The 72,089-nt window shown below is 45.2% G+C and overlaps 2 protein-coding genes across 2 annotated transcripts in view; one reads left to right on the top strand and one right to left on the bottom strand.

The window, feature by feature from the left end:
* LOC133363253 (C-type lectin BPL-like) overlaps nt 1-28,889 on the top strand; it is a 28,925-nt gene extending 36 nt beyond the window's left edge. Inside the window, exons 1-6 of the mRNA XM_061582642.1 lie at nt 1-50; nt 5,935-6,087; nt 14,085-14,179; nt 15,179-15,319; nt 21,690-21,804; nt 28,263-28,889. The exon at nt 1-50 is cut by the window's left edge and continues 36 nt beyond it. Coding sequence (XP_061438626.1) covers nt 6,012-6,087; nt 14,085-14,179; nt 15,179-15,319; nt 21,690-21,804; nt 28,263-28,333 — 498 coding nt within the window. The 5' untranslated portion in view covers nt 1-50; nt 5,935-6,011 and the 3' untranslated portion in view covers nt 28,334-28,889. The remainder of the gene's footprint in view (nt 51-5,934; nt 6,088-14,084; nt 14,180-15,178; nt 15,320-21,689; nt 21,805-28,262) is intronic.
* Nucleotides 28,890-31,680: 2,791 nt separating this feature from the next.
* Nucleotides 31,681-57,510, bottom strand: LOC133363252 (C-type lectin-like). Its single transcript, XM_061582641.1, has 6 exons — nt 57,435-57,510; nt 54,181-54,253; nt 51,854-51,951; nt 48,191-48,331; nt 47,377-47,496; nt 31,681-31,964 (listed from the first exon to the last, which is right to left on the bottom strand). Exons 1-6 carry the CDS (start codon nt 57,465-57,467, stop codon nt 31,929-31,931), a joined length of 501 nt encoding a protein of 166 aa, XP_061438625.1. The 5' UTR covers nt 57,468-57,510; the 3' UTR covers nt 31,681-31,928.
* Nucleotides 57,511-72,089: the final 14,579 nt, after the last annotated feature.

The following is a 72,089-nucleotide window of genomic DNA, read 5'->3' as shown; positions in this document are numbered from 1 at the left end:
GACAGGCCTGCCTCTCTTCTGCCTGACCTTCTGCTGTCTACGTTCTGCAGGTGAGGGGGGAGTATCCTGTGCACTGTCTGTGTCTGGCTGCAGGGCCTCTGCTGTCCCTGGGGTGCTCTGCAGCTGAGGGGCAGAAGGAGCTGGATTCTCAGGAGGCTCCTCCGTGTCTCCTGCTGCTCCTGGGTCTGCTGCTGTTACTCCCAAGTCGTCCTCATCTGAGGAGTCCTCTGACGGGGCCATGACACTAATAACTGTTAACTGATAGCATGGCCTTTTGATACCTGAAATAGGTATACCTGAAACTTGGTGGAATGACTCCCATGACTGGAATACAGCGGCTGAAGGATATAACTTGTTCAAGAAGAACAGAAGGAATAAAAAGGGAGGTGGAGTTGCACTATATGTTAAAAATATATATCCCTGCACAGAAATACAGGAGGATGAGCTTGGCAGCTCCACTGAGAGCATCTGGATTAAAATTAATGGGGCAAGTAATAAAAGGAATGTGGTGCTTGGAGTCTACTACCAACCACCCAAAAGGAGAAGACGAGGATGAAACTTTTGAAAAGCAATGTATCAATGTATTGCCAATGTAGCAGGTGGATCCACAGCTGGCTACAGAATCGTACTCAGAGAGTGCTTATCTGCCTACACCAGCCTTGTCTCCCTCCCGCTCCTGGACCCCACACCCGCCTCCCTGATTCCTTGCACCAAATTCTGCGCTATGCAGCCATTGTCCCCCTTATCATTGGTTCCTTCCCAAACTGGGGGGAGATAATGAGCGGGGTACTGCAGAGATCAGTCTGGGCCCCGTGCTCTTCAACAATGACTTGGCTGAAGAGGTGCAGGGAATGCTTATCAAAGGTGCAGATGATACGAAATTGGCACGGAAAGCTAATACCCTGGAAGACAAAAACAAAATTATAAGTGATCTTGATAGGCTGGAACATTGGGCTGAAAACAACAGAATGAAATTTAACAGGGATAAGTGCAAAGTTCTACACCTGGGAAAAAGAAACCAGATGAACTGTTATAAGATGGGGGATACTTGGCTCAGCAATACTACATGTGAGAAGCATCTTGGGATTGTTGTCATGTTGTTCATGACAGATGCTCTTGGAGGTCACTGATTCATAGGGTCAACTTGGAGGCACATAACAACAACAAGAGTTCTCAGATGGATACAAACTTGACCCTGTGATTAGTTTGCTTATAATTTTTCAATAAGGTCAATAACTTAATCTCTTGTCACTATTATTTGCTTCTTGCTCTTTAACTAGTTGCCGATCCTTAAGAGGACCACTCCCCTTATGGCTGTTACATTTGCTCAGGAATGTATTAGGACACCTCCAGAGTGTTAGTATCTTGCAGGAGCAATTTAATTGCACACCAGAACTAGCTTGTGCACTTAAAGTGGGTTAAAGGGCCCTAGAGCAACAATCCAACTTTTTAAAATCCACTTTTTAAAAGAACTTGACCTTTTGTGGACTGGAAAGTGACAGGGAAATGCATTGAAAAGGTGGATGAATGAATTATTAACAAGCCATTTAAACACTCCATTAGGTAAGAAAGCCATTTAAACACCCCATAAGGTAATCAGGATGAATGCTCATGGACATATAACCGCCCTGCAAAGAAATCATAACAATTGCTTCAGACCAGATATAATCTAATCTCTGCAGAAGCTTTGTGCAAGCAGACCAAGGTGAATGCTCAATAAATAGGTCATCTGGATAGGCCCTTAGTGAAGGACTTTGTCAAAAGCTTAAGAGACAAATGGCTGGATCAAAATGTCCATCCTGTTCATTGTTGCATCCCCCAGAGAGACCAGCCGAAACATAAGAGCTTAAGAAGAGCCTGCTACGTCAAGCCAAAAAGGGCTCATCTTGCCCAGAATCCTGTTTTCACAATGTCTAACCAGATGCCCGAACTGGAAGCCTGCAGTCAAATCCTGAGTGCAACAGCTAATGGGGGAATTTTATATATACATACATGTATAGCTAATGGGGAATTCTTTATACATAAACAAGAAGCAAAATGTATTATTTTATAAAGCTGTAAAGGTTTATAACATTTTAATAGTTTAACATTTAAATTAGTTTAGTAGCCAGCCAGAATCGTTTTCTCTTTAGAGCTGTCTTTTCTCTCTGTGCTGGTTTGTTTGGAACAACTTGTACCTAAACAATTGGATCAGAACATTTGTCTGGCAGCAGGTTGATCTACTCGGGGTGTGTGGGTGTGTGAGTGCGCACGCACGTGTGTTGCTGTCTGCACCCCCCTTACTTTCCATGTCTACTTGAAAGTAAGCCCCACTGCGTTCAATGCCTCTTGCTTCTAGGGAAATGGGCACAGAATTGCAACCAACCAATCTCCTTCCTGGCGCCTGGTTTTGCCCAACCCTGTCATGAGTCGCTTGTCTCAGCTGGCAGATGGGGAGGGGCAGCAGAATGACCACCCCTCTCCGCCTGCCCAAGCCCCTGCAGGTTTGCCAAAATGAGGGCACCCCCTTGACAGCCGCTGCCGTGCCGTTTGAGCTTTGCTTGCCGGCAGCTGCCTGGCTGCCGGCCAGGCACTTGGCGAAGCCTCACAAGACTTGCGGCATCTCCTCTGCGGCATCTGCAACTACTGGCACTGCACGCCGGTGTGTGTGTATAGATGGGTCCCATCTTGTATCAGGCAGCAAAATGGCTCTTGGCCTGGCCCTGCTGTCTCAGAGGTTGTCTTCATCCATGGCAGCTGGTGGCTCCAAGTCAGTGGGGCTGTGGAATCTGCTCTGGGTTTTAGTCCAGACTAAACCTGGAGTGGATTCCACTGCCCCACTGACATGGAGCCACCAGGTCCCACTGGTCTGAATGGAAAGTGGTTTCCCTGCGTGCTCCCTCAATTCCATCATGTTTGCTTTTAGCATCGCCACTTGCTGGTCACTTAAAACAGACCCAGAGGCCAAGTACTTAGCTGGTATAGCACAGTGGGGAGGAGAGCCTGGCTGGGAGGCCAGAGTCTGTGAGTTCAAATCCCCGCTCGTGTCTCCTGGGCGTCAAGGGCCAGCTAAAGATCACCCCACAGGGAGTGGCTCAGGGGTTACGTGCCCTGCCACCTGGGCAGCCGTCGGCAAGCTGCAGAGTCCAAGTTGCCCCCCAGCTGGCTGTTGCAGACAAGGAAGGGGCTGGCTTGTGCAGCTGTGGCAAGCTGAGCAGGCCCTGGCCAGCTGGGGAGGACTAGCCGCAGAGGGAGGCAATGGTAAACCCCCTCTGAATACCGCTTACCATGAAATCCCTATTCATAGGGTTGCCATAAGACTGGATTGACTTGAAGGCAGTCCATTTCATTTTTTTTCAGGAAGTGCATCCCTCCAGACCTCTCTGTCTGACACTCAGGACATTCCCCAAGCCACACCCCTCTTCTTCAGCCACACCCCCTCTCCCCAGGCCACGCCCCTCACCAGCCCTGCTTTATGTCCTCCTAGAGTGTTTTTCCCTGTCCAGGATGTGCCAACGGACTCTGGTAATGTCTCTTGCTTGCCTGGAGGGAGGACACAGAGGGGGGCACGAGGGTCTGTGCGTGGAGGAAAGGGTATGCTCTGTATGTGTTGCTCCACCCACTTCTGCCTCTGGCCCCGCCCACCACTGGCATCTGGCCCTGGGGCTGCAAGAAGTTCCCCGCACCCGAATCATTTGTCTTTCTGCCCACGTCGTGGCATGTTGGCATTTCGTTCTGGCTGGTTCATTGCCCATCCATAGCGATTCTTCAAACAAAACGTTCTGCGTTTGCTTTTGGGTAATAAAAAGAAAAGGATTGTGCTCGATGTTCTGGATTTGTGTGTCACGCACACTGCACTCTCTACCTGTGCAAACGTCCTTCACAGGAGGAGCCAATTTTTTCCTCAGAAAAACCACGCAGAGAGAAGGGCAGAGAGAGACGGCCTGACAGACTGGTAAGTTGTCTTCATTGCTAATGTCCTTTGACTTCCTTTTCTCATCCGTTTGATGGAGATGCGGCAGGAGCTGAGTCACATCTGGCACTGCTTCAAGGGGAGTTGGATGTTGCTGGACTCCATCCCTCTCCATTTGCCACGCTCTGATGCATGGCGTCTCAAAAAGTGTCTCAAAGTGACTTTCAAGCTCTCCTTTCCTGTCGAGCAAGTGTAGAGGTCTGTTTAGGGAAAGTATCTCCTTTCTTTCTTTATGTATTTATTTATTTGGTTTATATCCTGCCCTTCCTCCCAGTAGGAGCCCACTGACACAGAGGCAACAGTTGCCACTGGTCTCCATGGAAAGTGGTTTCCCTGCATTTCCTTTGCTCTGTCAGTTCCATCACGCTTGCTTTTAACATCGCCAGGGCTGTGTTGGTCATTTCAGACAAACATCATTCCCTGTGACAGAACGAGAGAAATCTGGTTCTCTCAAAGGGGCACTTGAAAAGGCCTGAGCACTCACTTGCAGCCAGCCCCACACATTAAATCAGCGGGGAAATGGTAAAGCCTAGCAAGTGGTCTATGTTGCCACCCTTCGGCACTTTGTATGGTGAACCAAGCACTACATGCACTTGACCAAATTGTGCTGGGGGTGTTCAGTGCAACAAAGTCACTGGGATGTCTATGTGGAGACCTTACGGTTACTTTTTGGGGAATTTTGACCAACCTTTCCTCTTCCAAGTCAGATACATATTCTTGCTCGGGATGTCAGAGAATTCTGATGAAAACAGGAATGGAAGCATAAATCGCTGATGTTTGCTTATTCACCCCGTGTCCAGAATGGAAATCAATGCAGAGAATATGATTCGTATCTGCTATTGTTGTTGCTTTCATTCTGCAAATGATATATAATTGATTACATCCCCCCCCTTTGTATTGTGTTTCTTTTGCTTGAAATGAATGGGGTAGAATAATGTAATGACAACATAATTTGCATAATTAATTACATAAATTATGTAAGTTCTGTAATTTTGCCACAGTGGACAGTCAGATGAATGGCACTGTTTTTAGCAGAAGACAAACTGCAGTGGAATGAAAACAGGTCTGCATGTGATGAATGCAGGGTGGAATGTAAAAGGGTGCCTTTTTACATCCCTAATTCTCACTTTGTTGGTTGCAGTGAGACATTTACAATCATAGAATAGGAGAGTTGGAAGGGGCTATAAGGCTATATAGTCCACCCCCCTGCTCAGTGTAGGAATCCAAATGAAAGCATATCCAAATGAAAGCTGTCCAGCTGCCTCTCGAATGCCTCCAGTGTTGGAAAGCCCACCACCTCCCTAAGTCGTTGGTTCTATTGTCGTACCGCTCTAACAGAACGTTTTTCCTGATAATCATTTGAAATCTGGCTTCCTGCAACTTGAGCCCATTATTCTGTGTCCTGCACTCTGGGACAATCGAGAAGAGATCCCGGACCTCCTCTGCGTGGCAATCTTTCATGTACTTAAAGAGTGCTATCATATAACATGCCCAGTTTTTTTCAGTCTTTCCTCGTAGGGCTTTGTTTCCAGTCTCCTGATCATCCTCATTGCCCTCCTCTGAACCTGTTACAGTTTGTCTACATCCTTCTTCAAATACGATGTCCAGAACTGGACATAGCACTCAAGATATAAATCAAATAAATAAAAAAATAAATATGAGGCCTAACCGGTGCTGAATAGAGGGGAACCAATACTTCATGTGATTTGGAAACTATATTTCTGTTAATGCAGCCTCAAATAGCATTTGCCTTTTTTGCAGCCACATCACGATGTTTGCTCATATCCAGCTTGTGATCAACAACAATCCCAAGATCCTTCTTTCACATACCACTGCTGAGCCAAGTATCCTCCAAAGTATCTTTGGATTCTTTTTCCAAGGTGTAGAACTGTGCACTTATCCCTGTTAAATTTCATTCTGTTGTTTTCAGCCCAGTGCTCCAGCCTGTCAAGATCTCTTTGAATTTTGTTTCTGTCTTCCAGGGTATTAGAGAAACCGGGTCCAAGGGGACTATCTGTGTGACTTCCTCCACCCATCGTCTTCTTTGGTTCTCTCTCCCATGTGGCAGATGGGATCCATCTCCTACTTCTGCTTCTGCCTCTTTGGCCTGCTGACTGCCAGCTATTTCTTGCCAAGTAAGTCCCTGCTAGATAGGCTCCTGTTATCATTTATTTGGGTAGTGCACTGAGAGGACTCTGTAATCTTATGGTGGCCCCATGATTGTGATGGCATTTTAGTGGGATCCCTATTGGCAGTCATACATACCAGCCTCCTCCCAGCCATTTGTCCTCCAGATGGCTTGGACGACATCTCCCATAATCCCCAGCCAGCATAGCTGTGCTCCCATCAGGTCCATCATCGTATGGCAGTGCTGGCTGGGACTGATGGGAGATGTAGTCCCAAACATCTGGAAGGCACCGGACTGAGGGAGGCTGCCATATACCATCACATCAGCATTGCCTTTTAATCAACACAAATGTGCCCATCAGTGCTGGAGATTGGGAAAGGCACAAAAGGATCTGAAGCTTGAGACAATCTGAGCACGCTCAGCACCCCCTAAACTCAATGGGGAAGTAAAAAAATTGAGAATTCTTACAACAGGCAATTCACAAACCCAAAAATAATGTACAAAAATGCATTGTGTTAGGGGAAAATATTTGGAAAAAAATGTACATGTTAGGTTAAAAATGCATACAAAAATGTGTACATTAGGAGAAATTCACACTGAAATGCTGATGAATTTTTATGAGGAGTTTTTTTTTTAGTTGTCAAATCTGTTTATTTATTTGTTTATTTATTTTTTAATTTATATCCTGCCCTTCCTCCAAGTAGGAGCCCAGGGTGGCAGACAAAAGTTATATATATATATAAAATACTTTAAAACATCATAAAAACAGACTTTAAGACATATTTTTAAAAAACATCTTGAGAAACATTTTTTTTAAAGCTTTAAAACCATCTTTAAAAAAAGAAAAGAAAAGGTTTAAAAACATATTAAAAAGCAATGCCAACACAGAAGCAGACTGGGATAAGGTCTTAACTTAATACAGTGAGCCGGGCAGCTTGGTATCAATTACATCTGATACGGAGACTGCGTCCCTATCTTCCTGTTCATCTACTCCCTCAGGTGATACATGCCCTGGTCTCCCCTCGCTTAGACTACTGCAATGCGCTCTACGTGGGGTTACCCTTGAAAACAGTCCGGAAATTACAGCTGGTACAGAATGCGGCGGCACACTTGATCACGCTGAAAAGATAACAGAGATGGTGCCTGTCTAATATTTAAGGGGAGGGTGTTCCACAGGGTAGGTGCCGCCACACTAAAGGTCCTCTTCCTATGTTGTGCAGAAAGGACCTCCTGATAAGATGATATCTGCAGGAGGCCCTCACCTGCAGAGCACGGTGATCAACTGGGCATATAAGGGAAAAGACAGTCTTTCAGGTATCCTGGTCCCAAGCTGTATAGGGCTTTGTACACCAAAACCAGCACCTTCAACTTAGCCTGGTAGGTAATAGGTAGCCAGTGAAATTATTTCAGCAGCAGGGTGACATGTTGGTGATACCCTGCCCCAGTGAGCAGTCTTGCTGCCACATTTTGCACCAACTGTAGCTTCCGGACCACCCTCAAGGGCAGCCCCACATAGAGCACATTACTGTAATCCAGCCGGGACGTTAACAGTGCATGGACAAGAGTGACCAGGCTATCCTGGTACAGAAGTGGCCGCAGCTGTTTTACCAACCTAAGCTGGTGAAAGGCACTCCTAGCCACAGAGGTCACCTGGGCCTCTAGCGACAAAGATGGATCCAGGAGCACCCCCAGACAACCCCATCCAAAGCAGGCAACTGACCAATTATCTGAACTCGGGAACCACCAACCCACAGCATCTCTGTCGTGCTAGGATTCAGACAGATTATTGGCCCACTACCAAGTAAGAGTAACAGGGTCGCACTCCCCCTGTCTTTCTCCCGATAAACGTCATCCATCAGGGCAACCAAGGCTGATTCAGTCCCATAACCAGGTCTAAACCCAGACTGGAACAGGTCAAGATAACCTGCTTGATCCAAGAGTACTTGCAATTGCTGCATCACAACCCTCTCAATCACCTTTCCTAAAAAGGGGGTATTCGCGACCGGTAGGTAATTGTTGCAGACCAATGGGTCCAGGGTGGGCTTTTTCAGGAGCGGTTGGATCACTGCCTCTTTCAGGGCAGCTGGAACCACTCCTTCCTGCAATGATGCATTGACCACACCCTCGGTCAAACCCCCTCAGCAAGCTTTAATAAGCCAAGAAGGGCAAGGGTTGAGAGGACACGTTGCTGGCTGCAACAACGCAAGCCACCTTGTCCACATCATCAGACCACATCATCTGAAACTGATCCCAAGAAGTTGCAGCAGATGTTGCACTGGACACCTGGACACCTCACTGGGGACTACAGTAGATTTATTTATTTATTTCATTTATTTCGTTAAACTTATAGACCGCCCCATAGCCGAAGCTCTCTGGGCGGTTCACAAGACAAGAAATACATCAAAAATACAATAACAAGTGACAATATAAAACACATTAAAGTTTAAAATGTTAAAAAATTAAAACAATGTGGATGGGGCATCAAGATTGCTACGGAGGCGAGCAACTTTACCCTCAAAGTGCCTTGCAAAGAATTCACAGTGGGCCTCCAAAGGGTCTAAAACTCCATTTCCTGGAGTTGATGTCAACAGACCCCTGACAATACAGAAAAACCTCCACTTGATGGCTAATTGAGGATGCGATGGTGGCAGAGAAGTGGACCTTCTTTGCCGCCCTCACAGCTGCACAGTAAGCACTGTTATGATGTTTTATGTGTGCCCGATCAGCCTCACAGCATGTCTTTTGCCACTTGCGCTCTAACTGTCATCCAGCCTGTTTCATTACTCTTAGCTCACTGGTGTGCCAAGGTGCAAGCCGAGCTCCACAATGCTGGAGAGGGTGCATGGGGGCAACCATGTGAAGAGCCCGACGTACCTCACTGTTCCACAGCATGACAAGGGCTTCAACAGGGTCACCTGCTCTATCAACTGGGAACTCCCTCAGGGCATTCAGGAATCCTATGGATTCCATTAGTCTCCGGGGGCGGACCATCTTAATCTGTCCACCACCCATGCAGGGGAGGACTGGAGCCATAAGTCTAAACTGTTGCGATTGCGTGTGTAGGTCAGACGTGGTTTGAATCCAAAAGCCGTTTAGAACAGGAATAAGACAGGCCAGGCAAGTTTCATGTAAGAGTCTTTACTAGGCAAAGACATTAGAGACATCTCTCTCCATTGACATTGCTTCCCCCACACTCTGAGATCCTGCCAGTTCCCACCTTATCACACTCTCAGTCAGCCACACTGACCTTGATTGTCTGGAACTCTGTTCTCACAGCTTAACCCTTCTGCTTCAGGTTTCTCTCTCTCTGCTAAAAACCTTGTCTGTGAGTCTCACAACCTGCGTCACTGACCAACAGCCCCCACCTGAGACTTACAGACTACAAAACTTCATGTTACAATTATTACATTTCTACAACATTAACTTTTCATTACAAATACATTTCAGTACATGGTTTGTTTTCTTACAGTTTCTATTTACAGTTTCAGTTCAGTTCAGTTTCTCTTTATTCTTTATTTACACAAGTTTCACAGATTCATGTTTGTTCACTTTTATTTGACAATACATTTACATTTCATTCTTCAACACAAAACTTCCACATTAGATCCATTGTTTCTTTATCTATTGGTCCCTCTTTTTCCCATTCTACTGGAATTTCATCTGTTTCATTATTCTGTTGTGTAACATTAAATGCAAATCTCTGAGGAGGTTGACCTTTCGTTTTTCTCTCTGATTTCCTGACCGTATCTATTTCCATTTCTTCTTCACTCTCAATTTTACTCGGACCAGCACCACTAGTACTTGGTATTTCTGTATCATGTGTTGTTATGTCTTCACCTCTCAGTCTTTTAACAGTACGTTTGCCACTATGAATTAAATCTTTTAATGCAGTTTTTAATGGAATTTGCTGCCCGAAAGGAACATCAGCAGCTTCCTGTTTGCTTTCACTCTCTAGAATCACTGTTTGACTGTCTCTCCAAGGTTTATCTATCACCTTTATGTTTCTGCTTAACACTACTTGTTGTTTCTCAGGTAACCAAACTCTATAATATGAATTCTGAAATCCCAAAATGCGTCCTGCCTGCTCTCTTGACTGTTTTGCAACATGTACCCAGCATTTTGCCCCAAAACGTTCTATGTGTTTCACCCTGGGTTTTCTTCCAGTCAGTTTCTCATAGGGAGACATGCCTATTGTTCTGTGCATTAGGCGGTTCTGAATATAAACAGTGTACAGAATACATTCACCCCAATAAGTGTTATTCATATCAGCATCTGCTAGCATTGCTCTCAATGAATCCTGCAATGACCGGTTCCTCCTCTCTGCCATTCCGTTGGAGGATGGGCTGAAGGGAGCAGTTAGACTTTGAATTATCCCCTTCTTTTCCAAATATGTTTGAAATGAATTGCTGGTAAATTCACCACCTCTATCTGATCTGATATTTTTGATAACAACCCCATGTTGTGTTTCTGTTCTCTGTATGAATGCCTTTAATTTCTCTTCTGCATCACTTTTCTTTTTCAATAAGAACACATGTGTAAATCTGGAGAAATCATCCACAATCACTAAATAAAACCTTGCTCCACCTTTTGAGCACTGAAAAGGTCCAGCTAAATCCACATGTATGAGCTGATAGGGTTCTGTAGTCGTGCTTTCACAGCTCTTATTTACTGGATTTACAGTCATTTTTGTTTTATAACATACCTCACACTCATCCACATGCTCACAGTGTTTTAACTTCAAATCTTGACTATATTTTGGGGTGTTTTGTATCTTTTGGAAATGGGCGTGTGCCAGTTTTCTGTGCCATTCATGGACACAATTATCATGTTTCTCTTTATTTACTGCTATCCAAGCACACATGTCTTTATCAAGCTTGCACGCAACCATAAACATATTGTTCTGTAATTTCCCTTGCATGCATATTTCACCATCTTTTCTCACAAAACATCTATCCCCTTCAAATGTAACTTTACAACCTATTTGAGCCAATTTTCTCACTGATAGAATGTTATATTTTAAACCAGAAATCAATAATACATCTGTTAAAATTCCCAAATTACCCATCTTCAGCGTTCCTCTCGCAGCCGCGTCCTGAGTTGATCCGTCAGCCAGATAAAGCTTCTCCTGCATCGGCTTTGAAGTGTAAAATAAACTAGAGTCTGTGATTATGCAATTAGACGCTCCACTGTCAAGAAGCCATTTAGAGTTAATGAGTTTATTGCTCTCCTTAGAAACAAAGTTCACGCTTGCTCTCTGACTTTCAAAGTTTCTGTTATTCCTCTTCTTTAAACAATGTCTCTGTATATGCCCACGTGATCCACAAAAATAACATGTTTTAGTCTCTTCCCTGCTTCTTTGATTTTGTTTTTGTACAGACACAGTCTCAGTTTCTTTTAATTCTATTTTCTTGTTCTCTTGTCTCCTATACCACTCTTGTTGAAGTTTCTGTTCCACAAAGTCCAAAGTTAGATTCCCGTCAGGTTGACTTTCCAGACCAGCGACCAGCACGTCCCATTTTTGATCAAATGAAGATAACAGGAGATAAACCATCTGTAAGTCATTATGATGAACGCCTCGATCTTGGAGCTCAGCATTTAATCTACGAAATTCAGCCAAATGCTCTTCCATAGTCATCTCATCTGTAAAACGCATCTGATATAGCTTCCGTGCTAAACACAGCCTGCTTCCCGCAGTTTGCTGTACATGCGCGGCTCTTAACTTTTCCCACATCTGATTAGCTGTCGGCTCATTACTCACCAGCAACAGTTGTGAATCTGATAGCCCCAGAGTAATAAAAGCCTTCGCTTTCTCGTCTTTCTTCAGCCACGCTGCTGAAGGAGCTGCCGGAGGGGAGTTTTCCACGACATCATTGAAATCCTCTTTAATCAGAACAGCTCTCATTCTCCACTTCCATCTGGAGTAATTTACAGCATTCAGCCTCTCCATCGGCATCCCGGAAGACAGAATTTACAGCCATTTTGCCCACTCTTACTTGCCTCTTACTTGCACTTTGTTTCTCTCTGCAACAACGCCACTTCACCGGCTCTCGAACCCGCTACCACGCCTCATAATCTGGGCCCATAACCCCTGTTGCGATTGCGTGTGTAGGTCAGACGTGGTTTGAATCCAAAAGCTGTTTAGAACAGGAATAAGACAGGCCAGGCAAGTTTCATGTAAGAGTCTTTACTAGGCAAAGACATTAGACACATCTCTCTCCATTGACATTTCTTCCCCCACACTCTGAGTTCCTGCCAGTTCCCACCTTATCACACTCTCAGTCAGCCACACTGACCTTGATTGTCTGGAACTCTGTTCTCACAGCTTAACCCTTCTGCTTCAGGTTTCTCTCTCTCTGCTAAAAACCTTGTCTGTGAGTCTCACAACCTGCGTCACTGACCAACATAAACTTCACCAGGAAATGGACTGACCATGACAGTGGGGTGACATCCACCACCACCCCTATCCCCAGATCACCCCTTCCTCCAACTGGAGTAAAAACTTGGTCGAGGGTGTGCCTTGCCCTATGCATTCGGCCGGTGACAACTTGAGACTGCCCTGTGGTGATTGTGGAGGCCATGAAGTCCCGAGCCAGAACACCAGACGCAGCCTCAGCACGGGCATTGAAATCACCCAGGACTATCGTTCTGGGCAACACCACAGCCAAGATGGCCTCCACAGCTCAGTTAGAGAAGCTGCCGGGCAGCAGGGTGGACGGTACACCGGCAGCAGCCCTAGTTTCCTGTCTCCTTGGCCCAACACAAGGGGCAGGCCCTCACAGCCAGCTCCAAGACAGAGTGGTTTCCTGGCGACAGAGATGGAAGTTCTGTAGACCACAGCAACTCCTCCCCCGCCATCCCTGCAGCCTGTGCTGATGTTGCACTGAGTATCCAGGTGGGCAAATCTGGGTCAGATCAACTCCTCCCAGCTCACCCACCCAGGTCTCAGAAATGCACACCAAATTGGCATTTTCATCCACGATCAAATCATGGATGAGTGTGGTCTTATTGTGTACCGATCTGGCATTAAACAACAACACACACAGGCCAGTGGGCACAGCAGATGAGCAAAGAGGAACCCATCCATGGGAGGAGTGGGAGCGATAGCTTTGCCCTCATCTTCTATGGTAATTCACCACTTCCCCATGGCTATACCTTCTACTCATGATCACTGAAATTGGGGTGGCATCACCCACGTTCTTACACTATTGAGGTGGAAATGTGGAGGACTGAGAGATGGAGAGGAGTCAAAATGGACAGACCTCACAAACCCTTTCCCCTCTCGCATCCCGTGCCCAGGCCCCCATTTCCCTTTCAGTCTATTACTTGCCTCCGTTTCCTGAGTCAGGCTCCTTAGCTTGTCAGCAGCACTTTCTGTTTCCTGGGCCTGTCTTTCTTAAAGCCTCTACCAGTCGTGTAGTGGCAAATCCAGAATTTGCAGGCTCCCTTCATGATAGTCAAGTCACATCCCCTCACAGCCACTCCCCCTTCTTAGATTATGCAATAAAATGAGCTTTCAGTCTCTTACTTTGTTGGGAGTATTTTCTCTTAGTGATGCATTGCAATGATCAATGCAGGTCTCCATGTGTTGCCTTCCAGCTTGATCTGCAATTTTCTGTGCACGTAGATGGGCAAATGTACTAAGATGCTGTAAGGTAAGGAACTTCCTTTGCTGAGTTTCCCTTCTTGGTTGCCATACTAAGACTAAAGGGGAGTGTGTTAGCCACTGGCTGACTTGCCTCTTTTCAGTCTGATTGGTTCCAATCAGCAGGAAAGGACACTGAAGACACAGAGACCCTGCTTCCCCAAAAGTAAGGGGTCTAAGACCCCCTCAGACCCTGAACATCTACACCCCTGCCCTCCACTGTTCCTCACCTCTTGGGGAAGCTCCTCCTGTGCCCAGTCCAGCCAACAAGTGTGGTGTGTGTTTGCCTTCCTGTGTCTGAATTCTGATCCACCCTTCTCCACGAGCCACCTACTGACTGTCCTCCCTGTCTTCTTCGGCAGGTGCAAATGCAGGTGTTTGCCCAGGAGGGTGGATGACCTTCCAGAGCCACTGCTATGGAGTCTTCCATGAAAAGCTAACCTGGAAAGCTGCAGAGGTAAGGAGCAATTTGAGCATTTCTTGTATGCAGGATAGAAGGGTAGAAAATTATGCATGGCAGAAATTATGGATTAAGAATTATGCATGGAGAAAGTGGACAGAGAAAAGTTTTTCTCCCCTCTCATAACGCTAGTGCTGGCTGGGGCAGATGGGAGGTGTAGGCCAAACTTCAGGACCAGGTTGATGAAGGCTGCTGTAATGTAATGTAATGGTCCCAGGCTGTGGTCTGAAGGCACATGAGGCCAGCTCAGCAGGGTCAGGTCTGGTGGGAGACCGCCTGAGAACTGTATGTAAGCCGCCTTGGGTTTCATGTAGAAAGAAAGGTGGGGTATAAATGATATAAATAAATTAATAATAAATAATGTGAGTGCAGATATGGACCAGCTGAAGAGGGTGTGGAAGGAAAGAGGCATGCGCCAATCTGCACGGCCCCAGATTCTTGTTTTACAAGAGTTGGCACTTCGCCCTCATGCAGTATTGGCAGTAAACTAAACAGATCCTGGTTCCTTGAGTTTTAAGAACATAAAGAAAAGCCTGTTGGATTAGGCCAAGGTGGCTCATCTAGCCCAGCCGCCTGTTCTCACAGTGGTCAGCCAGATGCCCATGATGGGAAGCCCAAAAGCAGGACCTGAGTGCAAAATGCACTCTGCCCTCCTGCGGCTTCCAGTCTGCTGCCTCTGACTATGGATGCAGAGCATAGTCATCGTGGCTAATAGCCACTGACAATCTTATCCTAATTCCTTTTTAAAAGGCATCGAAGTTGGTGGCCATCACTGCCTCCTGTGGGAGCAAATTCCATAGTTTAACTGGGTGAAAAAAGTACTTTGTTTTGTCTGTCCTGAATCTTCCAGCGTTCAGCTTCACTGGATACCCCAGGCTGGTTCTAGTGTTATGCGAGAGGGAGAAAAACTTTTCTCTATCCACTTTCTCCACGCCATGCATGATTTTATGCACTTCCATCATGTCGCCTCTGACTCGCCTTCTCTCTCTCTCTCAGGAGGAATGCCGGTCCTATGGCCACAAGGGCCACCTTGCCTCCATCCTTAACTGGGCAGAGGCAGACGTGGTGGCCACACACATTGTGAAGAACCATAAAGACATAGGACATGTCTGGATCGGACTGAACGACCACTGGGGGGTAAATGCCCAGGCCTTTCTTCTCCTTTATAGGGTAGAGGGTTGGACCGACGGTGACATTTCCCCAAGAAACAAAGAAGAGGAGACAAGGAGAAGAAGCAGGAAGGGGAGAAGGCAAAGAGCCTAGTGGGTGCATTAAAAGAGTTTTATTTTTTTTTATTATTTAGTTGCATTTCTAAACCGCCCTATAGCTAGCAGCTCCCAGGGCGGTGTACAGTTTATTGGCATCCCTCCTCAAAAGGCATCATGAGGAAATAGGGTTGCCAGGTTCAGGGCCTGATCCTGATCCTGTATCTTTGTTGTTGTTGTTATGTGCCTCCAAGTCGACTACGACTTATGGCGACCCTATGAATCAGTGACCTCCAAGAGCATCTGTCATGAACCACCCTGTTCAGATCTTGTAAGTTCAGGTCTGTGGCTTCCTTTACGGAATCAATCCATCTCTTGTTTGGCCTTCCTCTTTTTCTACTCCCTGCTGTTTTTCCCAGCATTATGGTCTTTTCTAGTGAATCATGTCTTCTCATGATGTGTCCAAAGTATGATAACCTCAGTTTCATCATTTTAGCTTCTAGTGATAGTTCTGGTTTGATTTGTTCTAACACCCAATTATTTGTCTTTTTTGCAGTCCATGGTATCCGCAAAGCTCTCCTCTAACACCACATTTCAAATGCGTTGATTTTTCTCTTATCAGCTTTTTTCCCTGTCCAAATTTCACATCCATACATGGAGATCGGGAATACCATGGTCTGAATGATCCTGACTCTGGTGTTCAGTGATACATTCTTGCATTTGAGGACCTTTTCTAGTTCTCTCACAGCTGCCCTCCCCAGTCCTAGCCTTCTTCTGATTTCTTGACTATTGTCTCCATTTTGGTTAATGACTGTGCCAAGATATTGATAATCCTTGATAAGTTCAATGTCCTCATTGTCAACTCTAAAGTTGCATAAATCTTCTGTTGTCATTACTTTAGTCTTTTTGACATTCAGCTGTAGTCCTGCTTTTGTGCTTTCCTCTTTAACTTTTATCAGCATTCGTTTCAAATCATTACTGGTTTCTGCTAGTAGTATGGTATCGTCTCCATATCTTAAATTATTGATATTTCTCCCTCCAATTTTCACACCTCCTTCTTGGTCCAATCCTGCTTTCCGTATGATATGTTCTGCGTATAGATTAAATAAATAGGGTGATAAAATGCACCCCTTTCTCACACCCTTTCCGATGGGGAACCAATCGGTTTCTCCATATTCTGCCCTTACAGTAGCCTCTTGTCCAGAGTATAGGTTGCGCATCAGGACAATCAGATACTGTGGCACCCCCATTTCTTTTAAAGCATTCCATAGTTTTTCATGATCTACACTGTCAAAGGCTTTGCTGTAATCTATAAAGCACAGGGTGATTTTCTTCTGAAATTCCTTGGTCCGTTCCATTATCCAACGTATGTTTGCGATATGATCTCTGGTACCTCTTCCCTTTCTAAATCCAGCTTGGACGTCTGGCATTTCTCGCTCCATATATGGCAAGAGCCTTTGTTGTAGGATCTTGAGCATTACTTTACTTGCATGGGATATTAAGGCAATAGTTCGATAATTACTGCATTCCCGACTTCCGGGAAGGGTGACTTCACTTGTGCCTGCTTTTGGGACGGGCTCCTGCCTCAAAAGAAGCTTATTCAGATATAAATCAGTCAGAACATTTTTTTTTTTGACTGATGAAATTTCTCCCGGGCAGGGAGAAACGTAGAGATCAACCTCAAAGCCTGTTTTTGTTGGGAGGACTGGATTTCATTAATTTATGAGATAAGGTCCAGCCAACAATGCCGGACGGACTTTCTAACAAGCTCTATCTGCTTAAGCGATACGTTTATCTTTTCTTCAAAGAGAGAACGGACTAACAGGCAAGCACCCTTCTTTCTATTATTTTTTTTACTTGGTTTAAATTGTTGTAGCAAAAGGAGATTTGTCAGATTGATCGGCTTTGGACAACTTCTGGGTGAGATATAGCTCTTCTCTGTTATTCACGAAATTAACAGCTTATCTCTGTTTCTGTCGCAAAAAGCTGTCCTGGAAGTGCATTCTAAAGATAATAAACAGAAGAGGGATTTCTATTCCTGATTTCTATTCCGAGGAATATTATATTGTCTGGGACTATTCTTTTTTTGGTCTATTTTATTTTGACGAATCTGCTTCTTCACGACGCCACTAACTGTTTTGATGCTGGGAACTAAATTTGTTTTGCATTCTTGCACAAGAGAGATAAGGCAGGTTGCTCTGTTTATACTGTGATGTCATCAAGCCTGGAATATTAACCCAATTGTTGCTGAAATAAGAAGTGGTTCTTCTTTATTTTTGTTTTGCTTTGTTTTCGTGGTTTTAAAAATGGCAATCAAGAAAGTGGCTGAGAATCTGGAAGTAATTATGTTTCAGAAAATAATGGATGAGATTGAGATAACGAAACAAACCCTGCGACAGGGTAGTAAGGAGCTGAAAATTGAACTGAGCAAAATGACGCAGGAGCTTAAAGAAATAGGGGACCCTGTGAGAGAGGAGAATGAGATCAGAGATGAGAAAAGAAAAAATAAAGGGAAGATACAAGCCCTGGAGATTGGAACAAATGTGGAATTGGAAAAAGATCTGGAGTTTATGGATTTTAGAAATAAAATCTACTGTTTGGAATTCAACGTTATCTCTGAAGAAATTAATGAAGATATTAGAGATAAAGTTATCAATGGCTTGGATAATCTTCTGGACTGGAATGATGTGATGGAGCTTGATATAGAGAAAATCTATGGAATTAACTGCAGCCATGTGACAATGGAAAAACTCTTAAGAGATGAGCCAGTGCATTTTGTAAAAAAGAAGAACACAGATATGACTTTACAACAGTATTTCAGCAACTTATTCAGAATGGATGGCAAGAAAATATTTGGGATAGAGGAAATTCCCATCAGACTCTTATTATATGACTATGGCTACAACAGCAAGATTATTATGGAATACTGATAATGGAAGATTGGACACTGAAATTACTGGACTTAACAGGACTATTGAAGATGGAAGATGGAACTAATAGGGATAATGGAATAATGGCTATTGAAATTATTGGACCTAACAGATTCTGATGAGATGGATTAATCGAAATGTTTATTTGGACTATGGTTATGACAATAAGATTATTATAATTATTAACGAGATGGATTAATTGACACGTTTATTTGGAGAAAAATTGATAGATATATTTCTTAAAGAATTGAAACCTCTCTTTGACTTTTTGTGGAAAGAATAAAGTAATGTTTATGAGATTTGATGATTAATTAAGATAACTACTGGAGGAAAGTGATTTTATAATATGATTTAAGAGACAGGATTGTTATATATTGTAGACCTATAACTGATTTGATATGTGACAAATGGGAAGTCAACATTTTATTTTATTTTATTTTTTTGTTTAATCATTTTTGTTTTGTTTTGTTTTTTGTCTTTGAATGTTTTATGATTTTGTTTTCTATGTTTTATGAAGATTTGAATAAAAATTATTGTAAAAAAAAAAAAAAAAGATAATTACTGCATTCCCTGGGATCCCCTTTCTTTGGAATTGGGATGTATATGGAACGCTTCCAGTCTGCGGGCCATTGTTTAGTTTTCCATATTTCTTGACAGATTTTAGTCAAAATTTGGACTGATTCAGTCTCAGTAGCTTGTAGCAACTCTATTGGTATGCCGTCTATTCCTGGTGATTTGTTTCTTCCAAGAATTTTAAGAGCAGCTTTCACCTCACATTCTAAAATTTCTGGTTCTTCATCATATGGTTCCTCCGTGAATGAATCTGTCATCCTGGCATCTCTTTTATAGAGTTCTTCAGTGTATTGCTTCCATCTTCCTTTTATTTCATCTCGGTCAGTCAGTGTGTTACCCTGTTGATTATTCAACATCCCTACTCTTGGTTTAAATTTCCCTTTCATTTCTCTAATCTTTTGGAACAGGGCTCTTGTTCTACCCTTTTTGTTGTCCTCTTCTATTTCTGTACAGTAACTATTGTAATAATTCTCTTTGTTCCTACGTACTAGACGCTGTATTGTTGCATTTAGGGTTCTGAGTGTGTTTCTATCTCCTTTTGCTTTTGCTTTCCTTCTCTCTTTAACCATTTGAAGAGTTTCTTCAGTCATCCATTGGAGTCTTTCTCTCTTTTTAACTAGAGGTATTGTCTTTTTGCATTCTTCTCTGATAACGTCTCTGACTTCATTCCATAGTTCTTCTGGTTCTCTGTCAACTAAGTTTAAAGCCTCAAACCTGTTCCATATTTGATCTTTATATGCTTCTGGGGTGTTATTTAAATTGTATTTTGGCGTTATGATTGCTTTGTTGGTCTTCTTTAGCTTTACTCTGATTTTCGATACGACCAGTTCATGATCTGTACCGCAGTCTGCTCCTGGTCTTGTTTTTGCAGAAAGTATGGAACTTCTCCACCTTCTGCTACCAATTCTATAATCAATTTGATTCCTATATTGACCATTTGGTGATGTCCATGTGTATAATCTTTAGGAGAAGAGAAAGTCAGCCAAGTGCAGGTGTTCTTGCAACACAACTCTGTAATGGGAAAAAACACAAGGTGGAATTCTCCCTTCCCCCTGCACAACTTTTAAAGATACAGAAGACCTCTTGGTTGCCAGGCCCAGCCTCCAAGAGGTCTGTATCTTTAAAAGTTGTGCAGGGGGAAGGGAGAATTCCACCTTGTGGTTTTTCCCATTACAGTGTTGCAAGAACACCTGCCCTTGGCTGACTTTCTCTTCTCTGAAAGATACAGGTCTGGCAACCCTAGATCCAACGTGGCAACTTTGATGTTTTTATTAAGTCTTCACTTGCACTCAAACAGTACTTGGGAGGGGCAGCAGGTTGGCAAAAGCTGCTTCAGTTGGGTCCATCTAAGGCTCTCTTGAATGGCTCTGGGCTGGTCAGATTCTGAGTTCTTAAGGAGCTGGTGGACATTGATTAAGAAGCCATTGATATCAAAAGCTGCTAATTGTGATGGCTGTATATTACCTCCAGTTTCAGAGGCAGCATGTTTCTGAATACCAGCTCCTGCTGAGGGACACATGTGGTTTCCAACGGGGACATCTCATTGACCGCTGTGAGAACAGGATACTGGACTAGATGGGTCCCCTTTGGTTTGATGCAGCTGCAGGACTCTTCTTGTCATGTTTTTATGATAGCTGATGACAAAGTCCTGGAATCTCCCACACTGAGTTCTGGCCATGAGGCCAAGCAATAAGACACAAATCATGCTGTGTCATGCTTCATAAGAGCACCAGAAGAGCCTGCCTGCTGGACCAGGCCAAAGTGGGCACATCTAGTCCAGCATTCAGGTCTCACAGTGGCCAGCCAGAGGCTGAGAACTGCGAAACTGCACATGCTTAGAGTGTGTGTTGCATATTGTTCTTGTATATTTGTAACTTGCTTTTCCTCCCAGGAGCTCAAGGCTGTGTGCATTGTCCTCCCCTCCTGCATTTTATCTTTAACAGCCCTGTGAGGTAGGTTAGGCTGAGACGTCGTAGTTCGGATACCAAAACTGTGAAACTGCACATACTTAAGCATATTTCCTTTGGTTGTTATTTATCAGGGCTGGAAAACTTTTCTTTTTGGTTGTGGTATTTTGCTGTAAATATCAGGACTATGGAATGTTGCAATTAAAGTGGGGGGGAGCTGTTTCTCTGGCTTTGTGCATGCTTATTTTTCTTTACATGATCTGTGAAGGACATTAAATATTTGTATCTTGCTTTTCCTCCCAGGAAAGTTCGTGTACGTCAGCTTCCCCTCCTCCCCTTGTTATCTTTGCCACAGCCCTGTCCAGTTAGGCTAGGCTAAGTTAATCACTCTTTCTTTATTATGGGTCATGACCAGCATTGGCTAGGTTAATATATGTACACAAGCAGCAGTTCTTGCTAAGAGATTGCCGGGGAGGGGGGTGCAAGGGGCCCAATCCACGTACAGTGTACAAGGCCAAGAAATCTTGTTGGCATCTCTGGGCGTGCTCCCTCCAACAGATGAGGCAGAACGCAACCATTGTGGCTGTTAGCCATTGTCAGTCTTATCCTCCATGAATTGGTCTATTCTTCTTCGAAAGGCATCCACGTTGGTTGCCATCATGACATTTTATGGTTACAAATGCCATAATTTTAACTTTGCCCTTCCAGCATTCAGCTTCAGAAGGGGCCATTCTCTGGCCCTGTGACTTGGCCCTGAAGCTCACCACACGCTCCTCCCCTCAGCAGGACTCTCCTGCCCCTGATTTCTGAGGGGCTGGGCTGGGATCATTGGCATGGGTGGTGAGTGGAAGTTTCTTCTTGTTTCTCCCTGACCCTTTTGCTGTCTCTACAGTTCAGAGTCTTCAAATGGACGGATAATTCCCCACTCAAGTACAAGTCATGGATGAAGTCTAAACCGCAGTTTTTTACACTGACAAAGTACTGTGTCCAGCTAGTGTACTTTAAAGGTGAGGAGAAGGTGAAACCATGTATGCCTGTGAGCTGAAGTATATTGGGGTGATTTAAGATGGGGAAGGGCAATTGTTGAGGGGCAGAGCACCTGCTTGGAATGTAGAAGGTCCCAGGTTTAATCCCCATTGGCATCTCCAAGTGGGGCTGGGAGAGGCTCCCTGCCTGAAACCCCAGAGAGGACCTGCCAGCCAGTGTAGGTAAGAGTAAGTTAGAAGGACCAAGGGTCTGACTCAGTGTAAGAAAGCTGCCTACGTTCCTAAAGTGAGGGTGTACCAGGAATATGGTGAGCTTGATTGATTGACTTAACAGGGGCAACAGCTTGTCCCAGGCGATGGTCTGAAGGCACACAAAGCCAGCTCAGGTCTGGTCAGTGCCTGGATGGGAGACCACCTGGGAACCATATGGAAGCCGCCTTGGGTTTCTAGCATGAGAGAAAGGTGGGGCATAAATGTAATAAATAAATAAACAACTTGGCTAAGCACTGTTGAAGTGTTATGTTTTGTCCTTATGTATATCTCCCCATAACTCCTCACCTGCAGTCCCAACTCTGCCTTAAAGCTATTCGGTTTAATTGAGATAGAAACAGTTTAGGAGTTCTATCTCTTAGCAGAGCGTATTCTGCAAAGCGGAATGAGAATTAACCAGCCCACCTTTCCCTCATACAGACTAGCTGAATAAAAGCAACAGAGACAGTCTTCTTTGATAAAAAGTATCAAGAATGTTTTCTCACGGCCTTTTGTATGTTCAGGAAACACAGGCTCTAGCTTGGAGAGAAAAGATGGAAGTAGGTAGTAGTTTTTAGTCCATGATTGGGATCATCTGGCCTGTGGAGGCATCTCTCTCCTGTGGTTTAATGGAGGAAATGCAAACAGAGGAGAACAACTCTTTTAACCAAGAAGAGGAAAAGAAGGAGGAAGGTAACACCTGTCAACAGGAAGTTACACCACAGTAAACATGCATTGAGGTATCCCCAAATTCCAGCTAGAAGGGAGATCTCCCTTGTAACGGATGCAAGCTCGCTTATCCCAGCAAAATGTGTGGTGCAAAGCATGCTCTAAGGCATATTAGGTGTGTTATGTAGCACAGTGGGGAAAGGCTTCATATGGGTGGGAAAGAAAAAGGTGAGTATCCCTCCCTCCCTGCCTGCGTCCCTCCACACACACAAGCACATGACCCGTGAACTGCAAGGTTCCTGTCCATCATCCCTGAACAGCACTGCAAGGTTCCTGCCCTTGTCTGGAGCCCTGGAAAGGAGCAGCCCCGTCAGAACAACACAGCAACATCTTGCTGTGGGGCCCACCTTGTCAGTCCTTTTTGAAATGCAACAGATCCCAACAGCTAAAGTGAGCCCAGTCCTCTGCTTCTAAGCATCTTCTGTTAGCTCATGTTTAGCTGAGTCATTCCACAGGTTGGGAATGGGTTAAAATGTTAACAATTAGTGAAGGACACACAGCTGCACCAGATCACAGGGGCTGGCTATAAATTACATACAGAAAGAGCCAGGCTGTGTGCGGGGAAGTAGTAGGAGCGTCTTATGTTGGTGATTGTATTTGTTGACTGCACTTCGATAAAGATTTATGTTACTGGCACGAAGCTGGACTGTGTTGGAGCATTTCATTCATGTTCGCCGACTTACTTGCACCATTTTGGCTGTAAACCTCTGTGTCCTGTGCAGCAAGCTAATTCTGCCTTGCTGGGGCGGGGCACAAGAGCTTAACAAAGGGTTATGGGCCCAGCCATCGAAGCTGAAACAACGATCTTGTGAGGCTGTGCAACAGGCAGAGAATTAGAAAGTGCAACAGAACTAGACAGCCGAGAAGGGTGAGAAGGATGGCAGCGTTTGGAAGCGCGTCTTTTCCCTTGGAGAGGCTGGGGAGCACCAACTACTCCTACTGGAAGGTAAAGACTGAAATGTTACTGGTGAAGGAGGGTGTCTGGCACACTGTTGCAGAAGACCCCCCAGTAGCCCCACCGGCAGAGTGGATAAGAGCAGCAGAGAAAGCTAAAGCTCTGCTTATCCTAGCTCTGGAGAATGAACAGTTAATACATGTCAGAGGCTTAAACACAGCAAAGGAAGTTTGGAATGTTTTACGTGCTGTACATGTGAGAAAAACTGCAGGCTCTAAAGTTTTACTTGCTAAAAGACTGTACCAGACCCGTTACAAAGAGGGAGAGTCCATGCAGAGGCATTTACAGAACTTACAACGTTTGTTTGCCGAACTGCAAGAAATGGACATGCAGCATACACAGGAACAGATGGCATATATTACGCTGTCTACTCTTAATGATTCCTGGGAAGGAGTGATAAGTGCGTTGGAAAGTCTCCCAGACGAGGACCTCAGTATGACGTACATCACAAACAAACTACTTCAAGAAGCAGAACACCGACAAGAGAAAAGTAAACAGAGCAACAAAGAAAACCCGGAGCGGAATGCGCAAGGACCGATGGCGTATGGAGTGAAACGTTGCTACGGATGCGGCTCCACAACTCATCTACGCAGACAATGCCAAGCCGAGATGAAAAGAAGATTGCAACAAAGTGAGAAAGACCCGTTTAAAGTGCATGTCGTTGGCACAAAAGACAAGGACAATGAACTAAATAACACATCCTGGGCTGTCGACTCGGGAGCAAGTCATTTTCTAGTAAATAATGAGAAACAGTTTAAAAACCTAACCCCAACAAAGAACCAGAACGTTTACTTGGCGGATGGAAGCTGTCGTGAAGTTGAAGGGGTAGGAGTGATATATTTAAAATGTTTAAAAACACTAGTTACAAATGTGCTTTATGTTCCCAGTATGGACAGAAATATTATGTCTGTAGCCAAGTTAAATGCTATGAATTATGTTGTTCACTTTGACAAAGGGAAATGCACAATATCAAAAGGGAATAAGATTTGTGTGATAGGAAAGTTCAAAGAAGCCTTGTTCATAGTAAATGATGAAGCCCCACAATGTGTAACACAGTAAGAAACAAACAAAAGCGTGAAAAATGTATACACTTGTATCATAGAAGATTGGGACATGTAAGTTATGCTACTCTACTAAAAACAATGAAGCATAGTGCAGACTTACAGTTCAAACCTTGTGCGCAGTATGTAGACTGTAATATTTGCAGTGAATGGAAGTCAACAGCGGCTCCCATACACAAAGAAAGGCTAATTAGCACGCAACGGCCATTTCAGTTAATCCACATGGATCTGGCCGGTCCCTTTAAACAGTCAAAAGGAAATGCAAAATTTTATTTTGTGTTGGTCGATGACTATTCGAAATACACGTTTGTTTACCTATTGAAAAACAAAGCCGAAGCCGCAGGGAAGCTTCAACATTTTGTTGAATGGGTAGAGGCGAGATTCAAAACCAGGATAGCTACACTCAGGTCGGATAGAGGAGGGGAATTTCTCTCCACAACTCTGCAAAATTATCTTTACAGGAAAGGGGTAAAACACGAATTAGCTCCTTTTTCACCCCATCAAAACGGAGTGGCAGAGATTTATAACAAATATTTGCAAAACACTGTAAGAGCAATGTTAGGAGACTCTAAACTTACCAGGGATTTCTGGGGTGAATGTGCAATTTATGCTAATTTTCTGTTGAACAGGGTATATAAAAGTACTGTGGATTGTACACCTTATGAAAAGATGTTTAACAGAAAGCCTTATCTCAATCATGTAAAGAAATTTGGAGCAATATGTTGGGCACATATTCCCAAACCTCAACGTAAAGGCAAACAGGGTCCGAGAGCGTTAAAGGGTTACTATCTCGGATTTGAGGGGGCATATCACAGAGTCTGGTTAATGAAAGAAAAACGTTTACTTGTGTGTAGAAGTGTTAAAACGCAGGAGCAAGACTGGGAAGACAGTACACAACATGTAGAAATAAACATAGATAGCACACAAAATGAGCAACAGGAAATAAACTTAAAACCTGATCCCCAGGAAGAGAGAGGAGGGGGAATTGTAGAAACTGCAGAAACTGAAGTTAAACAAGAGGCAGAGGATAGAACAGAGGAATGTCAGAATGTTAAAGAGATAGATCAAAACATAGCACAGACAGAGAGTCCAGAAGTACCAATAGTTGAACCTACACCCATACCAAGGAGATCACAAAGAGCTAATCTGGGGCAACCTCCAGAGAGATTTAAAGTGACGACTGTAAAAGTAAAACAGGAACACAAAACACCAGCAAAGTGTCAGAATGGGGAAGATGACTGGACCGAGCAGGATTACCAAGAATGGTTTGCAATGCTGGATGGGGGTAGAGATTGGCGAGAAAAGTTACATAACATTGTTTAGAAATGCTGACCAAGACATGTAATAAACTGACGTTAATGTTTAATGTAAATGAATGTGAAAATGTAAGTCAAATGGGACTGAGACTGCATGTATATATATATATAAAAAACCTGTATTGAGTATGTGTAACAAGACTACTGTAAATGTACAATGTAAATGTACAATGTAAAATGTAAAATGGATTATGTAAAATGTAAAACACAAAACGAAATGTGAAACTGGAACAGCAGAGCAACAGGATCACCCAACCTGTGAAATGAGGTGGGGGCTGTTAGCTCATGTTTAGCTGAGTCATTCCACAGGTTGGGAATGGGTTCAAATGTTAACAATTAGTGAAGGACACACAGCTGCACCAGATCACAGGGGCTGGCTATAAATTACATACAGAAAGAGCCAGGCTGTGTGCGGGGAAGTAGTAGGAGCGTCTTATGTTGGTGATTGTACTTGTTGACTGCACTTTGATAAAGATTTATGTTACTGGCACGAAGCTGGACTGTGTCGGAGCATTTCATTCCTGTTCGCCGACTTACTTGCACCGTTTTGGCTGTGAATCTCTGTGTCCTGTGCAGCAAGCTAATTCTGCCTTGCTGGGGCGGGGCACAAGAGCTCAACATCTTCTCTGTAACTGAATGTAAAGTGTAGACTGGCTAAAATAATATTAAAAAAGGTTTCTTATTGCAGTGCTGTGTGGATGAACTGTGGAAGTAATTCTTTTCTCTTGCTGTTCTCCCCAAATGCACTTTTTAAATTTTCCTGAAGTAGCTTTAACCAGACTCCACCATCTTTGGGTTTAGGGAGTAAAGTTGCAAGATAAGATGTTGCCCCCTGTTTACAGCTGTAAGCTCCAAAACCTTGACGGCTGACAGAGCAATCTAAGCAATAGGAACCCAGTGTAGGTTACGCCAGGGCAAATTATACGAGTGTAATTTACCCTTATTCCAAACTGTGTCAAGGACAGGGATGGGAGAGAATTTCAATTCGGTTCACATTTCAAGCCAATTTGAAATCTGGATGGGGTTGCACTTCCCCTGAAGGAGCAGGTTCGTATCTTGGGGGTTCTCCTAGAACCATCTCTGTCACTTGAGGCTCAGGTAGCCTCAGTGGCACGGAGTGCCTTCTACCAACTTCGGTTGGTGGCCCAACTATGCCCCTATCTGAACAGGGATAACCTGGCTTCAGTTGTCCATGTTCTGGTAACCTCTAAATTAGATTACTGCAATGCACTCTACGTGGGGCTGCCTTTGAAGAAGGTTTGGAAACTGCAGCTTGTGCAAAATGCAGCGGCCAGATTGGTAACAGGGACCAGACAGTCCGAACATATAAAACCGATTCTGGCCCGCTTGCATTGGCTGCCTGTATGTTTCCGAGCTCAATTCAAGGTGCTGGTTTTGACCTATAAAGCCTTACACGGCTTGGGACCACAATACCTATTGCAGCTCCCTTACTATGGAACACCTTGCCTGTTTCTATTCGTCTAGCTCCATCACTTTTGTGTTTTCGGAAGCAGCTGAAAACCTGGCTTTTTGATTAGGCGGGAGGAGAAATTTATCAGAGCTGTGTAGTCAAAGGTGTGGATTGGTCTTTTGTTTTCTGTGATTTTAATTTGATTTAATTGACTGTTTTGTATTCTGCGTTTTGATATGTATTTGTATCATATTTTTATTGTACGTCGCCTAGAGTGACAGGATTTTACCTACCAGATAGGCGTCTAATAAATTTTAGATAATAATAATAATAATACCTGATGGAACGCCTCTCCCAATACGAACCCACCCGTACATTACGCTCAACATCAAAGGCCCTCCTCTGGGTGCTTCCTCCGAGGGAAGCTGGGAGGGTGGCAACAAGGGAGACGGCCTTCTCAGTGGTGGCCCCCAAATTATGGAATGATCTCCCTGACGAGGTGCACCTGGTGCCAACACTGTTATCTTTTCAGCACCAGGTCAAGACTTTCCTCTTCTCCCAGACATTTTAGCATGTGTTTTAAATTGTTTTTATATTGTTTTAAATTTTAAAGTCGTGTTTTAAATTGTTTTTAAAATATGTGTTTTAAATTGTATATTTGTTTTAATGTTTTTGATTGCTGTAAACCGCACCTCCCTATGTTCCTAAGCACATAGGCATGGAAACACCCAACACCCCCCTTTTTTCCTTCCTTCTAGGTTATAAGGAATGGAAAGATGTTGACTGCGAGCAACGAGCTGCCTACCTGTGCAAGTTCACCTCCATGTGAGAACAGCTGTCCACCAGTTCACTGAGGTCCACAAGTGCAGCAGCACCTCAGACTGATCAAGAGTCCCCTTTCCTTCCAAAGGGACAAGCCCTCTTCAGCCCAGCACCCCATCCGTAGGGATCCGACTTCCTCTGGGCTATGACACCAGGAAACTTTCTTCGTAGCTCTGAGTCTGCCTCTCTCTCCAGCTTATTTACTGTCTTGATTCATTTGGGTTGTCTTCCCCAGTGCACATTAAAGTATCAATAAGGCTATATATTTTTTGCCTAATTTAAAAACAAGATTGTAAGTTGCTTGGCTAGCCTTAGATGTGAGTAGCAATGTGCTAAGTTAGTGGAATCAATGAACTCCAGCAACATTTAATGGTCTGCAACACAGAATTCGGAAGGCTTTGATCCAATAGTTCAGGTTTGGCTAATCACATATAAATATAAAACAAATTAGGAGAAAACAGTTAAAAGCCCATCCATAACTCCACATACCCATATAATCAGCAAAGCAGATACTTACTGAAAAATGCAGCTCATAAAGGCAGGCCCGGCACAGTGGGTGGTCAGGTTGGGCCCTGTCCAAGGGCACCTGCAGCCCAGAAGGGTCCCTGAAGGGCCCCTCCTTAGACTGGGAGGGTGGAACTCCTACTCTGTGATCCTCACCACCATTGGATTGCAGGACCCAGCAACCCAACCCTGCTGTGGATTGCAGAGCGGGAGCTCCCAGACAACACCCCTCAATACAGGCAGCGTGGGCTTAAATAAACCCACCCAGTCCACTTACCTGCTGCGTTGCTGTGTTGGCATCCTAGCATGCTGCACGTGCCTGCCTGCCATCACTCAAGATGGCAGCGGGGGCATCCCTAAGAAGCTGATGCCTCTGCTGCCATCTTGGGTGATGGCAGGCATGCATGCACAACATGCAGGCTGTGCACAGTGACGCACTGCTGTGGGAGGTCGGTGGGGTGGGTGGGCCTGTTTAAGCCCCGTGCTGTCTGCATTACGAAGGAGTGTTGGAGAGTATGATGCTTCAGTCCCATGGCAGGATGGTGCTGGCCTTACATAAAAGGGTTTGTGCCTTGAGTTGAGACAGAGCAAGAATGCTGCTGGTATGTTGCCCACCCTGATGTCCCAGCTGGTGGAGGTCATCTTGGAGGTTATGTCAGAGAATTCCTTTGCTGTTTTACTGAGTAACTTCAACACCCTTTAGTGGCCCAGCATGGGAGTTCATGGCCTCCATGCCAACAATGGGACTATCAATACATCATGGGCCCTTCTCACTTGGCTGGATATGTGCTCATCTTGGTCTTTGCTACAGTGTAGGTTGGCAAAGATGCATTGTGAAGGAGCTTGCAGAAAGTCAATGACGGATCATTCTCTGCTGAAGTTTGGCCTGCAGTCACCAATCCCACTCCCCAGAGGTGTTGAACCCTTTGAGATAGTGCATCTCTGGAGGCTTTTATTGAATCAAATGGATTTGTGAATACTTGGGGGAGGGAAGTACTTCAGACACATGACTAAGATTTTTAAAAAAATCTTTTTTTAAAAAAAAGATTGTACAGTCAATTGAGTGTTCAGTCCTGCCAATTATCATGCTCCTGTTTGGCCTATTCCATGAAGATTTTTTTTTTAAATCAACTGAAGTGTGCAACTCCATTTCCCAGGCAGCTGTATTGAAAGTGGCACAACATGGATTGTATCTTGAGGAGATAAGTGAAATCCAGCAATTGCCACTTTCATGCCCCATATGTAAAGGCTTGAATCTAAGTAATAATGTTTTTATATGTGCCTGTATCATGTAAAAAATTAATTCTGTGTAATAATGAATTATGTCACATGATGTCATAAGAGGATGTAGCTAAAGACAGTTTAATTAGAAAATGGGAGGGTCATAAAATGACGAGAACCAGGCTTTGGCAGAGTGCCAAGGATAGCAGTCTGCCACGTCTTTGATCTGTGGGAAAGAATGTGCTTATCTAGATGGACTGCCTGCCAAGCCTTTGATCCATGGGAAAGGAAGGCTTATCTCCTTTGGCTGCCTCTCTGGAAATTACTCATTCTGATTGACAGGCTACCAGCACTGGTACGGCCAATGATGTAGGAGTGGGCATGCTTAATGCACCAATCAGCTACCAAGCATGCACTGTACATGAGGATGCCACATGGCTTATCTTGATTAGTTGGGCAAACACCTTTGAAGTAACCAATAAGTCCAAAGGGGAGGGAAAGCTCACTAAGTGATGGCAGCTCATTGCTCTAATGAGACTCCACACATGCTCTTTAAGACAGAGGACAGGAGGGAACATGTGTGAATGATGACCCAAAGAAGTTCAACTGCTACTGATAAGATCTAGAGAAAGGGGTCTCCCAGCAGTGGAATGGTGAAATATTCTACTCTATTTGTACTTGTTTATTTCTGTTAGTCTGTCTCATGAATACACCCTGTTAACTGGCACAACTGGTGTTACATTTCATTGCCTACCTGGATCTGTTTAAAATAACATCTGCCCCCCTTGACAGAACAGCAGCTAAGTTAAAGATAAGCTGAGCCAATGCCACCAAACTTCACCAATCTCTTTTTAACATTCAGAAAGAGCAAAGTCCTGCGCTCCTTCTGGTATTCTCCTTATATGGTGTTTTGCAAAGTTGCAACACTTTGGAGACGGTCTGTCTGGCTTTCAGAGAGACCGTTTTGAGCTGTGAAACAATCCAGATCATCTGGGGGAGCACTATTAGTAATCCCCCATGGACCAGAAGCATGGCTCACATCAATAACAAGTTGTGCCTTCAGTGTTGTGGGCCTAACTCTGTAGTACTTGCCCCCACTAGAAGTCAGATAGGCACTGTCCCTGCAGAATTTCAGGCCCCTGGTTAAAACCAGCTTATTTCACGATGCCTTTGCATCATAAATGCTTCTCTGATATTTTAAAATGTTCTCATGTTTTTGTTTCCATTCTTGAGATTTTAATTATTTGCGGTTTAATTTGTGTTTTAAATTCTGTAAATTATATATTTATCATTGTAAGCCACTTTGAGACCTGGATGGTGAAAAGCAGGATGTACATTTTTAAAATAAATAAACACATTATTCATTATACAATGGTCATGGTATGCTGAAGATGCAACTCTCTTTTACCCTTTGACATTTGACATAAAGGATATATAAGGACCCATCCTATTCTTGTGTTTGCATTTTGTTTAAAACTGTTTTTAATGTTGTATTTTAAATGGTTGTGACTCACCTTAAGGTGAAGGGCAGGTTAATAACAATAACAATAATAATGAAGGAGAAGAAGAAGAAGGAGAAGAAGAAGGAGAAGAAGAAGAAGATTCAGGAACAAATCTTTAAGACCAAAGTTAGTTAATTCCCTTTACTTAGCAAGGCTACTTCGAAGTTACAGAATAACAAATAAATGAGGTGAGTTAGCAATACATGAGCATAAAATAAAACGCCTCAGGGCTATGAGGGAAAGGCGTCTCTCATGCAGGGACCTGGGAAGGAAAGGGGTTGATCTCTGCTGGCCTTGTTGTTTAAGGAGTCCTGGGGCCAAGTGTCCCTTGCCGCTGTTTTCATTCCTGTGGCAAACTGCACATGTACCTCATCTTTACTGAACATGGTGCCGCATTCCATTTTGTAAACTCTGAAACAGAATGGCAGAGTCATATACAGGCACTATTTCCCCTCTAAAGAATCATTTCCTCAGTACTCGGAGCCTGCCCTAACATAAGGCAGAAGGAGAGGGCAGCTTCAGGGGGTGGGTGCAGTGGTGGCGATGCTGGGGGAGAGGCCACAGTTGCCCTGGCAGTGTGTTCTGAGCCCCCCACCCCAGGTCATTCCTCTCTGTGGGAGGACAGAGTAGTGTCCGCCACATGGTTTGCCATGTGCCCACTACACTCGCCTGCCGCCTCCTCTAGGAACAGGGGACACTGCCTTACACAGAGCCAGGCCGTTGGGCCATGTAGCTCAGCGCTGTGTATACCAGCTGGCAGAAGCTGTCCAGCAATTCCAGCGAGGGGTCTCTCGCAGCCCTACCTGGAGACACCAAGAAGACACCACCCGGAGACCTTCTGCATGCCAAGCAGATGCTCTGCCACTGAGCTCTGGCCCTCCCCCATGCTGTCCTATTATAACATTTGTAGGCTACACCAGTAAGATGAAAACAAGAATGGCTTTTATTTCTTGGTTTCTTTTTACACAGTTCTCAGTCTGGCATCCATCTGGGAACCACTCCCCAAAAGCAGCAGCCTAGAACATGCTTAGTTCCAACTTTTCTAAAGAAACCAGGTCTGCCTTTTGGCCGGTAGGCGGCAGCCACCACATAACCATATTTTACACTCCTCCCCCTTTACTTAATAATACTATCAACATATAATCTGTATATAGGCCATATGCAACCAAAGGTTGTACGCCTGTCTCAAGTGCTGATGGAAGATGCAACTGCCAGCTCCTGCATATGTCAGGCTGGCGCCAGGCATGACTGGGCCCTTGGGCAGCAGCCTGCCCCAGGCCCACAGCGCCACAGCCCAACACCTTCCCGGATACAGGCAGCGCAGGGGCAATAAGCTCACCCGCACACTCCACCTACCTCTCATGTTTTGTGACTGATGTGCGCACATAGCGTGCATGCCTGCCATCAACCAAGATAGCGGTGGGGGCATCAATCCCTTAGGGAAGCTCCACCACCATCTTGGGTGATGGCAGGCATCCACACATGGAGTGCACGGCATTCACACTGACAAGAGAGGTAAGTGGGATGTGCATGTGGGCTTATTGATGCCTACACTGTCTGTATTGGAGGGGTGCCTGGGAGCTCCCTCTCCATGATCCGTGGCAGGGTTGGGTTGTAGGACACTGCTGCAGATCATGGAACAGGAGCTCCACCCTCCCACCCTAAGGAGGGGCCCTTCAGGGGTCCCTCTGGGCCACAGGGCCCTCAGCCAGGGCCCAACCTGGCCGCCCTCTGGGGCTGGCCCTGTGCATATGGAATGGGGAGGGTGGCACCATCTTGTCCTTCACCTCAGGCAGCAAGATCTCTTGGGCTGGTCCTGTGAATCTGAGTGGCAAACCCCTTTGAAAGGGCTTCTGAATCCTGGATAGTTGAATAATGGGCTGAGTTATGCCAAGAGCAAGTTTCGCCCCCCAGAGAGTTTCCGGTTCTCCAGCGATGTCGGGAGTTGCAGTGGAGGTGGCGGAGTCAGTCTTCGCATCCGGGAGGCTTCACGAAGGGTCCCGTCGCCATGACACCAGGGGGAGGACCCACCTTGCTCCCAAGCGCGGACGTTCCCTTGGCAACAGAGTGTGGCTGAGGCCCACAGCTCAGGGCAAGCCCTCACTCACCCAAACAACATTGTGATTTATTTAGTTATTTCTTATTTCTTATTTGATTTATATCCCGCCCTTCCTCCCAGCGGGAGCCCAGGGCAGCAAACAGAAACGCTAAAAACACTTAAAAACATCATAAAAAGACGTTAAAATACATTAAAACAAAAGAACATTAAAAACATTTAAAAAAAGCTTTAATAACATCTTTTAAAAAGGGTTTAAAACATATTATTAAAGAAAACATATTAAAAGCAATTCTAACACAGACGCAGACTGGGATAGGTCTCAACTAGGGTTGCCAGGTCGGAACCATCCAAAAACCTGAGAAAATGGGGGCGGGCCCTAGTGACGTCATGAAGCATGATACATTGTATCAACCACACGTGCGTGCAGCATACCATTCAAAAAAAAATTTCTGATTGGAAATTAAAATAGAAATCTTACCTAAAAGAGGTCCAGCTGAAGTGACAAGGTCATTCCTTCTCACCATCTTAGGGAGTATGGATGGAAAATGGAAATGGAATGCCTTCAAGTCGATCCTGACTTATGGTGACCCTATGAATAGGGTTTTCATGGTAAGAGGTATTCAGAGGTGGTTTACCATTGCCTTCCTCTGACTTTGGACACATATACTTTGGACACATAATGAGAAGACATGATTCATTAGAAAAGACAATAATACTGGGAAAAACAGAAGGGAGTAGAAAAAGAGGAAGACCAAACAAGAGATGGATTGATTCCATAAAGGAAGCCACAGACCTGAACTTGCAAGATCTGAACAGGGTGGTTTATGACAGATGCTATTGGGGTCGCTGATTCATAGGGTCACCATAAGTTGAAATTGACTTGAAGGCACATTAACAACAACAACTGAATTAAAGATACAAAAGAGGAAAGTGGAAGGTGTTTTATTTTATTTTTTACAGCCTGGAGAAGTGGTAAGAGGTAAAGTCAGGAATGAATGCATTTTTTTAATGAACAAGATAGCATGTTGAATTATCTTGTAAAAATGAACTAAGAGTGCTTGCAGCAGCTATGCTAATGCAGAATGAGCCAGTTGTTATCTGCATGGTGCTATGAAGTCAGTTGTATGTTAACTGTATGATCATGCAACAGATGGTATAGCACAGTGGGGAGGAGAGCCTGGCTGGGAGTCCAGAGTCTATGAGTTCAAATTCCCGCTCGTGTCTCCTGGATGTCAAGGGCCAGCTAAAGATCACCCCACAGTGAGTGGCTCAGGGGTTATGTGCCCTGCCACCTGTGGGCAAGGTGCATAGTCGCAAGGAGCCGTTTCCCCCAGCTGGCAGTTGCGGACAAGGAAGGGACTGGCTTGTGCAGCTGTGGCAAGCTGAGCAGGCCCTAGCCAGGTGGGGAGTACTAGCCTTAGATGGTAAACCACCTCTGAATACCGCTTACCATGAAATCCCTATTCATAGGGTAGCCATAAGTCGGAATCGACTTGAAGGCAGTCCATTTCCATTTCCATGCATATAATTAAACAGATGCAGTCAAGTTTTTGGACTTTATTGTGATTACTGGCCAAGCAGGATAGGGCTCATGGGAGTTTTAGTACAATATCTGGAGGATGCTACTTTGGCTGCCTTTGGGATAATAGATGGCAGCCTTAAGTCTGAAATGGTGTTTGGAATTCTGTAGAGACCAGCCAGTACACATTATGTCATAAGGCCAATTCTTAACCATTTGGCTGTGGCAGTTACCTGAAATTGCTCTTTCGTGGGCTCTCACAAACACCACCAAGCTTTTCTTTTAAAACAGACCAGCTCGTTTAAGTACATACAAAGAATAAAAAAGGAAGTCAACTGACAAGAACAAGACACTTTTTTTCTAAGCAAAATTGATCAAAGAAAAAAAGTATGCTTGTGTGTGTGCCTGTGCATTTGTGTGTAACACACACACACTTACATGTAGCATAGAATCACACAGCTAGAAGGGGCCTTTTAGTCCTTCTAGTCTAAGCCCCTGCTGGAAGTCCAAAACCCAGAACAAGATCAGGTCTGTTCGCTTAAATTGCCACATTAGAGACTTAATGAGACAACACGAGTCAGTTTAATGGGAACTTTCCCACAACAGGGTGACCATATGCTTAGATCTGATAGACCTGAAGCAGCTGACAATTTAGGGCAGACTTCCCCAGCTTGGTGCCCTCCAGATGTTAGCTGGTGGCAGCTGTATGCCCAAAGATATCTGGAAGGCACCAGGTTGGGGAAGGCTGCTTTGGGGAGATGCGAAATGTGCAGAAAAATGGAACAATGGCACACATTCTTATTTGTTGTCATTTCAATCTCACTCCCACATCCTGTCAAGAAAAGACAATCACATGATGATTCTGTCTGTTTCCAGCAGTGCAATTATCCAGAGGAAATAGTAAGACACTGAGGATTAGGGCCAAACTCTCTCTTTCTCTCTCCAGCCTCTCTCTCTTTCTCTCTCTCTCTCTCTCCAGCATCTCTCTCTTTCTCCAGCATCTCTCTCTTTCTCTCTCTCTCTCCAGCATCTCTCTCTTTCTCCAGCATCTCTCTCTTTCTCTCTCTCTCCAGCATCTCTCTCTTTCTCCAGCATCTCTCTCTTTCTCCAGCATCTCTCTTTCTCTCTCTTTCTCCAGCATCTCTCTCTTTCTCTCTTTCTCCAGCATCTCTCTCTTTCTCTAGCATCTCTCTCTTTCTCCAGCATCTCTCTCTTTCTCTCTCTCTCTCCAGCATCTCTCTCTTTCTCCAGCATCTCTCTCTTTCTCTCTCTCTCCAGCATCTCTCTCTTTCTCCAGCATCTCTCTCTTTCGCCAGCATCTCTCTCTTTCTCTCTCTCTCTCCAGCATCTCTCTCTTTCTCCAGCATCTCTCTCTCTCTCTCTCTCTCTCTCTCTAGTCTCTCTCTCTTTCTCTCTCTCTCTCCAGCCTGCCACCCTCAGCAGCAGTGGACGCCGGACGGGGCCAGCTCCTTCTTAGCCCCGAGGATGCCCGGCCGCTTCACCCCTCGTGCTGTGGGCACCGCTGGGCGGCAGCGGCCACGATGGGCCCCCCCAGCTAGAGATGCTGCGGCTGCCGCCGCCACCGCCACTGCCGAGCTCCATTGCGGCCACTCCCACCCAGCGGCGCCCACAGCAGGAGGGAGAATGACAGAGCCGCGCTCGCCCAACCGGCCTTATAAGCAGCACCCGCCTCGCGCGCCCAGGGCCAGCCCCTCGTTGCCGCTCCCAGCCGCCCCTGTCCAAGTCCAAGACAGGCTGCACCTCTGGCCTTGGCCGCAGGGCATCTCTGGGCACGTGCAGAGTGTCCTGGCCTCGCCGCCTGGGAGACAGAGCCCGGCCCCAGTGGCACCAGCTCTCCCTGCCTCAATGACAAAGGGCGGGAAGGCAGCCAGCCACACCCATCACGCATGCGTGTCAATCACGCATGCGTGGCTGAGGGGGGCAGTGAAAAGCCGGAGATCATCCAGTTTAAGCAAAGTATTGCCGGAGGCCGGAGACAGCCCCCTTTTCCCTGAAACTCCGGCAGAAAACCGGAGACCTGGCAACCCTAGTCTCAACTTAAAAGGCTTGTTGAAAGAGGAAAGTCTTCAAAAGGCGCCGAAAAGATAGCAGAGATGGTGCCTGCCTAATATTTAAGGGGAGGGAATTCCACAGGGTTGGTGCTGCCACACTAAAGGTCCATTTCCTGTATTGTGCAGAACGGACCTCCTGATAAGATGGTATCTGCAGGAGGCCCTCGCCTGCAGAGCGCAGTGATCGACTGGGCATATAAGGGGTAAGGCGGTCTTTCAGGTATCCTGGTCCCGAGCTGTATAGGGCTTTGTACACCAGAACTAGAACCTTGAACTTGGCCTGGTAGCAAATGGGCAGCCAGTGCAATTGTTTCAGTAGCAGGGTGACATGTTGGCGATACCCTGCCCAAGTGAGCAGCCTCGCCATTGCATTTTGCACCAGCTGCAGCTTCCGGACCAACCTCAAGGGCAGCCCCACATAGAGCGCATTACAGTAATCCAGCCTGGAGGTTACCAGTGCGTGGACAACAGTGGTCAGGCTATCAGGCTATCAGGTCAGTTTTTTGAAAATTGCCTTAGGTTTCCCTTAACACCAAGGGCCTTGAAGACCAGGAAAAAGAACATGGAGATTGCTGTCAGTCTTTTACGGCAGCCTCCCTCCTCCCCCAGATGTTCTGGACAGCTGTGCTCCCATCAGCCCCAGCAACCTACAGTGGGGCTGTAACAGTGGACTTTGTTTATTTGAGTCAAACATGTACTTTGCTTGCTTTGAGATAAAATGGCACTGACACTCTGAACAACGCCCTGCTAGCAGAGTGAAAAACAACACCATATATGGCATAAGGATAGATAAGGCAGCTACCATTAGAGGAAACAGAAACTAAACGTATACAATTTCTTGTAAATCACCTGATTTCGGGGAAATGGGCATGTACCAGAATGATGCTTGATGATGTTTACATGATTAACATATCAAAGTTAATAAGAAGGCTGGTTGCATCCAGCCTAGTCAGAACCAGTCTGGCTGCTTCTCCACGTGCACGTGTTAGTAATAAATATACTACTTCTCCATCTTGTTTCGTCATTTCTGAACTCTATTGGGGTGAGTATTGGGAGCGAACTCAAGGCCACCAGTACCCTAAAAGGGACTAGGGCGATTTGTTTACAACAAACTGGCGACTCCGCCAGGACTCATTTTTTTTCGCTTCCCTCTGTGTCTCGGCCGTGGTCCGCAGGAGGTCGGAAGAGCGCTCCGGGCCATATTGAGCCCGCCCGAGCCTGCGAGAGCGACCCGAGGCGCCGAGGCACCGCCATAATGACTCCCTTTTAAATCGAAACAAGGTTGGAGAGGAGCAGGGATCGAACGTTCCAACATTTCTGATCGACAGTGGTAAGGAGCCCAGTGGGCTTAAGTGTGAAGAGAGTGATTTGTGAAAGTGTGTGTATGAGACAGGGTGTATCCCAGTGGTTACCCTGAAGCGAGTGTTGACCTCCAGTACCGCGTTTCTCATACCTCGCGAGAGGCTGAGCCGGGAACAGAGGGAAGTGAGTGTCGTACGTCATCTGTCTGTTGTTTCATCTCAGACACCGACCCCTGGTAGGACGTAGGATGTAGGCTACCAGAAAATGGGGAAGGGTGCTTCGAAACAGTAGGGGACAGAGGGGACTGGACACAGGAAGACTAAGAAGGAGTCCACAAAGAGTCAAAAGAGAAAGGGAAAAATAGGGAATGGAACACTAACCTCCCTTGAGTGTGTTTTGCAAAATTTTCTTAGGTTTAAGATAAGTGTTATTTCTTCTGGAGGGCCGGTTCCGAACGAAGAACAATTGTCTAATTTTTGCAATGTGGAATGGGTGGGACTAGGTATTAGTTGGCCACCGGGAGGCACGTTCAATTTAAACAAGGCTCGACAGTTGACCGCCCTTCTCTATGAGCAGCTGCCCGAACAGGCTTTGTCGTGGCATTATGCTCTAGGTTGGAGCGCCATCTGCCGGGATCCCCCTGAAGAATGTGCGCTGGAAATGGCTTTGGCTCAATGTCAAATTAATGAGGGAAAGAAATTGAAACCAAAGCCTCCAGTTCTTCAAACTGAAGAAGAGGAATGGTTAGTCCCACCTACGGCCCCACCGGCCCAGGCGATTCCCTTACCAGCTCCGCCAGTGCCACAACAAGTAGCCCAAGTGCTACCAGTTCAGCCCCCACCGGCTTTCCTAAAGCCCCCATCGTACCAACAGACAACTGCCCCGCAGACCCAATCAACTACTCCTGCAATCCTGTCAGGAACTGAAGTGTCGTTCCAGGATTTAAATGAATCCCTAAGGCGAATACAAGAGTTGCAAGAAGAGCGGAACCAAACAGCTAACCATATTCTAGATAAATATGCCCAACTAGTAGAACAAAGCCCTGGTCTGGGAGCGTCATTCCAGACAGTACAGCCACGACTCAATATGATTGAGGAAGTCAGGCAGGAGAGTCAAGGACAGTCTGGGGCAGATCCCGATGACCCCATGAAACTACGAAGTGGTCGGCTACTATTGACCTCCACACCAAACACTATGGAGGCTAATGCCACCAGACCCACTAGCCCACAATCGGAAGATTATTTGGTGGATGGCACTTTTATGGGACCAATGCGAGAAATGATAGACGGCCATGGAGGAATTGCTTATGTACACGTGCCCTTCACTACCTCTGATTTGTTTAACTGGAAGAATCAGATGCCAGGTTTGAGGGAAGACACAGAAAAACACTGTCAGTTGTGGGAGTCTATTTTTGCTAGTCATCATCCTACTTGGGCGGATATACAAACATTAATGAATACCCTTCTCAGCCCAGAAGAGAAGTCCTTGGTACTTTCTCAGGCCCAAACCCTAGCATTACAAGAACAGAGGGCCGCTGGAAACCCGCCCGGTATGGCCCCAGAGTTTGTTTTGCCAATGGCACACCCTCGCCGATGGATCCAGACTCCAGGTGTAGCAGCCCCTGAAATCACCACGTATAAAAGGTTGATTTTACATAGGCTTAGACATGCCATTCCTAAGCCAGTGAATATGGCTGAATTATATGAAATCCACCAGGAAAATGGGAGACTCCCTCCGCCTTTCTTAAGCGCCTCACCACAGCCATGCGGAGGTATACCCCTCTTAATCCCGAGGCTGCTGAAAATCAACGACTTCTGATTTCCTTGTTTATCAGTCAAGGTTCTTCGGATATCCGAAAGAAACTACAGAAGGTGGAAGGAGTAATGGGAATGGGAATAGCGCAGATTATGGAGATAGCCTATAAGGTGTATGTAAATAGGGATGAAGCAAGTAAGAAGGAAGAGGGAAGACTGATAAAGAAGCAATGTAGTGTGATTGAAAAACAATGTGATATGATCGCAGTGGCGGTTGGAGTGAAACAAGGGGATACAGAAAGAGGACCAAGAAGGTGATTAGAGAAGGACCAGTGTGCAAAATGTTTGAAGAAAGGCCATTGGGCAAAGGACTGTAGAAATGAGAGGGTTTCTAGGGTTCGCCAAGATGGGCGTCGGGATGGAAGAGAGATCCCTGGCTCTCGGGACTGGTTTAAGGAACCGAGGACAGTTTCAAGTTCTGACCCGAATCCACCCTATGTTCGGATTGCGGCCGCCAGAGGACAGGACGAGGAATTGGAATGAAGGTGGACGGGATATGAGGGCGGCTCGCGGAAAGAACCATATGTGTCCCTTAGCTTGAATAATTTGGCGGTCCAAGGATTAGTGGACACAGGAGCGGCCTTTTCTATGATCCCACGAGCAATGTCCCATCTACCCTTGACCCTCAGTAAGGAAACCAAAGATGTAATGGGAATAGAAGGGCAGCGCTGCCGAATTCCATTGTCCCAACCCATACAGGTACACCTTCCAGGCATAGAAGATAAACAACAATATTTTACACACCAGTTTTTGGTCTCGGATGGTTGCCCCATTGTAATATTTGGAAGAGATCTTCTAGCAAAACTTCAGGTCCAAATTACTTTCAGAGGAGATACCTTAGAGGTGATTGTACCAAAACGACAGGAATGCACTTTTCAAATGATCCTAAGGGGGGAGCCTGAAGTCAAACAGAAACAACAGTGGGAGCCTCCAGAAGGAATTCACCCTGATGTTTGGGCCAGAAAGAATAATCCTGATCGGGCGGTCAATGCTGAACCAGTTAGGGTTAGACTGAAGTCCGGAGTAGGCCCAACCCCAGTATGCCAATTCCCTCTGAAACCAGAAGTACGGTTGAGTTTAAAAGAATTGGTGACAGACTTCATCCAATACCAATGGTTGCACCAGACCACAAGTCCACATAACACCCCCATATTTGGAGTTCCCAAGGAAGGCCGCCCAGGACAGTATCGGCTGGTACAGGATTTGCAAATAATCAATGAAAAGGTTCTGGAAGATGTTCCAGTAGTGCCAAACCCGCATACTTTGGTAGCCCACGTCCCTGGCAATACTACCCGGTTCACCGTCATCGATCTGAAAGATGCATTCTTCTCAATACCCCTTCATGAAGATAGTAGAGACCTTTTTGCATTTCAATGGGAAGACCCAGTTGACCTTCGGCAGTGCCAACTAACGTGGTCCGTGTTACCCCAAGGATTCATTAGTTCCCCCTCTGAGTTTACAAAGGCCCTATAGAAAGACTTGGGACCCTGCTACCAACGGCAACCAACGATGGCATTACTAGTATATGTAGATGATCTTCTGATCTGCAGCCCAGATGCAAGAAGTAATGAACAAGACGCTGTGAACCTATTGAACCATTTGCACGCATGCGGATATCGAGTGTCCAAGGACAAGGTGCAATGGAACCAGGAGCAAGTGACATATCTTGGATATCAATTGTCACAAGAAGGACGGACATTATCGACCGAGAGGTGGATGGCGATCTGTGGCCTACCGGCACCAACGAATGTTAGGACTTTGCGGTCGTTTTTGGGTCTGGCTGGCTTTTGCCGACAATGGATACCAAACTACAGCAGTTATGCCAGTCCTTTGTACGAGCTGCTGAAGAAGGAAACTGACTGGAAATGGACTAAAGAGTGTCACCAAGCCTTTGTGAACATCAAACGAGCCTTGCAGGAGGCACCAGCTTTAGCTCTGCCGGATGGACTGAAACCCTACAGACTGTATGTTTCAGAAAACAAGGAAACTGCCAGTGGGGTATTGACACAACAGTGGGGCCCTGATCACCTACCCGTGGGCTATTATTCCTCTCAATTGGATCCTGTGGCAAGAGGATGGCCAGCGTGCCTACAAATCGTGGCAGCCGCAGGAATTCTTCTGAAGAAAGCTGAAAAGATCATGATGGGAGCCCCTGTGGAGGTATTGGGACCTCATGATTTGAAAAGGATTCTAGGAGAGAAGGCAGCTAAGGTCCTTAGTCCAAGCCGGCTTACCCAGTATGAACAACAGTTGCTGGGACGACAAGGCTTACATCTGAAAGCTTGCAACACTCTGAATCCAGCAACACTGCTGCCTCAACCAGGGGAGTTGGTACATGATTGTATCCAGGCGCTAAAATGCTCCTTGAAGCCCCGAGTAGATTTGACTGATCAACCAATAGCAGGGCGACACCTGTATGTGGATGGAAGTTCGAAGGTGATAAATGGGCAGCGGTACGCAGGTTATGCTGTATGTGAGAATTTGAAGGTTTTAAAGAGTGTTAAGTTGCCGGCCACCTATTCAGCACAAATGGCGGAACTAGCTGCAGCCATAGATGCTTTGAGAGAACTGGATCAACAGGAGGGAAATGTATACACCGATTCCAAGTATGTGTTTCAAACCGCGCATGCCTTCGCTATGCTCTGGAAAGAAAGAGGCTTCATCAAAAGTGATGGACGCAGAATTGAGCACCAACAAATGATAATAGAATTCCTGGAATGTGTCCAACTACCAAAGGCAGTAGCTATTATTCATGTGAAGGCCCATAGAAGAGAGATGGATCTGGTCAGACGAAAAGGAAATCACCAGGCAGATGAGGCGGCAAAAGAAGCAGCGCTGAGTGGACAACCTTTACAGATGAATTTAATGAACATTTTGATTCCCTGAGAGGAATTAGCTCCTCAATATTCCAAAAAGGAGGAAGATGCTGCAGTACAGTATGGGGCTCAGAAATTAACTACTGGTTGGTGGCAGTTGCCCACAGGACTGATTGTTGTTCCGCGAGTAGTGCTTCGAGCCCTTGTAAAGGAGACTCATCGACAGACTCACCTAGGAGGCAACGCTTTAGGGGATCTCCTGATCAGGCAAATAGTTGCACCAGGATTGTATGAAGAAACAAAGTGAGCAGTGTGTGGATGTACCATTTGTGCAGCGACCAATCCTGCCCCGAAACCACCGCCGGCAATGGGAGGGAGGCCATGGGCCTATTATCCCTTCCAGCGATTACAAATAGACTTTGCAGAATTGCTAAGATGTGCGGGATACAAGTACCTACTTGTCATAATAGATCAGTTGACAGGATGGGTAGAGGCTTTCCCCACCCGGACGGCAACAGCCATCACAGTAGCAAAAGTACTGTTAAAGGAAATTTTTCTAAGATACTCCATGCCAGAGACCTTTGAGTCAGAGCAAGGTCCACACTTTGTAAATAAGATAATTTGTGCTGTAAGTGCAGCCTTAGTGTTCAAATGGAATCTCCATACCCCCTGGAGGCCACAATCATCTGGTCAAGTTGAACACGCAAATCGGACGGTTAAGACTTTGTTGACCAAACTATGTCAAGAAACCAAGTTGAATTGGGTGATGGCACTGCCTTTGGCTTTGACTGTCATGAGAAACACTCCAAGGGGAAAAACAAAATTGACTCCTTTTGAGTCACTATTTGGCAGACTTCCCATTGAGCCTGGGCCCCAGACAGAGATTAATGGGGAACTGGGGAACAAGCAGCTATTGGATTATGTTACTGCCTTGCAGGGTGTTTTGTCTTCTATTCACAGGCACAATCGTGAGTTTCAGCGGTTACCCCTGGATGTGGTGATTGGGTACGAGTTCGGAAGTGGAAACAGGAACCTTTGCAGCCCACGTGGGGACCGCCAGAACAAATCATTTTAATCACTGAGTCGGCAGTGAAACTTGTTGGCCACAAGCGATGGGTCCATGTTAGTAGGATAAAGAGAGCAGAGCCTGTAGTTATCCAGGAACCAGAGCAGGGAGTAGCCAAGGACTCCCCACCTGGACAGGTGAAGGATCAGACACCTGAAGCAAAGTGGCTGTCGGAGACTGTGCCGGGTCTCGGCCTGAAGCTTAAACTGAAGAAACAATAAACTTCAATGGGAGGGTCCCCTCCGACATTGCCACCAGAAGTGTCTCCTGGTGATTGGAGAGGGGAATCTTGGGGACGTGTTACAGTAACTGTTATTTTGCCCCGTGTTCCACTAATTGCTAATTCAAATAACAACCCTAGGCAGTGTTATTACCTAAGTTTAAAAACAAATCTCACACACCGGCGACGTGTATGGGCGGGTCGATACCTCCCCTACCAAGGCCACTGACTGCTAAGGTATATGAGATCCCTCATGATTGCGGCCCAATGGTTACAGCCACTGTGGGGTATATGAAACCACGGGGTAGATCACAGAGGAGGAAGTGGCATTTTGTTACTGAGGCCCATTTGATATTTCTCCGTCCATTTTTCCTACCTGAGTGGATCTTGGAGGAATAGAAATATCAGGATAACGGGATCTCATGCCAAAATGGGAAAAATCTTTGCAAGTATCAACTCCTTTGGCTTTAAGCCTGTGTTTGGTACTATTTTGTGTCTTACTTCTCTGTTTTTGGTATATGTATACTTCCCAACTTTTTCTCCCGCACCAGACACGGGGATACGTAGTTATAAAAGGTGCTCATTCCAGGAGGAAAGGGAAAATGTGTTTGTTAAACTCACCCAAGAGGTAGCCAAAGGATTCAACCTCACTGATTGTTGGATTTGTGGGAGTCCAAAAGGATTTCCAAAATGGCCGTGGATAGGGTTCCCCCTTGCACCTCGCTGGCTTTTAAGTAATAGAAGTGAGGTACACGTTAATTTAAGCACTTGGACAGAACCCTATGAATGGGAATTGTATAAATCAAGTTTGGGCAAATATTGCCTTCAGCAGAATGTTTCAGGGGGAAAACAACTTGGACATAGTAGCTGCAACTGGACGATGGGATGGCACGAGTATTGCGTCCTAGTCAATTGTCCGGTTACTAATTGTACTAAGTATGGCCAGCAATGGAATAATACCCATGTACAGTTTAAAAATGGTTCATGGTGCAAGTGTACTCCAGGAAGTAATGATGTCAACATGTATGGGTACAAATGCCAGGGAATAGATATGGAGTTGAGATTGTGTCAAGAAACAAGTTGTAAAGTACCAAAAATTTTCAAAAGCCATCCTTGGATGTGGAAACATCTGAATGGTACTGTCATACATGGATTCCAAAGTTATTGGGCCACTTGGAATCAAAGTGAGGAGGATACGTCCTGTAGTTATAAAGCTGAACCACATTTATGGAAATGTGTCCTGGAACAGGGAGAAACAGTGTCATATATTACAGGTCCCCTTGGTCCGCAGGATACTTATTATCTTCCGTATGACAAGGTGTCTCCGGTTTTGCACAATGCCTCCATGCCAGCCTTGAGGGGGCACTACTGGATTTGTGGTCATAAAGCCTATGCCATCCTCCCGTTAAATTGGGCTGGTATTTGTTATGTTGGAATTATACAACCGATGTATAACATAAAAGGTGGAAATTTGAGCCCTTTAATTCCAGTATTCGATGAAGAACATCCCGAGAGAAGGAAATGGACAATTGACACTTCTCTGACAAGGGGCCAAGGAAATGATTGGGGAGACACTTGGCCTCCAGAACGCATCATTAAACATTATGATGCAGCGTCATGGGCACATGATGGTTCAGCAGGGTATAGGGGCCCAATATACATTTTGAATCGACTCATTAGACTACAGGCAATATTAGAAATAATTACCAATCAAACAGCGGAGGCCTTAATGTTACTTGCAGACCAATCAACACAAATGAGAGAAGGAATACTTCAAAATAGATTAGCTTTGGATTACTTACTAGCCAAAGAGGGAGGGGTCTGCGGACTCCTAAACTTGACAGAATGTTGTTTAAAGATTGATGATAATGGTGAGGTGGTAAAGAATATCACTAATAAAATAAAAGTACTTGCTCATGTCCCCGTGCAAACTTGGAAAGGAATAGATCTCGGAAGTTGGGGAAGCTGGTTTAACTGGCTTGGAGGAATGAAGACAATGATTGTATTGGTTGTTTTGATTTTATTGGGATGTATGCTTTTACCTTGCTTATTGCCTATAATTATGAATGGTATCCGTAGCATAGCAGATAATGCAGCAGCTAAAAGTAGTATGCAGATGTACGGTAAAATTATGTATCAACGTGTTGTTCAGAATGAAGAAGCTATATGATATAAATATATCAAAAAGCTTCTAAGGGGGGAATTGTAACAGTGGACTTTGTTTATTTGAGTCAAACATGTACTTTGCTTGCTTTGAGATAAAATGGCGCTGACACTGAACAACGCCCTGCTAGCAGAGTGAAAAACAACACCATATATGGCATAAGGATAGATAAGGCAGCTACCGTTAGAGGAAACAGAAACTAAACGTATACAATTTCTTGTAAATCACCTGATTTCGGGGAAATGGGCATGTACCAGAATGATGCTTGATGATGCTTACATGATTAACATATCAAAGTTAATAAGAAGGCTGGTTGCGTCCAGCCTAGTCAGAACCAGTCTGGCTGCTTCTCCACGTGCACGTGTTAGTAATAAATATACTACTTCTCCATCTTGTTTCGTCGTTTCTGAACTCTATTGCGGTGAGTATTGGGAACGAACTCAAGGCCACCAGTACCCTAAAAGGGACTGGGGCGATTTGTTTACAACAGGGCTGGCTGGGGATGATGGGAGTTGTAGTCCAAACATCTGAGGCACGCCAGGTAGGGCTGCACGGCTTCACCGCAACCCACTTAGGCTGGGTACATGTATGCCATCTCATTCTCTCTCTTACACACCTGGCTGTCTCTCCCATCTGTGGCTGGGGTAAGACATGTTCCTGAAGAATAAGCCAAAAATAGTTTTCTTCCTCTTCCACTGCACCAGAGAACAGGCTAGCCTCAGCTTAAGCCAGTCTCAGAATAAGCCAGCCCAAATGACCAGAGTATTGAGGCATCTTCTCTACAAACGCACCTTCTCACCTGTGGCATATGCCAGACTGGCACAGGCTTCAGTCCATGAAGGGTAAAGGCTGGCACTGTTCCAGGGTAAGTAAGAGACTGTGGAGAAATCCGTCCATTTCCATTTTCTATTCTGCAAAGGTAGCAAAAGGAGTTCGTTTCTTTATTGGGGAAGGTATTACCAAAGCGCTCAGTGCCCAACCGTGAGATTCCTCACCTCAGACTTTATCACAGCAACATGCTAAGCATAAGCTGAAGGTCCAGGCAACATGGATTCTGCCGGATCCAGTGTCCCCTTGTGTGGGCTTTCTGGGAGGTTAGGATTGCTCCTTTGCTCACTCACCACCACAATGTGAATCATTTATGGGAATCATTATGATTGAAATAAAATGCATTACCGTTGTTTTATTGCTTATAATTATTTTCACATCTGGGTTTTATTGCATATGCTATATAGCTTATTGGACAAACTTTTAGGAACTGATTGCAGGCTAGGAATGCAGAACCAACATTTTAGGAATCGAGTAATTCACTTGTCCCCCACCTACAGGCTTCAATCCAATTCATTCACTCATGGCTGAGTTTAACACCTCCTGGAGAGCTTGATATTCAGACAATTTACAAGCTGATTAGCCTTTTGTGGCTGTAGGGGCCTGGCGGCAGAATGGCTGGAACTTGGATGTCCCAATTAGGGACCAGTTGGGGTTTTGTTTACTTGTTCTGGTATACACACTGATCCAGACCTTCCACCCAGTTGACTCATGGTCAGTCATGGGGAAGGCAGGGTTGGGCACTCGACCGACTGGGATGAAGGGGTGGGAGCTCACCCGACGGGGGTCATGTAGTCCAATCCAGATTCCTTCTGAACTCAGGCGTTTGTCCATGATGTGTCTACTTATCAAAACAGCTTCTACCTCGGTGAGGATGGAAGAGAGATGGCCACCCTCGCCATACTTCTGGCATGCATTCTGAATGGGTCCCAGAGAAAAGGATTGGATTTAGACGTGCCACTGGGGAAAATAATCCTAATACTATTTATTTACTTAATTTATATACCGCCCTTCCTCCCAGAAGGAGCCCATCATAAGAATGTCTGCATGAAGTCCATATGCTGGGAACAATATTCTCTATTCAAATTGTAGTGAGATGCAAGGGGACTGAATTGTTATGCCAATAGCTATACTTTTTGGATTTCTTATTCCTTGATGCATTACAGTGGACCTTGGCATGAGAACCAAAGTAGCAATGTACCCTGGGAAACTAGCCTTCATGTATTCTCAGAGTTGTTGGCGACAGACAGGGGCTGCCTGGCTTTCTGGCCACAGCTTTCCTGGCTCCGCATATGTTAAACCAAATTCCAAACTTTAGCATCTCCAGCAGAAAAAACCTCACACTGGTCATTGTGTCGTCCTGGTAGATCTATAGCCCTTTTGAAATACAAAAGGTAAGGATATGTTTGCCCAGTAACAGGATCTTTACATTAAGCACTTTGACATTACATATCTGATAGTAGGCAAGATTTTTACACTGAAGATTCACTTAATATATGTGTCTAACACCTGGTGCAACCAGGATCCCACCCTTGCATTGCAAAGCACTTTGTTCCCACGGGTCATGTAGGCACTTCTCCTCACTTTCCTTCCCAAATTATATGAGGGCAGTTTCTGTGAGGTCAGTGTGCATCTTTTGGGCTCCCACAGATTTCTCCCTGCTTCCCTTCGCAGTGCAGACACACCAAGCAAGGCTGAGATCGCTCACCTCCAGCTCTAGGTTACATTGCTAGTGGAGATTGCCTCCTGACTTTGAGACACAGCTGATTCCTGACTTTGAGTGTCAACAGGAAAACCTACAGGAAAGGTATTACTCTGATCTTTTATTTCTCTGCTTTTCCCTCTCTTGGTTGTAAGTCTATGCAGTCTTGGATGTGAGTAACACAGGGTCTCTTGTAGCTTCTATAGATCTATCAAATGAATGCATATATTTATCTGGATGTTGCTTGAAATATCACTGTAAACTAACACTATATTTTTCCTATTTCTTCTCTGAGTAAGATTAACCTTTATTTTATCTTTTGTGTGCTGTCTTGTTGGGTTGTGGGTGGATTACACACACACACACACACACACACACACACATGCACACACATGGGCAACATGTGGTTTTATCTCTAGTTGAAGATCCTGTTAGCTCTATGTATGTTTTGGGCCACTTGCTGTACACATGCGTCTGGGGGATTCTCATGTACACGTTTTTCAGAACGCTCTCTCAAAGATTCCACCAACCAAACCCAGGGGTGGCTGGTGCCCATTGAGATTGGTAGAGCGGAAGGCAGGGAGGCCAACAGTAGGTGGAGCCAGAGGCAATGACTAGGTGGAGACGACTCACGATGGTTTTGCCCCCATCCTCCTCCCTGTTGGGTTCTACAAAAGCAACCCTAAGATGGTGGAAGAGGAGGAAGAGGAAGGTGACAGGCCTTGCTCCACCCTCTGGATGGGTTGTAAGTAAGAAGACAGGCAGGTGTGGGCTGGCTTAGGACAGACGGAGATTTGATGGGGCAGTTCCTCACTTGCCCTAATGGACCAGCTGACTGAACCTGGCTGCTCTCTTCACTGACAGACGTGAGAGTCTGGCGGCAGCGGTTGAGGAAGCTAACAGAAGGAGGTTCCTTCCTACTAGATAAATTAGATCCAGTTTGCGTTTAAAGATGAACTTACCAAATTTGCGCTTTCCAAAGCAATGTGTGAACTGAAACAGAGCCTTCCTTTGAAATTCACGCTTTCCTGAATTTTGTGAAGCAGTGTGTGTACAAAAATGCATGTATTAGGGCAGCGTTACCCAACCTGTGTTGACCCAACGCCCCTTTGCAAAATCTTTTTGTGCCCAATGCCCACCTCAGATTAAGTATATGCAAATGCTTCTTATTATACTTAATATACTTAACAACAAACTCATTCAGTTTACCGGCATTGTTTCATTAAACAAGTTCATTTAAACATCACAGAAACAATGGGTAGCGAGTGTGTCCCATTCCTGAAGAAAACCAGCGAATAACTGTCTGCATCACCCGTTTGCACGTGGCACTCATCCGTTGGAAGAATGTGCCCTCCACCAACACACCCAGCTTATCAAACACTCTCTCGTGATTGGTTCCAACATCCCTCAAGACAGCATCGGAACATTACCTAGTGCTGGGGCATGGCTAATATCCCTATTCCTTGATATGACACTGGCCGCTATTCAGAATTTCTTTACTAAAGAGCACACACTATTTATAGTGTTATTTCCATGAATTGAGACTATTAAATACATTCTAACTGGGGACAAAACAGTTTAAAAACTAATGATTTGTGTATTACATAAAATTAAACTTAAATGCTTCAACTGTCGCATCAGACTGCCAAATGTCAACGCCCCCTAATGAATCCAAACACCCCCCCAAAGTTTGTAGTCATGCCAACGCCCCCCTGGAAGGCTGTAACGCCCACCAGAGGGGTACTACTGCCCATGTTGGGAATCGCTGTATTAGGGTAAAGTGTGCGTAAAATTGCATGTAGTAGTGCAATAACAATATCCTCTGTGGCACAGAGTGGTAAGCAGCGGTAACGCAGCTGAAAGCTCTGCTCATGGCCGGAGTTCAATTCCAACGGAAGGAGGAAGTTGACTCTCCGGTAAAAGGGGTCAAGGTCCACTCAGCCTTCCATCCATCCGTGGTCAGTAAAATGAGTACCCGGCATACGCTGGGGGGTAAAGAAAGGCCGGGAAGGAACTGGCAATCCCACCCCATATATACGGTCTGCCTAGTAAACGTCGCAAGACTTCACCCTAAGAGTCGGAAACGACTCGCACTACAAGTGCGGGGACACCTTTACCTTTTTAGTGCAATATGCCAAAATCCATTATATTATGGGAAATTGCTTTGCAAAAAACTATGGTAAAGTACATATGGTATATGTATATAGATACATATAATAGTAAAATAACATATAAAATGCATTATATTAAGGAAAACTGATTGCAAAAACATGTACATATGTCACAGCTGCATGCATACATTTATTAGGAAAAGTCTGAACTAAAATGCTGAAGAATTTTCGTAAAGATTTTTTAAAAAATCACAAATTGCTGCAGAAATGTGGAGATCATGAATTTAAGATTGGAAGAATGCCTCTTTGCCCAGGCATTTTAATATTTTTAATATCTTAGTATTTTAGTATTTGTATTTAATGTTGTTTATGTTAGTTATATGTTTCGTCTGTTTGTCTAACTGATGTTTCGAGGATTAGGTGGTTTTTAAAATTGAAATGTAATTATATATCTTCATTTGTTGTACACCGCCCAGAGAGCTTTGCTATGGGTGGTATAAAAATTGAATTAAATAAATAAATAAATAAATAAATAAATAAAAGTGAGAGAACCAAAACCGGAGACTTGTCCAGCCCTACCCTGTGCTAGAGTCTGTTTCCCCCTAAGCCACGACATTTTTTTCTTACTTCCGCATCTTGCCATGATAGCCTTGTATTGAAGACTCCATAGCACGTCTTCTGGAACCTCAGCCAGCCGCTGGGGCAGCTTAACGAATCTCCTGTGCCTGCCCATGGGGGTGGGGGAAACACACGGTCAGGAACTAAACACGGTGATGAAAGGGGTTAAAATGTTCTCCCCAAATTCTATAACGCAGTGAGGGACAGAACAGCAGATGGCTCTTCCCTTACACAAGTTGAGGCTGGGGTGGAGGCTTAATGTGCTCTTTGCTGAAGATTGAGGCTGAATCCCGACAAGTAAAAAGTGATGTTAGGGCAGAAGCCTCACGCTATAGGAGAAATCAGATCACCAGCTCAGGGATAGGGCATGTTCTTTGCACGCAGACGGTCCCAGGTTAAGTCTCTGGAAGCATCTCCAGCTAGGGCTGGGAGGGAACCCTTGTCTGAAACCCTGGAGAGCCCCTGCCAACCTGTGTAGGCAATGTTGCACTAAATGGACCAATGTTCTGACTCAGTGAAAGGCAACTTCCTATTCGGAAGTGTGGTCCTATATGTTTCTGAGTCAGACCCTGACTCCATATTATTATTATTATTATTACTGGGAGGAAGGGCACGATATAAATCTAATAAATAAATAAATACAATAATTTATTAAATGTATATCTCACCCTTCCTCCCAGTAGGAGCCCAGGGGGGCAAACAAAAAACTTAAAACACTACAAAACATCATAAAATCAGACATTAAAATATATTAAAACAAAACATCTTTAAAAACATATTAAAACAAAACATCTTTTAAAATATCTTTTTTAAAAAAAGCTTTAAAAACATCTTAAAAAGCAATTCCAACACAGACGCAGATTGGGATAAAGTCTCTACTTAAAAGGCTTGAACAAGGAAGGTCTTCAGTAGGCGCTGAAAAGATAACAGATATGGCGCCTGTCTGATATTTAAGGGGAGAGAATTTGAAAGGGTTGGTGCCACTACACTAAAAGTCCGTGTCCTATATTGTGCAATGGACCTCCTGATGAGATGGTATTTGCAGGAGGCCCTCACTTGCAGAGCACAGTCATAAACTGGGTATATAAGGGATAAGACGGTCTTTCAGGTATCCTGTTCCAATTTGCATAGGGCTTGGTACACCAAAACTGGAACCTTGAACTTGGCCCGGTAGCAAATGGGAAGCCAGTGCAATTCTTTCAGAATTAAGGGGGCATGTTGGCAATGCCCTGCCCCCATGAGCAGTCGTACCACTGCATTTTGCACCAGCTGCATCTTCCAGACCAACCTCAAGGGCAGCCCCACATAGAGGTGTCACATAGTCGCAAGCACCTTGCCCATGTCATCAGGCTGCATCAACTGAAATTGATCCCAAGAAGTTGCAGCAGATGTTGCACTGGACACCTCATTGGGGACTATAGTAGATGTGGATGGGGCATCAAGATTGCTACTGAGACAGGCAACTTTACCCTCAAAGTGCCTTGCAAACAATTCACAGTGGGCCTCTGAAGGGTCTAAAACTCCATTCCCTGGACCTGACAATATGGAAAAGCTCCACTGGATGGCTACTTGAGGATGCGATGGGGGCAGAGAAGTGGGCCTTCTTCGCCACCCTCACTGCCACAGAGTAGGCACGGTTATGATGTTTTACTCGTGCCCGATCAGCCTCACAGCACATCTTTTGCCACTAGCGCTCTAGCAGTTGTCCAGCCTGTTTCATTGCCCTTAGCTCACTGGTGTACCAAGGAGCAAACCTGGCTCCACAATGCCAGAGAGGGCACTTGGGGACAACTGTGTCAATAGCCCGATGTGCCTCACTGTTCCACAGCATGACAAGGGCTTCAACAGGGTCACCTGCTCGTCACCTGCTCTATCTACTGGGAACTCCCCCAGGGCATTCAGGAATCCAGTGGATTCCATTGGTCTCAGGGGACAGACCATCTTAATCTGTCTACCATCCATATAGCTCAGTAATGTCGACATTAACAGGAAGTGGTTCTCCTGGGCAGAACCAAATATTGAATAATTTGTACTTGTATCCCTGCAAGGAGAAATTATGTAATATACTTGAATAGTTACTCATTTTATTTCTGGACAACATGTCCTAAAGAGAGCAGTGCTGAGAATCTCCCGCAATCTGGAATTAAACTGGCTGGCCGGCTAGGGCAGAAGAAGATTTTAAATGGCTGATCTTAACAATTGCTCTTGTTTCGATTGCTGTTTTGCCATCAGATCTTCAAACAAAGGTGAAGCGGGTTACAAATAATTTGAATAATGAACGTGTTTGCTTTGAGTCACAGGGGATGAATTCAGAATACCCCTGCAGGGGGACTCACCTTGGAGAAAGAAGTTGGTGATCAAGAGCCCCAGAACGGAGAGGTGGAAGCAGGAGATCGAATCCATCTGCACCTTTGAGGGGAAAAGGAGAGGAACAACATTCAGATGATGTTGTTTTGTAGAAATTCTATCAAAAACAGCTTGTCATATTTGTCTAATATCAAATCCAGCAATATTTTCCCACCTCTCCAATGGAGTACATCCATTCCCCATTACAAAAAGATTTCTAACCAGTTTAAATAAAATAATAATTACAATTGCTGATAAAAGTCAGAACTTAAAACAAATTGACCTTAAAAATGTCAAAATATACATTATAAAATTAAATTACATATTAAAATGCATGTCATGTTCACATATCTGGGTGGGCTTACCTAAACCTTATCCCAGTCTGCATCTGTGTTGGAATTGCTTTTTAATATGTTTTTAAACTTTCTTTTTAAAATAGATGTTTTTAAAGCTTTTAAAAATGTTTTTAAAGATGTTTTATTTTAATACGTTTTAATGGTTTTGTTTTAATATATTTTAAAGTCTGTTTTTATGATGATTTAAAGTGTTTTTAGTGCTTTTGTTTGCTGCCCTGGGCTCCTGGTGGGAGGAAGGGCGGGATATAAATCAAATAATAAACAAACAAACAATGTTTGTAGCAGTTTTTAATTAAGCTGAAGGTTACTCACTGGTTTGTCTGTGTCCGTCTGTCTGAAGTGATGACAATTTCTCTTCCTTCTCTACAGAACACAATCTTTCTTGGGGCATTTATAGGCTTACATAGGGAGTGGCGTTTGCCTCTGTTCAGACATGGAACGCAAGCACTATTAGTCAACCTCAAATCAAACTCAGCTATTTTTCAGTTGAGTGCTGCCATGGTTGACCAGTGACCCAGGCACAAGGAAGAACATATAAACTGAACACAATGGGAGGAATATATAATTTCTTTTTTCTTTTTCCAGAAGCATAGCCATTTCAGTTCCTTTGAGGCAGGGGCAGGGTATAGATTTGATTCAGTTTGCATTTAAAGGCAAACCTGCCTAATCTGCGCTTGCCAATACAACATGAGAACCCATCACAGCCATCCTTCAAAATTCATACTTCTCCAAAGTTTGCAATGCAGTTCTCCAGTTATGTAATGTGTACAAAACTCCATATAAAATGTGTATAAAAATGTATATATTAGTAAAGATGGCATACAGAAATGCATTACATTAGGGAAAATTGTTTTGCAAAAATGTGTATATTTAAGAGGAATTTGCACTAAAATGGTAATGAATTCTCATGCAGACCTTTTGCGTATGTGTTTGTGTCTGTTTGTGAAGCTGAACTTAAGGCTGGAAAAATGAGAGACACAGAGAACTTCCAGCCGTACTCCCAACCATGCGAAAGTCACATGCAGCTCTCACCTGTCCTCCTTCAAGGCAAGCAGAAGTGTCGTCGCTGTTGAAGGACACATTCTGGCCAGTCGGAGGAGTCAAGGGGGTCACAGAGCAGAATCAGCGAGGGTTGCAGCCTGGAGGGGTTGGCCCTGGGGTGAGGAAATGGCACTGGGAGAGTATCGAGGGCCGGGTAGAGGGGCTTACAAGGCCACATTTGGCCCCTGAACCTGGCATTCCCCATCCTATTTACCGGTTTTGTCAATAAATAGTTGCCTATTTTCCCCCCTGGTAACCTCCACATTGAAAGGAGACTCCACCACATTCCTGGGCAGTTCCTTCAGTACCCCACATCCTCTGAATTTCTCCCCCATCACAGCCAAGTGTAAACCCTTGGACCCAAACCAACCACTTCCGCTTCTTGTCCTCCCCAGAGCATTTAGGGCCAAACAAGTGTTCTTACTCAGCTCAGTCTGGAACTTTCTTCTAGGCTGAACAAGCTCACCTCCTGCCATTCCTAAGCCATTCACTGGGGATGTGGTGTGACCCAGGTTGGGAGGAGAGGCATTGACAAGGGTGACACCAACTTTGAGGATTGGGACAAAAAGCTGGGGGAAGGCACTAGCAGCGAGGAGAGCTCACAGCATGCCCAGACCCCTGACACTATCAGTTCAACTCCCCCCGATCCTGGCCCTCCTGCTGAAGCGCAACCTGAACTGTCAGAGACTGCCCCATTAGAGACTGCTCCATTAGACATGCCCCCTTGCCCATGCCAGAAGCGCTGCCTTGCCAACTCGAAGTTCCTCAGTCAAGTGCCCCCAAACTTACCACGCTCGAGCAGACAGATAGCCCCCACCAATTGTAGGGGAAAGCTGAGATCCATCCCTCATTGTCCCATGCTCGGAGGCTTCAGAGGCGGGAAGATCAATGAACAGAGTTGAGGAGGAGCCTTGGTTTACGTGTGAAAGGCAAGCCTACATAAGTTGATTCAGGGGAGGGGCTAGTTGCTGAGTCAACATCTGGGAGCCACAAAGTCATGCTTAGTCAGTGTTAGTTCAGGGCAAAAGTTCCTTGAAAGCATAGAGAGGTTAATGAACCGCAAAGCTTCTGATGTATCAAATGTGACCGTGTTGGATTTTCTTGGCAATTGGCCAGTTACATGTATGTTTAATTTAATAGCACTGTGGTCACTGCTCCCAATCGGTTCAACAACACTTACATCTCGCACCAGGTCCTGGTCCCCACTGAGGATTAAGTCCAGGGTTGCCGTCCCTCTGGTCGGTTCCATGACCAACTGGTCTAGGGAATAGTCATTTAGAATATCTAGAAACTTTGCTTCTTTGTCATGACTGGAACACATATGTGGCCAGTCTGTCATGGCCCCTTTGGAGGACTCGTCAGACGAGGACGACTCAGGAGTAACAGCCACAGACCCAGAAGGGGAAACTGAGGAAACTCCTGAGAAAGCAGCTTCTACTCCCCCTCAGCTGGAGAGCATCCAAGACACAGCTGAAGCTCTTCAGCCCGAATCAGACAGTGGCCAGGAGGCTCCCACCTGCAGAGCGGAGGCGACAGAAAGTCAGGCAGCAGAGGGGCCGGCCTGTCCGTTTTATTTATTTATTTATTTAATTTAATTTATATACCGCCCTAAGCCTGAAGGCTCTCTGGGCGGTGTACATAAAAGAAGGCTGACACGCTTGCAGAAGGGGTGATTATTCCCACCTGTCTGCAGAGGTGTTCTTGAAAAGAGAGAGCCTGGCTTCAGCGTGTTGCTGACTACAATGTCGGGCGTGACCTCCACGTGAAACGTAGTTCACAGACTCCAGACCCTTCGGACTGAACCCCTGGCATTCTGAACCTAGCGTCCCCACCTTGATGACACTTACAGACACTGCTACTGGTACAGTTGCTAGAGGCATTCCTTTCTCCAGCCGGCTCCTGTTATCTGCCGGCCTTGGCAGATTTGTGACCTAGCTTGCTGCTGGCTGCTTAGTTAAAGCCCAGCTCCCAGCCACGAAGCTGACAGTTTGTAGTCAGCCCTGAAACAAAGCAGGCTACGTGAGAGCGGGGGAAGTGCCTACCATGGAGCCAGAGCTTGGAAGATTACTTTTAAAAAGTAATAAATTACAGTTACAGTTACATGCCCCCCCAAAAGTAGTAATTACCATTACAATTGCAATTGCTCTGAAAGTAACTGATTACTTTACTTTTACTCAAAAGTAATCACTACAATTACATTTCAGTTACTTTTTTTTTTTTAAATCCCTACAAGGTGCTGGCCTTGGCTGCTGCACATCTATGTAGCCTAAAACAACATTAAAAATAAGCACACACACAGAGGGTAGTAGAATTTCCCCCCATAAGATTAACAGAATGGCATAACAGAATCTCACATCCCCTCACCCCACCCCCAGCAATGATGATACCCCAACACACATATTTTTGTATATATATATTGCCTCCAGCTCTTTTCTCCTGCCACTCCTGTCCATTTTTAAACAATTGTTTTCTCCACCCCGTCTTGCTGTCCACCTCCTCCCTCGTCGCCTCCTAAGCACCCACAGAGCACAAGGGAAGAGCAACGCTGCACAGAAGCCCAATTTGAAGCACATGATTTTCATTCACAAATCAGAGGAGCAGAAGACTTCCCCTGCCCCCCCCAAGTAATGCACAAAAGTAATGCTGGAAACATTACAATTACTCCTCAAAAGTAATGAAGTTATTACTCGTTCTATTACCAGCAAAATGTAATGAAGTTACCCACTCGTTACTCAAAAAAGTAATAAATTACAAGTAATTCGTTACTTGTGACTAGTTGCTTCCAAGCTCTGCATGGAGCAGCTCCAGCAGGAAAATGTGCTCCTGCGCTCACAAGTAGACCAGCTGTTGGTGGCCATCCAAGCCTTGCAAGCCCAGCTGGTGGCAGCTCCACCCACCCCACCTACAGGGGGAGTCAAATGCCCTGTGACCCTCCCAGAGAAATTCACTGGGGCTCCAGATCAGCTCTCAGCATTCCTGGCCCAGGCCCAGCTCTTCATGGACTTATAACCAGAGGCCTTCCCGGATGATAAGACCCGGATGGGATTCTTAATTAACCTGTGCACCAGGGCCGCAGCTAGATGGCCATGCCCCTGCTCCTTGAGTGTAGCCCAGTGCTCAATGAACTATCCACCTTCACCAGGGAACTGAGGGATATGTTTGAAGACCCAGTCAAATCAGCTTCTGCTAACCGTTGCATACGCAGGCTGCGGCAAGGCCGGCGCCCCCTGGTGGAATATGGGACTGACTTTCATTTATTACCTAGCTAGCTGCTGGCTTCTTAGTTACCGCGCAGCTCCCAGCCACGAAGCTGACAGAGTCTATGTCCGGGTAGTTGAAGTCACCCATTACTACCACATTTCCTAGTTTGGATGCTTCCTCAATTTCATATCTCGTCTTAAGGTCTTCCTGACCAATTTGATCAGGGGGACGATAGATCGTTCCCAGTATTAAGTCTCTCCTGGGGCGTATGGTTTCATCTTTTCCTGTTTTGTACTTGACTTATTATTAATCAGAACTCCAACTCCCTCTTTCTCCACACTCCCAACATCCACCACCCAGATTCAACTGTCATTCTTCCATTTATACTCCCAGCCATTCAAACGCTCAGCCAATCATCCAGCATTCTACTGCTCATGTACTCCCCCCTCCTCTTTCACTCCACTTACCATATGTCTTCTATATAAACAGCACTTACCATATTTACATTATAAGCAGGAACATCACAGAGTCCGCCTCTTTTGGGGTTTCAAGCTTGCTGGATTCAATGCCTTCTTTCACGTATAGAGCGACATCTCCACCAATACGTCCTTCCCTGTCCTTCCGATATAGTTTATATCCAGGGATAACCATATCCCACTGGTTTTCTCCATTCCACCAGGTCTCCGTTATACTCTCTATATCAATGCTCTTCTCTAAGACCAAGCACTCCAGTTCTCCCATCTTGGTTCGCAGGCTCCTAGCATTAGCGTACAGGCACTTGAAAGCAGTGTCTCTCTTCAAGTGTGTTTGGCACTTGTGGTTTGGCCTGTGGTAATTTTGCCCTTCTGAATTGATATCCTGTGCCCCTGCTCTCACAATGCCTACTTCTAGGCCTGCCCCTTTTAAAATTTCACCATTTCTTTGGTCTTTATCCCAGGGGGGGAGGTTTATTCCATACCGGACCTTCCTCAGCTGCTGTCGAGTTCCCCCCCTTCAGTCAGTTTAAAAGCTGCTCTGCCACCTTTCTAATTTTAAGTGCCAGCAGTCTGGTTCCATTCTGGTTCAAATGGAGCCCATCCCTTTTGTACAGGCCCAGCTTGTCCCAAAATGTTCCCCAGTGCCTAACAAATCCAAACCCCTCCTCCCGACACCATCGTCTCATCCACGCATTGAGACTACAAAGCTGTGCCTGTCTGGCTGGTCCTGCGCTTGGAACCGGTAGCATTTCAGAGGAAGCCATCATGGAGGTCCTGGTTTTCACACCAGGCAGGCAAAACACCTTGCGGTCTACATGCCCATCACACACCCCACTGTCTATGTTCCTAATGATCAAATTGCCCACTACAAGGATCCCTCCACCCCCCGGAGATATATCCTCGGCACGAGAGGATAGCTGCTCATCCCCCAAGGAATGGGTCCCTTCTAAGGGACCGTTTCCCTCTTCCTCAGCTGGATGCTCTCCTTCCCCGAGACCATCGTTCTCCATGATAGCAGGAGAGCTATCATCCTTGGAGTGGGACACAGCTATAACGTCCCTGAAGGCCTCCTCCACACACCTTTCTGCCTCTCTCAGCTTTTCCAGGTCAGCCACCTTGGCCTCAAGGAAATGAAGTCGTTCCTGGAGAGCCAGGAGCTCATTGCACCGAGAGCACACCCACGACTTCTGTCCAACAGGCAGATAGTCGTACATGCTGCAGGCGGTGCAAAACAAGCCCCCACACCCCTGCTGGCTTCTTACCTGCATAGTTTTGTTTAAGGTTTATTATGTCAATGGGTTGGAAACTGCGGTTTAGTTGAGGTCAGGGAACGGACGTGCAGAGTGGGGGGCCCTGGCCTCCTTGCCCTGCTGCCGAACTCGCTCTGCTGCTTAACTCGCCTTGACGCTTCGTCAACTGGGGGCTCCTTCCAGCTCTCATCCAAATCATGGATGAGAGTGGTCTTATTGTGTACCGTTCTGGTGTTAAACAACAACACACACAGGCCAGTGGGCACAGCAGATGAGCAACGAGGAACCCATCCATGAGAGGAGTGGCAGCAAGGAACAAGGTGCAGATAGCCCCAGTGTTTGTATTTAATGTAATGTATGCAATTTATTTAAGTTATGAATTTTGTGTAATTAATCCTGCAATTATTTCCACAACATTAATTTCAATGCAAAGGAGATGCAATTTAGATGTAAAGCCATCAGTTACGTGTCATTTGCAGACTGAAAAACCACAGCGAACCACAGTGCGATGTGGCTACAAAAAAGGCAAATGCTATTTTAGGGTGCATTAACAGAAGTATAGTTTCCATATCATATAAAGTAGTAGTTCCCCTCTATTCAGCACTGGTTAGGCCTCATCTTGAATAACGTGTCCAGTTCTGGACACCGCACCTTAAGAAGGATGCAGACAAACTGGAACAGGTTCAGAGGAGGGCAACAAGGATGATCAGGGGACTGGAAACAAAACCTTATCAGGAGAGACTGAAAGAACTGGGCCTGTTTAGCCTTGAGAAGAGAAGACTGTGGGGAGATATGATCGCACCCTTCAAGGACTTGAAAGGTTGCCACACAGAGGAGGGCCAGGATCTCTTCTCAGTCATCCCAGAGTGCAAGACACAGAATAATGGGCTCAAGTTGCAGGAATCCAGATCTTGGCTGAACATCAGGAAAAACTTCCTAACTGTTAGAGCCATACGACAATGGAACCAATGACCTAGGGAGGTGGTGGGCTCTCCAACACTGGAGGCCCTCAAGAGGCAGCGGGATAGCGACCTGCTGGGGATGCTTTAACTACGATTCCTGCATTGAGCAGGGTGGTGGATGTGATGGCCTTATAGGCCCCTTCCAACTCTACTAGTCTACGATTCTATGAATACTGATTGGTACTCGCTATATTGGAATGATTTACATTCTGGGCGTGGGATGAATAAGCGAACATCACCTGTTTACCCTTCTGTTTCCGTTTGAATGTTCTGGCTTCCCTAGTGGTGGCAGCTCCAAGAATAGTTGAAAGGAGACACAGGCAAACTTGGAAAATAATTTTTTTAATAGCACAGAGCAGAGAGAGTCTGACTCAAGATTACTCTATAGGACTAGGTGGTTGGAATGTTGAAGACAGAAGGGTTTGGACCCCGTGGAAGGAAAGCACCTTCATGTTAGTACCATTCTCCAAGGTGCTGAGCTTGTTGAAGCCTCAATGAAATGCTCCACTCAGAACAGTGCTGATTTGCAGAGGAAAAAGTTCTTCACGTTACAGCACTGATCATTCCAATTTATATAATCTAGAAAAACAGGAAAGAAGCAGCATCAGACATTCCTGCCCCTTCCTGCCTTCCTCTGGGTCATCATTCTGGATTTAAAAAACAGTATGGACATGTTTAAAGAGGTGGTACGTTTGGACTGTAAGTTTGTCACTGATTATCACTCAAAAATGGTGGGTTTCTTGAATGAGAACTTATAAAAATGGTTTGAAATTATAGTATATACCTACTTAATTGTGCTTAACTAATCTATTGATATTATGCCTTGCTGAATTTGTAACTGATCGTTTTTATGATATTATAGGTTGACCCACTCAGATACATTGAAGGGTTCAAATTGGAATGGATCCTCTTAGGTGTGGTGGTGGATTTTTTTTTAAAAAAATAATCCCATAATTGTCATAAGCACTTGAGCTGAGGGTAATTTGGAGAGTTTTTCAAAATACCACATAAATGATCGCACTGCAGCTTTTTGCTGGCTTTCCTACCCATCTTTTTGGGTAGTGTATTCCTTGGCTGGCTCTTACATGACTATGCATGCTAATTTTCCCCATACAATTGCATAAAAACATCCTTGCTGATGTGGGGGAAAGAGTGGAGTTGTGTTTGCACTGTGTATGTGGAAAGAACATTGAAGCGAGCAGAAAGGCAAAGGTTATCCATCTCGCATTGGGCAACGTGCCCCTCTGCTGGGGTGTGGATTCCAGGAGAGAGAAGGATGCAGGCAGAGACCCCCAAAGGTAGTGCTGGGGAGGGTTTGGCCAGCAGACCCCAGTTTGGCCCGCCAGGCTGTTTTGGCCAAGGTTCACCCACATATGGCACCAGGTGAGGGGGAGGCAAAGATGAGGCTCCCTGCCAAACGTTGGCCTGTGGTGGGAGGAGGAGCAGAGCTTGGGAAAGTTACTTTTTTTGAACTACAACTCCCATCAGCCCCAGCCAGCATGGCCACTGGATTGGGCTGATGGGAGTTGTAGTTCCAAAAAGTAACTTTCCCAAGCTCTGACCATGCCTCCAATTCCAGCATGATATTGGAAGGTATATGCTTAACGCTATAAGACAATCACACGGAATAAAGCAGCAGGCCCACAGGTCTGTGAGACCCTTAAGATTCAGTGTTCACCATCTTCAGAGGGGCAAGCGAAGTTCAGTCTGAACTTCTGAAGCGAAGCAAACAGGCCTGTGTGTGATTAACTTTTGATTAATGAGTACATTTTTTGTGAGCAAGTCAGCATGTAAGTGAAGATTTGTAGTGCTAGATGTGCCGGCTAGGCTTGTTAAATCAGTGATACAGATGGAAGGTTATCGTTAGTACATGGGGAAATCATATATATATATTCCTGTTCTCAAATGTTTCCAATATAGATATATAGGTAAGGATCCAGCCCACTGGTCAGATCCAGTTCCTCACCTCTGGCTGAAGGGCCTCTTTCAGCTCGTCTCCCCCACCTGCCAGGGTGATCTACCATCATCAGTCATGTGGGAAGGACCTGATGACTTTTTAATATGTGAATACTGTTTACTGTATTTTTTAAAAATATCTAATTATATTTGTAAGCTTCCTTGGAAGGATTTGTATCCTGAAGGGCGGGATATTAATAACAGTAAACAATCAAATCAAATCAAAGTTCTCTCAACAAACAGTGTAGAACTTCATCCCCTGCGTACAGCTTGTGGAACCCCCTCCTCACCGTCCCCATAGATTTCAACACAGAATTGATTTCTTGAAGTGAAGGACGGCTGTTTGGGTCCCCAGGATGTGTAGTCTAATGCAGCATTATCGATCCATCTGAACTGTGCAAACTGTGGAGATAGCAAAAGAGGCAGGGGATTTTTCTGAGAAAGAGTGATACACCCATTGTCTGGAGAAACAACTGAATGCTTCATTTTTAATCCTTTTATTTTGGTTTTCCCTGGTGGAGAAGTGACTGCTGCTGCCCCATAGAAAAACAATTCAGATATACAGGATTTTAGCATAGCTGTGACTGAGCCGTAGTTAGCCTACCCCAAAATAAAATGTAGCAACAATGACAGGAGTTTGTGATCCTTCTGACTGAGCTCTTATTACACACCAGAGATGGGAGAGAAATTCGATTCAGTTCGTATTTAAAGCCAAATTTATCCAATCTGCACTTTCTGAAACAATATGAAAACTGAAATGTAGCCATCCTTTAAAATCCGCACTTATCTGAATTTTGCGATGCACTTCTCCAACCAAGCCATGTTTTACAAAGATGCATATATATGGTAGGAGTAACTGAACTCTCTGAGTGAGGGCCCCATGAAGGGGATCTCTCAGGGTAAGAGACCACCTGGGGTTCTAAGGACTCTTGGGACCTGTCACCAGTATTGTTGTACTTATTTTGCTGAGTTAGGATAGCCCATGACAACCCTTGAGTGTAGTCCACTGTTATTTGCTGACAAGAGTGCTTTTTTTTTTTTTTAGAGAAATGAAGTGGGGAGGAGGCTATGAAGTCAGTTGTGATAGCAGTACAATTAATTAGGGAATGGAGGGGGTGAAAGGAGCCAGGTAAAAATTGAGAGTGAACAAGAAGACATTGTCTGGATGCCAACTCTACCTGTCAAGGGACAGCCACAATGGATGACCTGGAATATTTAGGATTGCCCACCACCCATTCACCAGATATACCAGAATTAGTAGCCCTGTTCTCTGGTGCTTGTTATTAATTTAGAGTATTTACTTTGCAACCACCACCTCCCTTGGAAAAATCCCTGCAGCTGTCCATGAAAGGCCATAGTCTGAACTGAGCGAGGGCTTCATGGCCAGGAAAATGGGCTCTGCCTACTGGCTGAGTCCTGTGCAAGCTGAGGCATGAGCAGAGCGTTCTCAAATCGCCCCATCCCAGATAAAACTTCCTATGTTTTATGACTCATTCCTCAGCTTGCCTGTCAGCTGGGAAGGTAGGGACATTTGTGAAAACCTCCTGGAGCACTCATGGCTTTGAGCATTTGTCAAGGAAATATGCTGCCTTCCTGCATCTCCCAAATGGTGGTGAAAGACATTTGCACGTGCACAAGAAACATTACTAACCCCCCCTCTTTCTCTGTCTCTCTGTCTCTGTCTCTCTCTGTGTGTGTGTGTGTGTTTCATTGAGAGGAGAGTGAATTATGGCTTTGCTGGAAGAAGTATTTGGCAAACACACACCAAACCCTAAATGTTGTCTTGTTCTTGATCAGGAATCCCATGCTGGCAGTGGTCTCCTCTTTCACCTCTACGGAATCCACTAGTCTCCCATTCTGCTGTTGACCTGGAGACAAAGTGAGCTAGAAGTGGCACAGTTCCCACGTGTCAAATTCACTGAACCAGGCACCTTAATGCCTCAGAAGTGGTGGGGAAGCACCATTGCTCAGCGGCAGAGCATCTGCTTGGCATGTAGAACATCCCAGGTTCAGTCCCCAGTGGCATCTCAGGTAGGGCTGGAGACCGCTGTCTGAAATCCTGGAGAACCACTGCCAGCCAGTGCTGACAATACTGAACTAGATGGACCAATGGTCTGACTCAGCACCAGGCAGATTTCTATGTTCCTAAGCATCGTCCGTCTGCATACAACTGCCATGAGAAATCACAGTTTACTTAGAGCCACTCTTCAGGCTGGCCACTCCAGCATTCGGACAGTGGCAGGGTTCCTGTCCTGCCCTTCACCATGCGCAGAAGCATGTGTCCCAAGGGATCATTGGTGGTGACATCAAAGGATCACCCCAAAGTAGCCTCAGCCAGGGCCGCATTATGACTTTCATGGGCCCTCGGCACTCTTGCCTTCGTGGGCCCCTTCCTCCATAATAATATCAATGTTAACAATTATTTTTGATATAACTTTAAATGCTTCAACATTTTATTTTATTTTCTGTTTTAGGCAAAATTTAATAGATTTTCGTGGGCCCTAAAAATTTCAGTTTTTTCTGATGTGAGAAAAAAATTAAAAGATTTTCTTCGACCCTAAAAGTTCATTGTTTCCTTCTGATTTTAAAAGAAATTAAAACATTTTCGTGGACCCCTAAACGTATCGTGGGCCCGAGGCACTGTGCCTACTCTGCCTAATGGATAAGTCGGCCCTGGCCTCAGCCGAAGAGGCACTGGAACACCACCATAAGGCTTAGTTCATCCTGGGACAGTTAAAGCCAGTGACTCCATTTGATGGCAGGAGTGCTTAAGCATTCGGGGCCCTTTGAGGGCATCCGCTCTTTAAAACTTCGCAAGGCAGCAGGGAGCAGTATTGGTTCAGGCTTTGGGGGCCCTTTGGCAGGGCATCCTATGTTGGCTCCCTTCACCTCTTCTCCTCGTGGCATTCTTTTAGGGATGGGGAAAATCTGTCACATTTTCGCAAGCAATTGCTCCTAATGTGATGCATTTTTGTATGCTAGTTTCACTCAAATATTCATTTTAACTCACACATCCTCCCAATATATGCATTTCTGTAGACACTGTTTGGTTGGCGAACTGCATCCCAACCTTAGAATAAGTGCGTATTTCGAAGGATGGCAAACGAGAATGAAAACCCATCAAGAAGGGAGGAAACAAAAAAATGCTTCCAGTTCCCACTTAAAAATTGATGAGGCCTTTTTCTTTTTATGATCAAGAATTAGGTGCAGTTATAATCCAGATAAATGTTATTGGATTATTAATAACCCAGTAACAACTGATTCACAATAAAAGGCTCATTTTTTGCTACTGAATCCTTCCTTGTGCACACATTCTATTATTTTTGTTTACCATATCTAATTCATCTGAAATGGATAACAGGGAAACCAGATTGAAAATCTGTTATGATTTTTTCATTTTATTGGATTTAATTTGGGATGTTATTTGTTTTAGTTTGTACTATTTAATCTGTCAGCTGCTATGAGATTTCTTTGAAAATAATGTGGCATAAAAGTTTTTAAAAATTGAAATATATAATTAAAATGTAAAACTAAAGAAGGAATTGTATTCTATGATTACAATGATTCTATGTCGCATTCAATCATTAGTCTAAACATTGATTAATTAAACATGATGATAAAGGAAACATATTAAAATACTGTCTCATTAACTGTATAGTAGTACTGCCATTGTGACCTCTTGTACCATGTCCCCCATTATTGTCTTGAAGCTTGACAAATGCCGAGGACGATGGGGGCCCCTGGGCCTCTTCATCCTGCAGAGGGGATCTCGGCAGGTGCAGTGGTCTTCTCCTTGCACAAGAAATGCACCTGCTATGATCCTCTCGGCCACAGAAATGAAAAGGTACAAGAGACTGGATGTCCGCTTTCCATCTGGAAAGATAATTATATATTGCTTCGAGACTATGTAGCATATCAGTCTTGTTAAACGAACAAATGAACGAATGAATGAATAGGTTTTGGTACATTGTGTAGTGGCAAATGGAGAAGTGCAGGTTCCCTTCATGTCAGTCACAGCCACAGACACCCCCCTTCCCTCCCTTCCTCCTTCTCCCCCTTTCCCACTGCCGCCACTGCCACTGCCGTTCCATGCTGCTGAGCTGAGAATGAAATCCTTGTTAATGCCTTTTCCCACCACAACAGACATCCCTAGGCAGGGCCGGATTATCCATTAGGCTTAGTAGGCTGAAGCCTAGGGGCCCGGAGCTCTTGGGGGCCCGCCACTCCCCGCTTCACTTACCTTTTTCTCCGCTGTTTTTTGCGGTTTGCCATCAATCAAGATGGCGGCCGAGGTTTCCCTAAGGGGCTGAAGCCTCTGCCGCCATCTTGATTGATGGCAAACCTGTGCGCACAGTGCCCGCAGCCGCAAAAAAAGTGGAAAGGTAGGTGAAGCGGGGGGATGGGATGGGATGGGACAAGGGCCCCCCAAACACCAATCAGTCTAGGGGCCCTCCTCAGCTTAATCCGGCCCTGTCCCTAGGAGCCAAGACGCATAAAAGAGGAGAGTGTTAGCTACTGGAAGAGTCTTCTCAGTGGCTAACTCACCTCCTTTCACTCAGATTGGTTCCAATCAGCAAGAAAGGACAAGGAAGCATGTTCTCTTCTCAGTGGCTAACACAGTCCCTTTTCATACTGATTGGCTCATAGGATGTTGGAGACATAGGGACCTTGCAGAGACCCTGCTCCCAAAAAACTAAAGGGTCTAAGTCACCCCCCCTCAGACCCTGGACGACTACACTGCTGGTCAAAGCAAAGCACTACAGCCTCTACTCACCTTCCCACCCTTGGTTCTGAACAGTCCTATCCAGATGCCTATTCCAAGATCATGTGACGTGGTTATAGCAGAGGCTATCTGCCTCATCTCTCTGTCGCTAAGGATGGAGGCAAGGTGGCTCTTAGCCCCACGCTTTTGGCAATCTGCCTGTGAGAGACCAAGAATAAAAAGAGGGTATGCCCTGGAGATGAGGGCTTGCTCCTTGATTACATTTACATAGTAATTCATGCAATATTTCCCAAGCAGATATCCAACAATGTCACCGGCAAGACAAACTGCACATGGGGGGGGGATTTTCAGAAAGACCTGAGGCTCATTCACACAGGAACTAAACCTCGTATTAAAGATGCAGCTTTTTCCATCGTAATAGATTTGCAAGGTTCACACTTCCTACCTTCGAAACCGCTGTTTTCCATTCACACTAGTCGGTGTTCCTCTGGGAAGGATGTTTACTCCCTCCGGAGTATGGCTATTGCTAACGGAGAAGGGGATGGTTTTTTTGGTCAGTTTCAGTGTTTCTTGTCAATTGCATGCCTCTCCTGGCTGAAGTGTGGGGGTGCGATTGACACAAAACTGATTAGAGGGGGGAGTGGGTGAAGCAGGCAAACAGAACTCGGAAGCAGGGCGACAGAGCGAAGCGGAAGTGGCTGGTTAAGCCACTTCTTGCATTATCAGCGAATTGGGTTGATACGGATTTAAAGGGGGAAACTTTGTTATAGCTTCTCCTTGCCTGCAACGTCACGTGAACCATGCAGTTTAAATGGGGATGCAAGTAGTACCAATCTCACAGTAAGTCACCGTGTGAATGAGCCCCTGGTGTTGCAAGTGAAACACTGGGTGAATTCCTATAAAGAGGGGAATGTGGAGCTAATAAGACCCTATACAACAGGCATCTAGCTTGCAACTAGACATGCCCAAGGGAAGATATTGGGTGTATAGCCACACCTGGCCCCCTACTTTAGCTCTGGGCCCTCTTTATGATGCTTGTCTGCAGTTTCTTTGTAAGCAGCCATTGCCCAGGGCAGCTGCTCTTGTAGGAGGTGATGCATCACCTGACGTTCCTGGATGAAGTCTTCTGCTGCGACTGTGCAGGGTGCCACAGTAGACAGGCAAGAATGTGGATGGTGACTGTAGTTGGTAAGAAAAAAGTCTGTTGAATGGAGGAGCGTGGACGGTTGTACATGAATTTTGCGAGGGGAAGCCGTGTGATCCAATGATCATGTTGATAGTTTAGGTACCAGCATAAATACTGTCTTAGTCTGGCATTGGTTCTTTCCATCTGCCTGTCTGCCTGATGGGTAGTAGGTAGCTTGAGCTCCTCATCCAGGAGTCACTAAAGAGCTTGGGAAAAGTGTGATGTGAATTGGTCCCCCCAATCTGGGACAATACCTTTGGGGGCCCTGTGTCGGCAGAATATATGCTGTACAACCAGATGTCTTCCCTGGCTGTAGAAAGCCCAGAACAAGGCACTACCAGAATGGTGCTATGATTCTGTGAGGGTGGCAAATCTGTAATGAAGTCCACCGACACTAGTTTCCAGAGCCCTGTGCTTGGTCATTTTATTCATTTTGCTCTTTGAAAAACTTGATTTTTACTGACAATTTTAATGTACGGCCCAGGTCCGGCTATCTGTCAGACCGTATCTCCCTATACGAGCCTGCCCGGGCCCTGAGATCTTCAGGAGAGGCCCTTCTCTCAGTCCCAACACCCTCGCAAGTGCGATTGGTGGGGACGCGAGATAGGGCTTCTCGGTGGCTGCTCCTAGGTTCTGGAACTCCCTTCCTAGGGAGGCACGAATGGCCCCCTCCTTGCCATCCTTCTGTCGGCAAGTAAAGACTTTTTTATTCCGACAGGCTTTGGGGATAGAAGGTGTTTAGGATTGGGCTTTACAAGGCTTGTTTTATTGTTTTATATTATTATCTGTATTATTTTAAATTGTTTTTAGATTTTTAAGTGCCTTTTACGGTTTTAAGGTTGTGCATAGTTTAATTGTATTTTAATTGTATGTTTTTCTATGTTTTTAACTACATGTAGTTTTATTTGTAAGCCGCCCTGAGTTCCAGTTTGGAAAAAGGGCGGGGTAAAGATAAAGTAAATAATAAAATAATAATAATGTATATTTTAATTTTTTTGTAAAATGCTTAGAGAGGGTTTAGTTACAGTTAAGAGGTATACAAACTTTGTTAAATGAATAACTCTAGTAAATAAAATCACAGTCAAAAGGTTCTATGGAGGAGGCACTTAATTCTGTCCATCAAAGGGATAATAAGCTTATACAGCCAAAGTGCTCAGAGACACTTTTCTATTGAGCTTCGAAATAGTTGTGAAGCAGGAATAGCAGAGATAAGGATGGATTCATTTGATGGGCTTGTATTTCTGGTGCATCCACACCATATATGTACAATATTCTTAGACCACTTGAATAGTCATGGCATCCCCCAAAGAATTCTGGGAACTGTAGTTGGTTAAGAACGCTGACCTTACAGAGCTCAGTTCCCAGCACGCTTAACAAACTATAGTTCTCAGGATTCTCCATGACTGTTAAAGTGGTGTACGAGTGCTTTAAATGTATAGTGTGGATCACAGAATCATAGAAACATAGAATAGTCGAGTTTGAAGGGGTCGATAAGGCCATCAAGTCCAACCCCCTGCTCAATGCAGGAATTCAAATCAAAGCATTCCTGATATGTGCCTGTCTTGCTGCCTCTTGAAGGCCTCCAGTGTCGGAGAGCCCACTACCTCTCTAGGTCATTGGTTCCATTGTCGTATGGCTCCAACAGTTAGGAAGTTTTTCCTGATGTTCAGTCGAGATCTGGCTTCTTGCAACTTGAGCCCTTTATTCTGTGTCCTGCACTCGGGGACGATCGAGAAGAGATCCTGGCCCTCCTCTGTGTGACAACCTTTCATGTACTTGAATAAGATCCATATATTTCCTAATCTGAGAGAGGAGGGGAAAGGAATTCTTGAATTTGAATCGGTTTATACTCTTCATTGTAAATACTATTTTACAACTTAGGAACAGTTTCTTCATTTTCCTTTCATGTGTTTTATAGATTTTGTTTGTTTTGCATATGGAAACTGTGTTTTATTGTATTTGACAGTGATGAATTTGATCATTTTGCAGATTGGTGGTTTGGGCTTTTGAATAGCTTTGTGGCATATACAGTGATAACCCCCCCCACACACCAAGATTACGCATTTTGATTGCTTCTCAAAGATGAGAGATTACTGGTGAAATGGGGTGTGTGTGTATGTGTGCTAGGCAGCAGATGTGGTGGCTTGAGGATCTGGCGCATGGAAGTTACAAGAATCATTCCTTACCTCTGCGTCATCCCAAGTCCGTTTTTGTTTTACCAACTGATAGCAATTCCGCTCATAGTTGAACCAGTTGTCGGGGCAACTAGCACCTTCTGTGCCTGCCAGAGGAGAGGGAAAGCATTGTCAAGGTTGGCTTGCAGGGGAGACGGCTGGGTCAGAAGAATTCAGACTGTCTATGAGCGGGAAGGGCAAACCTCGCGCACAACCTAGGGATGAGACCAGAAAGGTTGTGTGGTGTTTAGAGGCAGAGGAGACGGGGAAAGTGCTTCTAGAGAGTCAAGGATGCTGAGGAACCAGGTAGGACTGGGGATGGAACAGATGCTAAATGGAGAAGCAATGATTTCTGCAAAACGTGGAGCAGGAACTGAATGCTGGAAAGAGGCGGATGCAGCATCCGGCTGAGGTAAGCCCTGGAGAGGGGGGGGGGCAGGAAAATGCACATATATAGCACATATATAGTTGTATCTGGGATGGATGGCTCTGTCAATTTTGCTTTATCTCCGTTTCTCATTTTTCCAGTCTTAAGTTCATTTCTCCACATCAGTCTGTGGATTCTTTTTTTTAA

This window comes from Rhineura floridana, chromosome 8 (assembly GCF_030035675.1).
Source record: "Rhineura floridana isolate rRhiFlo1 chromosome 8, rRhiFlo1.hap2, whole genome shotgun sequence".
Lineage (NCBI taxonomy): Eukaryota > Metazoa > Chordata > Lepidosauria > Squamata > Rhineuridae > Rhineura > Rhineura floridana.
The sequence above is the reverse complement of the archived record's forward strand: the minus strand, read 5'-3'. Positions and strand labels throughout refer to the sequence as shown.

What these genes read in the sequence shown, in the direction of transcription:
- LOC133363252 (XM_061582641.1), bottom strand. Translation starts at nt 57,467, where the DNA reads ATGCCTCTAGCAACTGTACCAGTAGCAGTGTCT. An exon ending in CACCAACTTCTTTCTCCAAG is followed by an intron (nt 51,952 to 54,180) that starts GTGAGTCCCCCT and finishes CCCCATGGGCAG; the next exon opens with GCACAGGAGATTCGTTAAGC. An exon ending in GACTACATGACCCCCGTCGG is followed by an intron (nt 47,497 to 48,190) that starts GTGAGCTCCCAC and finishes CTACCTTTGCAG; the next exon opens with AATAGAAAATGGAAATGGAC.